Source organism: Solanum verrucosum, unplaced genomic scaffold (assembly GCF_900185275.1).
Source record: "Solanum verrucosum unplaced genomic scaffold, falcon-dt-bn FXZP01000235.1, whole genome shotgun sequence".
Taxonomy (NCBI): domain Eukaryota; kingdom Viridiplantae; phylum Streptophyta; class Magnoliopsida; order Solanales; family Solanaceae; genus Solanum; species Solanum verrucosum.
The window spans coordinates 6,412-76,970 of record NW_026019948.1 but is presented as its reverse complement, the minus strand read 5'-3'; the positions used below and the strand labels follow the sequence as shown (position 1 = coordinate 76,970).

The 70,559-nt window shown below is 31.7% G+C and overlaps 8 protein-coding genes, 1 long non-coding RNA gene and 1 pseudogene across 11 annotated transcripts; 3 read left to right on the top strand and 7 right to left on the bottom strand.

The window, feature by feature from the left end:
- Positions 1–1,651: 1,651 nt before the first annotated feature.
- LOC125813471 (patatin-like protein 2) lies at positions 1,652–4,022 on the bottom strand. Its single transcript, XM_049492978.1, has 6 exons — positions 3,873–4,022; positions 3,564–3,748; positions 3,288–3,474; positions 3,046–3,207; positions 2,510–2,821; positions 1,652–1,860 (listed from the first exon to the last, which is right to left on the bottom strand). Exons 1-6 carry the CDS (start codon positions 4,005–4,007, stop codon positions 1,678–1,680), a joined length of 1,164 nt encoding a protein of 387 aa, XP_049348935.1. The 5' UTR covers positions 4,008–4,022; the 3' UTR covers positions 1,652–1,677.
- Positions 4,023–7,761: 3,739 nt separating this feature from the next.
- Positions 7,762–11,269, bottom strand: LOC125813445 (patatin-like protein 2). The gene is made up of 7 exons (XM_049492952.1): positions 11,052–11,269; positions 10,612–10,793; positions 10,336–10,525; positions 9,399–9,560; positions 8,818–9,120; positions 8,197–8,372; positions 7,762–7,997 (listed from the first exon to the last, which is right to left on the bottom strand). The coding sequence occupies exons 1-7, from the start codon at positions 11,199–11,201 to the stop codon at positions 7,922–7,924; spliced, it is 1,239 nt and encodes a 412-aa protein (XP_049348909.1). The 5' UTR covers positions 11,202–11,269; the 3' UTR covers positions 7,762–7,921.
- A 9,205-nt stretch (positions 11,270–20,474) lies between these two features.
- LOC125813482 (patatin-like protein 2) lies at positions 20,475–23,330 on the bottom strand. Its single transcript, XM_049492986.1, has 7 exons — positions 23,199–23,330; positions 22,897–23,081; positions 22,596–22,782; positions 21,845–22,006; positions 21,446–21,748; positions 21,094–21,266; positions 20,475–20,550 (listed from the first exon to the last, which is right to left on the bottom strand). Exons 1-7 carry the CDS (start codon positions 23,328–23,330, stop codon positions 20,475–20,477), a joined length of 1,218 nt encoding a protein of 405 aa, XP_049348943.1.
- A 2,987-nt stretch (positions 23,331–26,317) lies between these two features.
- Positions 26,318–35,477, bottom strand: LOC125812058 (patatin-like protein 2). 2 transcript variants are annotated; one of them, XM_049491551.1, is made up of 7 exons: positions 35,334–35,477; positions 33,947–34,131; positions 33,667–33,853; positions 33,416–33,577; positions 33,035–33,337; positions 32,689–32,864; positions 26,318–26,524 (listed from the first exon to the last, which is right to left on the bottom strand). In XM_049491551.1, the coding sequence occupies exons 1-7, from the start codon at positions 35,463–35,465 to the stop codon at positions 26,446–26,448; spliced, it is 1,224 nt and encodes a 407-aa protein (XP_049347508.1). In that variant the 5' UTR covers positions 35,466–35,477; the 3' UTR covers positions 26,318–26,445. The 2 variants fall into 2 exon arrangements, with proteins under 2 accessions (XP_049347508.1, XP_049347513.1); XM_049491556.1 differs by lacking the exon at positions 26,318–26,524 and adding an exon at positions 32,004–32,175.
- Positions 26,613–27,872, bottom strand: LOC125813171 (patatin-like protein 2). The gene is made up of 5 exons (XM_049492657.1): positions 27,865–27,872; positions 27,613–27,829; positions 27,343–27,504; positions 26,910–27,209; positions 26,613–26,801 (listed from the first exon to the last, which is right to left on the bottom strand). Exons 1-5 carry the CDS (start codon positions 27,870–27,872, stop codon positions 26,613–26,615), a joined length of 876 nt encoding a protein of 291 aa, XP_049348614.1.
- On the top strand, positions 28,409–35,467 carry LOC125812072 (uncharacterized). Its single transcript, XR_007441967.1, has 2 exons — positions 28,409–28,513; positions 35,438–35,467. It is a non-coding gene; the product is annotated as an uncharacterized LOC125812072 (long non-coding RNA).
- Positions 35,478–37,112: 1,635 nt separating the features above from the next.
- LOC125811262 (uncharacterized) lies at positions 37,113–42,162 on the bottom strand. The gene is made up of 4 exons (XM_049490766.1): positions 41,612–42,162; positions 38,886–39,371; positions 38,002–38,517; positions 37,113–37,559 (listed from the first exon to the last, which is right to left on the bottom strand). The coding sequence occupies exons 1-4, from the start codon at positions 42,098–42,100 to the stop codon at positions 37,476–37,478; spliced, it is 1,575 nt and encodes a 524-aa protein (XP_049346723.1). The 5' UTR covers positions 42,101–42,162; the 3' UTR covers positions 37,113–37,475.
- Positions 42,163–43,957: 1,795 nt separating this feature from the next.
- Positions 43,958–51,736, top strand: LOC125811253 (uncharacterized). Its single transcript, XM_049490758.1, has 10 exons — positions 43,958–44,873; positions 45,340–46,488; positions 46,617–47,765; positions 47,854–47,895; positions 49,411–49,487; positions 49,961–50,045; positions 50,151–50,234; positions 50,421–50,522; positions 50,611–50,709; positions 51,279–51,736. Exons 1-10 carry the CDS (start codon positions 44,136–44,138, stop codon positions 51,390–51,392), a joined length of 3,639 nt encoding a protein of 1,212 aa, XP_049346715.1. The 5' UTR covers positions 43,958–44,135; the 3' UTR covers positions 51,393–51,736.
- Positions 51,737–52,713: 977 nt separating this feature from the next.
- On the top strand, positions 52,714–56,733 carry LOC125813570 (probable inactive heme oxygenase 2, chloroplastic). Of its 2 annotated transcripts, none has more exons than XM_049493046.1 (5): positions 52,714–53,478; positions 53,921–54,144; positions 55,363–55,470; positions 55,558–55,690; positions 56,236–56,733. In XM_049493046.1, exons 1-4 carry the CDS (start codon positions 52,797–52,799, stop codon positions 55,648–55,650), a joined length of 1,107 nt encoding a protein of 368 aa, XP_049349003.1. In that variant the 5' UTR covers positions 52,714–52,796; the 3' UTR covers positions 55,651–55,690; positions 56,236–56,733. The 2 variants fall into 2 exon arrangements, with proteins under 2 accessions (XP_049349003.1, XP_049349002.1); XM_049493045.1 differs by having other exon boundaries at positions 56,240–56,600.
- Positions 56,734–57,110: 377 nt separating this feature from the next.
- LOC125813586 (uncharacterized) lies at positions 57,111–65,621 on the bottom strand (annotated as a pseudogene).
- Positions 65,622–70,559: the final 4,938 nt, after the last annotated feature.

The following is a 70,559-nucleotide window of genomic DNA, read 5'->3' as shown; positions in this document are numbered from 1 at the left end:
AATATATATTACTCCACTTGTCTCAATGTATGTAGCATTGATAAAATTTCAAGATTCAATCAAATGTTGTTAATTGTTAACATTTATAATACATTTTACGTAGTTTTCAATAATTTCACATTAAACAATACATATTACTACTTTTGTCTCATTTTATGTGACATTGATAGATTAATTTTAAGAATCAGTCAATTTATTTTTTCCGTTTTTTTATTAAATATTTTAAGTGGTCAAAATCACGATTTATTGTATTTTAATTATACATAATTTTTAACGATAGATTAATTTCAAGAATTAATCAAATTTTTTTATATGTATTTATTTTTGAAATATTTTATGTTGTCAATTATCATGATTTATAGTATTTTTACGTAATTTTTAAATATAAAAAAAAATTAAGACAAATAAATTAAAATGGGCGCAATATATGTTATTTTTGTTGTCTCAATTTATGTGACACAAATGAAATTTGAAGAGTCATCCAAATTTGCATTTTTTTTAAAAAAGTTCTAAGTTATTAATTATTGTGATTTATAATATTTTTATGTAACTTTTCAAATAACTTACATTGCTGGTCACTTTGTCCTAATTTATGTGATATGAATAAACTTACAAAATTAACCCTTTTAAAATGTCTTTTAGATATTTTAAGTTGTTAATTATTATTATTTATAATACTTTTTTGGTAATTTTGAAATGATATATGTTATTTTTTCTGTCCCAATATATGTGACCCGGATAGAATTTTGAGAGTCAACCTATTTTATTATATATCTTTTAAATATTAAATATTTTAAGTCATTTGTAAATGATTTATTATATTATATTATTATATATTATATTATATTATATATATTATATTTATTTCTACTATATAATAAAAGGGGTTTTATTATGATATTATATAATAGTAGAATATATCTTATATAAACTCCCTTTTATTATATAGTAGAAATTACAATTACAAAATTAACCCTTTTAAAATGTCTTTAAGATATTTTAAGTTGTTAATTATTATTATTTATAATACTTTTTTGGTAATTTTAAAATGATATATGTTATTTTTTCTGTCCCAATATATGTGACCCGGATAGAATTTTGAGAGTGAACCTATTTTATTATATATCCTTTAAATATGAAATATTTTAAGTCATTTGTAAATGATTTATTATATTATATTATTATATATTATATAAACTCCCTTATAGTAGAAAAATAAATATATATTATATAGTAGAAAAAATGATTTATTATATTATATATTATATATTATATAGGGAGTTTATGATTGGACATCACGATGTCCAATCATAAACTCCCTCCTATATAATAAGAGATCAGATATAAACTTTGATGCTTTTTGCCCTTACAAAATAATCAAGCACGTAACAAAAATTTTACATAACGCACTATTGAATATTATTACATCGGTCCAACAATCAAAAGCTAGAATACAGAAATTGAATTACAAATATTATTTCAAAATCATAAAATCTAGGATTCATTTATACCAAATCACGATTTCGCCTCTACAATTTATTTGTAGTAGGTACTTTGGGATTTCTGGATTTTTTTTCTTCGGAAAGCAACTTTGCAAACCTGACAAATTAAAACAATATGTTCAATGAATAAAAAAAATATATTGATTAATAATATTCACAAGAGAGTTGAATAATATTACTCTTTCAAAGCTTCTTCATTTGTGCCACCAGTTGGCCCTAATTGTTCAAATAGACATGTCTTCAAATTTACCCTTGAAACTGGTTTCTTCAATAATTTTTTCCCAATTTCAACCAATTTGTCCATGTTCTCTTTGGTTGATATGTCAACAGAGGAGTCTGCTCCACTTAATGTGTCATCCTAATTAATATTGTTGAGCAACATAATTTAGTAACATCTAGGACTTTAATAAAGTGATAAATACTTTATACGTCTCAAAATTAAATTCTGAATATGAATTTAGCTTTTTTTAAAAACGTTTTACTCTCAAATATTATACATTATCATAAGAGAATATTTGTAAACTAGAGTATCATTTATCTCTCCTTGAATTTCTTATTTGATGAATACTCGACTAATTAAAATAACAAGGCTTCGTTTAAAACGATTCTTTTTTCAATAACTTCAAATGTATTTAGTAACAATTTCAATTAGGAAATTAGCACTTTTAATCCCTCAAATATTAACAAATTTTGATTTTGGTCTTTATTGTTTTTGATCAAGCACATTTGATACTCTCTCCATTTAAAAAAGAATGATTTAGTTTGACTTGACACGGAATTTAAAAAAAATAAAGAAACGGTTCAATCTTGTGGTACTAAATTAAAGTTATATCAAATGTACCAAAAAACTCTTTTGATCTTGTGGTTTTAAATATGTCACGAAGAAAACTGAAATTAAAGTGTTGCAAAAAAAATGAAAGGACCATTCTTTTTAAAACAAACTGAAAATAAAAGTAAGTCATTTTTATTTAAACTGAAAGAATATTCAGGAGTGGAATAAATAGTACCTGAATACGAAGATATTGTTTTTCAGAACAAACACATTGAAAAACAACAGAAATATGATAATCAACCATATCATTACTAGCATCAGCAAATGCATCAATAATTGGATTTGAGCCTCCATCACTTAGCCATCCAAAAATACCCCAATTTGATGCAATTTTAGCATCATATTTATGTTCCAATTTTTCTGATCCAGTCCCAATGGAGATGACCAAAAAATTCCCATAATTAGTGGGCTTCATTTCGTCGAAATTTTTGAAATATGGGGTTTGTTCGAATATTTGTTTGGTCACTTCATTTATAGCAATAAAGGTCTGCAAAAGCCAACCACATCATATAAATTTCGAGTTAATATCACAAACTTTACTTACTTTAACAGTAAAGTCATCTCGATAAATAGATGTTGTCATTATAGTGTGTAAGATTTAGTAACTTTATTGTTATAATAAATAACGTTTAATATAATTCAAACATAGTACTCAATTGGTAGAGTTCAATTGTTTTAATGTGACATAAAATAAGTTAAATTATTTAATACCGGATTGTTAGCTGCGATAGCACCATCAATAAGATTGAACTCATGAAATTTGCCATCTTCGTTTTGGGTCTGAAAATTATGTGCTGGAAGATATGTTGGAGCAGCAGATGTGCCGATGCATATATCGGAAAGCTTAGCATCCATTATTGAATGTTTTTTCGCCTGTTAAATAGATTAAACGGATCAAACTAATTTGACACCTCTGATTAAAAATTAAGGAAAAATATAGTGGAAAAAGAGACCTTAAAAGTGGAGAAAATTGTAGGTTGTATATTCTTGATATCAAAAGTTGGAATAACAACATTAGTCAAAGTCTCATGCAATTTAGTCTCCCCTAATTTCTCCTTTATGACTTGGCGAAGATACTTTCCATCATACTTTGGTCCTGTTAGAAATTTCCATCCCTTTATTATTGATCCAATCAGTATCCTATATAAAATGAAAAAAAAAAACAATAATTATTAATAGTGATTAATTATTTTTACAAGAAGAAAAAAGAATTCAATTAGAAAATTTACATATTATTTTGTGGAAATATCTTAGGACCATGTTCAAGATAGAAGGGCTTTATATCCTTAGCAGCAAATAGAGGACGATTATCTTTGTTTGGAGCTGTTAGCATAGCGGTAGCAAGGCCACCCGTGCTTGTTCCTGCGATTATATCAAAGTAATCTGCGAGCCTAGCATCCTCACCGTCTAATTCCTATAGAAATTAACATGTAGAGAATGAAATATTGAGTTCAGTTGAATAGGTCATAATAAGTGATACGTAATATGATATAACAAGTTAAAATTTGAATTTAGGATAGAGAAGTTTACGCGGTCACCTGGAGTTGAGATTCAAGATATTCAAGAATAGTTGCAGGAATTAATCCTCTAATGCCACCTCCATCGATGCTGAGAATTGTGATGAATTTACCATTAATTGGAGGTTGCAACTTGAATGAACCAGATGATGACATTTTTTTTGATAAATTTATAAGAAAATAATTAATTGATTTTCAGCAAGGTTAAATTATCAATTTATAGACCTCAATATATCCCTCACTATATTACGAGCAATCCAAGATATTTTTATTGGAGATCAATATTTTATTATTTTATTTTATTTTGAAAAGACAATGGAATGTGACGAGGAAAATATTTAGGACATGTAAATGACCATCTCCAATCCACCTCTATTTTACTCTTCATTCTTTATATTTAGAGAGTATAATAGAGAATGGGCACTCCAACCCAACTCTATATCACCCTCTATTCTTCATATTTAGAGAGGTGAATAGTAGTTCTCCAAATTTGGAGAACTACTATTCACACTCTCTATTTCACTTTTTAAATATTTTATTATTATTTCTATTACTTTCTAATTAACATATTATTTTACATATAATGTCATTAATTAAATATCTACTATTCATACTTCTTTTAAATGTAATATCATATTTTAAAAAATATATTATTTAATATATACTACTTTCATCCCGAATTAATAGTATTTTTTTTTTAAATTTTCGTCGATAATATAATTTGATTTTATTATTAATTTTCACTATAAAGAATACACAAAATTAAAATGATAAGATGAAAAGTTTAATTTAAAAATACAACACATAATATGATAATTAAAATACAAGATAAAATACAATACATAACATAATAATTTAAATGCAAGATAAAATACAATACATAACATAATAATTAATTCGCGATGAAACAAGAATCATGCCGAAAAGATGTTAAACGTGCATTCGGAGTTTTACAATCACGTTTTGCAATTTTTGCAAGACCGTCACGTTTTTGGAGAAAGAAAGTGCTACATGATATAATGACTACATGCATTATACTGCACAACATGATAATTGAGGATCAACGTGATCTTAATGCACCAATTCAAGATGTCGTAGAGGCTCCAACTCCAACGACATAAATGGTGGTAAATGAAAATCTCCGATTTAAACAACTTCTAGCTAGACATAAAAAAATTAAGGACAAAAATGCCCATTTTGAACTCTGTAATGCATTAATAGAGAATTCATGGGAGCAACGTCATAGTTTTGAAAATTGAGTGTTTATGTAATTGTATTTCACTTTTATTTGAATTTGTCCATTAATTTGTATATTATATAATATTTTCTTGCAATTTATGTTATTTATAATTTAGAATAAAATAAAATTTTATATTAAATAAAAAAATAAAATTTTATATCACATGAAAATTATATAAAGTAATTATTGGGAAAAAGAAATAAAGGATATATACAATGAAATAAGAAAATAAGAATGAAATAGAAATAATAATATAATATTGAGGAGAGAGAAAAATATTTCTTTTTAGAGAGTAAAATAGAGAATTGGGTTGGAGTTGGCTGTCTGAGAAAATAGAGAACTTTATATTTCGAGAGTAAAATAGAGTGTAGGGTTGGAGATGCCCTAAGACATAGAAATCGAGTCAAACTGAAAAAAAACCCGACTAGTGGTTTGGTTTGACTTGGTTTGGTATTGGAAAAAAAAAACCTGACTATATTTGGGTTGGTTTGGTTTTAACAAAAAAAAAAAACAACCCGAGACCAAACCAACCCGACATTATATATGTAATTTTAAAATTTTATTTTATACATAAAAATATTTACTTTGATATAATTTTAAAATATTTCTTTTACTATTTCATAGTTTTTATCTTTTAATATATTATTTCAAGTTTAAAACTTATAATTCGGAATGGTCCAATAAAGATTATAGTTCATAAATGTTGATAATTATAATAAAACTTATAATCAAAATTAAATTAATACTAATGCAAAAAAAAAAAAAAATCAATTCAACATTGATTTAGACAATTAAAATATATTGGTTCAGACAATTAAATATATAATCTAATTTTAATTTTCCTTAAATATTTAGTAATGTAACTAATACTTATTAAACTTATTTTAGCATGATTTAATACTTTTAAATTATGATCATTTTCATTATGACTTTGCAATATTTATTTTATATGATGATTTCATTATTATTTTTTATTGAATATTTTGTGTTATCAGTACTCATTTCATATTTTGTGTTATTTTCTTAAGAAACACCTTAGATAATTGTATTTTGGTTGGACTAAAGAAATATTTGGAGCACAAGTTAATTATATGTTTGTATGCAAACTTTACCGAAAAATCCAAAAATTTGAAAAAAATTCCGAGGTTTATTAGTTTGGTTTGCTTTAGAAATTAAAAAATTCGACACAATGATTTGGTTTGGTATTTGAAAAACCCGAACCAACCCGAAGTTAAAAACCCAAAAAAATCCAAATTTTCATAGTTTGGTTTGGTTTATAAATTAAATTTTTTTACACAAATAATTTGATTTAATATTTGAAAAAACCGAATCAATCCGATCATGTACACCCTTAATTGAAATTTACAATAATGTAATAATAAAGCATTTCTGATAATAACAACAACACATCATGGCAAAATTATTTGCCAGCCTGCGATTGAGTTGGACAAGTGAAAAAATGTAGGTCGTCCATTACCTCTGAGGGAAAAAAAAATGGTTTTCATGTTTTTAGTTGTTTTTCTTTTAAATAAAAAAATAAATTGGTGTTTTTACTTATTTTAATTTCTTATATTTAGGTATTTAATCGATTTTCATTTTTTTTTATCTTAGTAACATTTGTATGTAATTTAGGCAGATATTATGAGTGGTGGGGATAGTGATGAGGTATGTTACGTTATTGGAGGGTGGGCATAATCAACGAGGAATATCGCTGGTGAAACTTGTTTTTCCAACTTCAACTTGCAGGAAAGTCATTTTTCTAAACCTATTTTCTTAAAAAAATATTCTTTAAGAATTTTGATCAACAACAAATTTAGAAAAAAAAATAGTTTTCCTCCATACTGAACACACCCTTAGACTACACTATAAGTTACGTTGCGTAGGGATTACATAGAGATTGATAAGGTCACGAAAAATTATTTTCAAAATTTATGACCAATGAGGGATATATAGCTAGCGTTTAACCATAGATTTCTAAATATTCTTGGCAAATATTATTTGGGTGAAATTTCACCATGTGTTTGGCCATAGTATTTGAGAAATATATTTCACTTTTTTAGAAAAATATGATTTATACCCATAAGTTTTAAAAACTATCAAAACTAACCATAAATTTGTATTACAAATCAATTGGATCTTTGTTGCAACAATAATAAATAGTGTCCATGACTCTAGAGCAATGTGGTAGTTTGGAGTGAGTGCAACAAACATTATTCCATACATCGTGAAGTAGACAAAACACATGACTTTGTTACTCTGAGCCGATTGTTCATCATTTTCATCAACAACCATATCATCATTTAATATTCACTGAATATTTCATCACTATTTTGGTGTTCACGTGAAAAATTATGTAATACGACACAAACAACTACTATAAAGGGTGTTTTTGTAAAAGATAAAAGTTTGGGATAAAATTTAAATTTTCAAAAGATTTCAAATAATGAGATTTGACCCAAATACTAGAAAAAACTAGTATTTGGGAATTTGAGATATTTGCCAAAAATATTTACCAAATAATGACAAATTATATGGATAAACACTATTTGCCAAATTATTTTCCAAATATTATTTGGAAAATCTATGGCCAAATGGGCCCATAGAGATGAACTAGGTGACGAAAAGTCAACTGCTATAATGGAACAAAATAATTAAACTGCAGGGCGAGGCATATGTTCTTATGAATATTAACAATAATTTTACACTGTACATCACACACAATTTGAATTTCACACGTCTTTTATTACAAATTAAATAAATACTGAGTTAATTAAATACAAATATTAATTAAATAATTTTTTGTGTGTTCTAAACAAATATATATGATATTCTACTCTGAGGTTTTGCTTGTATGTGGTGACTTGGAATCCCTGAGTCTTTTTTCTTGTGAAAGTAACTTTGCAAACCTGTCAAAAAAATATACATGATCAATTTCGTTGCAACTTTATCGTTAAATATTTCATAGCAAACAATTTTATTGTTGTTGTTGATTTGCCAAGAAATAGAATTAGAGATGATGAATTTTATTATTCGTTACAAAGTTTATCTATTGCTAATATAATAATATAGTAATATTCACAAGAGACTTTAAATTATATTATTTACCTTTTCAAAGTTTCTTCATTTGTGTCATCTTTTTTGCTTTGTTCAAATAGACCTGTCTGTAGATTTATCCTTGAAACTGGTTTCTTCAATAAATTTGTCCCAATTTCAACCAATTTGTTCATGTTCTCTTTGGTTGATATGTCAACAGAGGAGTCTGTTCCACTTAATGTGTCATCCTACCATGGATCAATAAACAAAATAATTATTTGTCTAAGCTAAGATAAATCGTCATAAAACCTAAAACTTCCTAACAACAACAACATATCCAGTGAATTAAATCCCGCACAAGGGTTTGAGGAAGGTAGAGTATACGCTGATTTTACCACTATATATCTTGTGGAGATAAAGAGACTGTTTCCAAAAAATCCTCGACTCAATATCTTATAAGAAAGAAGTTCGACTATAATACACATAAATTAGCTAAGTGCAATTTTATTTTTTTTACATTATCACACTACCAAAAGTTGATCAATATGCATGTTAGATGATCCAAATTTTGGGTCCACCTTTGATTTTAACTAATTTTTGTAATAAGTTTAATATGGTATAACATGATAAGTGACTTGTCACAAATAAATAGTTGTAAAAATCTTTTACGCTATCAGTATATAGAACTTGTACCTGAATACGAAGGTAATTTTCTTCGGAATGAAGAGCTTGGAAAACAACAGAAATATGGAAATCAACCATATCACCACTTGCTTGAGTAAACACATCAACAATTGGAGTTGATCCTCCATTAAGTAGCCATCCCAATATACCCCATTTTGATGCAATTTTAGCATTATATTTTTGTTCAACTTTTGCAGATCCAGTGCCTACAGAAATCACCAAAAATCTTCCATAATCAATGGGTTTAATTGGAAAAAAATCTGGATTTCCAGCCATTATTTGTTTGGTCACTTGACTTGTAGCAACAAGGGCCTGCAAAAAGCAAGTACCAAGACATATATAAGAAAAATTGACATATTTTATGACACATACTTCTAATTAGGAAAACGTTTTCCGTGTTCGATTGGAGAGTGAAAAATATATTTTTATTCCTCGCGGAGGAATTTTTCATGGATATCAACTATGAGAATTGGTAGGGTAGCCAATAGGATAGTGACACGTTATTAATGAATTTGTTAATTGAAGTTATGATTTATTTTCTCGAAAATGTCTTTAGAATATACTCAAAATATATATAGTAATGTACGTACTGGATTATTAGCTGCGACTCCACCATCAACAAGATTGAACTCATGGAAATTGTCATCTTTGTCTTGAGTCTTGAAATAATGTGCAGGAAGATAAGTTGGAGCAGCGGATGTGCTAATGCATATATCTGAAAGCTTAGCATCCATTAATGGTTTTTCTCTTGCCTGTTAAATTTGAACGGGTTAAAATATGTTAGACTAAAAAACATTAATGGAATAATCATCATCCAACTCGATTAATTTATAATCATTTGTGTTGGTAGATAATTATTTGATTATTAAATTAAACTTATAGAGTATTAGCTTTTACTTTCCATCATGACTATATCAACTCGTTCATTTATGCATAAATTACCATATTTTGTATACCATTGATAGAATAGTTAATTAATTTTGTTATTTATTAATAAAGTTGACTTAAGAAAACATTAAATAAGGGTAGAAGGATAAAATTATATCATTTCTTAATGCAAGTGCAAAATAAAAATGTAACATATAAAATGAGACGGAGGGAGTAGTAAATTTGTATGAAGTATTATATTGTAATTAGGAACAAGTTACTCTAGGTTTAATCATCCTAAAATAAGTTATCCTGCAATAAGGTTATCCCACCAGTATATATATGAGATAACTTATCACTTCATAGTGATATAAATGGTTGGATAAATAATCTATCAATCTAATACCTTCAACTAAATAATAGGATAAAATAATCTTGCATCTTATCTTGAGATAATTATTATATCTTATACCTCACATCAAAATGACTCCTTAAATTAAAGAATATATATACCTTGATAACAAGTCACAATTATTATTACTAAAATCCATTTCTTTGTCATTATTATTGTCATGGAAGAAGGGATAAAGGGAAATTATATTGGTGCTTTTGAAGAATTAGGCAAAAATATTATTATTCACATAAACTTAAAAAAAATACCTCAAAAGTGGAGAAAATTGTTGGTTGTAGATTCTTGATATCAAAAGTTGGAATAACAACATTAGTCAAAGTCTCATGTAAATAAGTCTCCCCTAATTTCTCCTTTATGACTTGATGAAGATACTTCCCATTATATTTTGGTCCAATTAAAGACTTCAATGTCTTCATTATTGATCCAAAAAATAACATCCTGTGAAATTGTTTAATTAAAGTAATTATCAGTCTAATTAAGATAATTTATAATTAGAACTTAAACAAGAATTTAATATTATTTACCCTTTTTGTGGAAATATCTTAGGACCATGCTCAAGATAAAATGGCATTATGTCTTTAGCAGCAAACATAGGACGTTTGTCTTTGTTTGGAGCTGTTAACATGGCTGTAACAAGGCCACCTGTACTTGTTCCTGCTATTATATCGAAGTAATCTGCAAGTCTTGCATCCTCACCATCCAATTCCTATATTAATAATTAAACTTGAAAATCTAAGTCTCATCAACGAGGTGAAAGTTTCAGGTACCCAACCAGATGAGCTAGTAGGATCCCCGAACTCTTGAAATTTGTGATTATATGTCATATATGTGGTTACAAAAAAAATGTCATTACGTGTAAAATAAAAAAATTTAAACTATTTTTGAATATAAAATAAGGGTGTTATTTTTGTATTTTTGAACCAACTAAAACGAAAAATGTATTACGTAATAGAATTAGTTTTACCTGGAGTTGAGATTCAAGATATTCAAGAATAGTTGCTGGAATAATTCCTCTAATGCCACCTCCATCGATACTTAAAATTGTTATGAGTTTACCATAAGTTGGAGGTTGCAACTTTAATGAACCACTTGATGATAACATTACCTTATTCATTAATTTGATGAATGATGAGTATTATATAAAACTTACTTATATAATATTGCTAAGAGTTTATGAACAAGTAAAATTTCTAGAAAAAATATTGATTTAACTTTATATTGATATATCTAACAAATGCCAAACCATCTATTTATAGTCCTCAGTACACATTAAGTTGCTTCTTCAACTTGTAAATCTTGGATAATTTAATTTAAAAAAATAACGAGTGATGACCACGAATATATTATTATATCTAGAATCAGTCAAAGACGACCCACAATTAAGGGTTTGTACAAAAAAACTTTCACGTTACAAGAAATATTTTTGAGACAATTATTCGAATATTTCGTGTTACTTTTTTTTTAGTCTGTTTCGAAAGAATATATGTTTTTTTTTCTTAATTTCAACTTTTCATATCACGATATGTTTAAGATCACAAGTTTAAAAAATATTTTAGTGCATTTAACATATTTTTAATTTAAGACCATAAGATTCAAAAGTCTTTTTTATTTTTTAAAATGTGTGTCAAGTCAAAACATGAGAAATAAATTGAAATGGAGGAGTATCATTTTATTTTTCTCAACTTTGGCAATTTTAATTTATTAGACGAATTTATAGTTATCTTGCAAGATTTAAACTTCTATAAACAAATCTTTTTCATATTATATATATGATGAAGCGTTTTAGTTTAGATAATAGCTTAATATAACAAATGCTAAATTAAATCAAGAGTACATTTGTTAATATATAAGCATGATTTAATAAATTAAATTATAGTTATCTTGCAACATTTAAGCTTATATACAAAAATATTTTTTATATCATTATATGATTCATGAAACGTTTTAGATAACTTATTTATAATAAGTTTAAGTTGTTATGAAAAATAAGACAAGTTTCTTGTTATAACGCGGTCAAATTAAATCATATATTGTTAATTAATATAAAATCTGTATACGTTGATGACACAATTTTTCTGTATTGACAAGCAAATGCCGTAGATAATGTGCTTCCCCATTATCATTTTAATTATCAGAATTAAAGAGTTGAAGGGGAATTTTAATTACTTAAGCTATTTTAATTTGAATTAGTAAACTCATCAGTTTAGTTTTTAAATAATGTTGTTACTTAGAAGGGGCACAATTCACAAAGTCTTTAACTCTTGACATTTATTTATCAAAAACAAGTCAAATATTCAAAGATTCATTTATTAAGTGCAGAAAAGTATCCATATTATTTTTTTCGAGAAAAGTAAAACGTTGAATATATTTAATTTTCAACATATGTAGCTTTCATGTAGTAATTCTTAGCCTAGTACTCATTTCGTAATTTACTTATTACTTTTCGATAGTTAAACTGCATTAAATTTTAGTTAATTATTTAAGACGTATTTTTTCATCATATTAATATATGAGAAGAATTGCAATTTATATTAATATGGGTTATAATATAGTGGTGTGACTGTTCCGTCCTTAATTAAATGTCTCAAATTCAAACCATGGAAAAAATCTTTTTGAAAGTGTCACCCCGAATTAGTTGTAAATAATAAAAGCTCTCATTTTTAGGTGTGTAACATTAAGTTGAGAAGAACTCTTATGACTTCTTCATAGCGATGTATTGTCCACAACTAATTAATTTAAAGAACAGATTATTATAACATTAAATGTACGTACGTACTTTATTCGTACACAGAGAAATTTTTTCCTGTTAATTTATTACATGACTCCTTTTTGATTAACATGTAATAGGCTTTAAACAACCAGTGTCACGGGCCACCGAAGTTAGTTGAAAAAAATTTCTAAGGAATTTTCTAATGTTATTAATATAATTATATGTTTTTATACATATAAAATCCATAAGGAAAAGAAAAGAAAAAAAGAGAGGAAAAAAAAAAAGGGATGCATCTGGAGTATATCAGAGATCAACATTATGATTTATGACTTAGCGAGCGTTTTAAAATATACTTTGTATTTGTGTATATATTAAAGAAATAGAGTAGTCAAGACAAGCAATAATATATTAAATACTATATATTATTCATTCCACTTATTGTTGATTAGAAGACGATTTCAAATGCAAAATTGTACGCTTGGAGACTTTGTTAATTTGAAAAATATAGAATTATAAAATCAACAACATATGTGTTTACAATAGAGAGATCTTATTTCTATTATATATTTTTGTGGAATATGACAGTTGTTTCTAATGAATCTTGATTCTAAAAAAGATAATTAAAGATGATAAAAGAGGAAATAACGATAGTAAAATAACAAAAAAAATAAAGAAAAAAATTAAAAATTCATCAGTCAAAAATCTAGAATGTTCTTCAATACTACATTAATTCCGTGTATATCCTTAAACTTGAAGCAATATTTTATTAAATATGGTTATGATGGTCCTATATAAATTTTTTTATTTCTCCATCATCTCCACATATATGCTAAGAACAATGATCAAATCTCAAGTTTGGAGATCAGATTAATCTTTGAATGCTTTGAATACTTGTATTTCTCTTAGACTAATTCAAATGTTTATAACTACGCAAAAATAAAGGGTTCTAGGTGACCTATAAGGTCGTTATATTAAAGGCATCTTTCCAATTCGGACAATTAATATTAAAAATTTGAAACATTCACCTGATAGATGCATGACGATTCGATTATAAGGTCATGAGGAACTTTCGCATATAGCCACTCAAAAATAATCTAATTACGCTCCATAGCTATAGTTTACTAATTACGATTCGTAGCTAGATGTTATAAGGAGGAGAGTGGCGAGCGAAACTGGGAGAGGGAGGAGAGAGGCTAGCGAGAGAGGGTAGAGAGTGGGAGAGAGGTGAATTTTATATGTATATCGGTTAGATAATTGTATAGTATACATATGTATTTGTATATTCTGGCGAGAGAGATTGGGAGAGAGAGGAGAGAGGCGAGCGAGATTGGGAGAGGGAAGAGAGAGACGAGCTAGATTGGGAGAGGGAAGAGGGAGAAGAAAGGAGAGCGAGATTGGGAGAGGGAGGAGAGAGGCGAGCGAGAGAGGACAATAATTTGTATAATTCGCATCTCGTTTGTATAATTCGCAGGTACGTTTGTATAATTCGCGTATTTTTGTATAATTGAGTAATATAAAGTCTCAAATTATACAAATATAATAAAACTCGAAATAACGAATTGATACAAACATAAACATATAAACTTTAAACAATTATACAAAATATATTATACAAATTACATTATATAAATTATATTATACAAAATCCGAAAACTACACGTTTATACAAACTTTAAAAAGTTATACACAAAAAGATTGAATGTATATGATGACAAAACTGAAAAATCAAAGGAAATCATCGTCATATATAAATACAAACCAACGTATACAAATCAAATAACGAACTGTTAGTTGCGAATAATACAAATATGGCGAATTATACATATACAAAATTGACTAATTATACAAACTCGAAGTCAACCCACATAATTAATGATTAAGGTTAGTCGCAAATGGTAATTATAGCAAACTATAATTATGATAATTAAGAAGTATAAATTTGCTTAACTACATAATTTTCCATTAAAATAATGACTTGGGTTTCAAATCGATTTTGTTTGTGCCCCCACCCCTACCTCCACATCCCATCCACTTTTTCCTAAAGATCCATTTAAATTCGAAGTTGGGCTTGATGTTGGAGGTTCATTTATTGTTGTCGGTTTACAAAAAGATAATTCTTTTTTCAAATTTCAAGCACGATAATAAGTAAACGCTATTTCAATATCTCATATTATCTTATCAAATTCAACGCAATACTATCCCATGTTTTATTATTCAAATTTCATATTATATTTTTTCATTGAAAATTTACATTGTTTATATTCTGATTTCATAAGGTCTAGCGCGTACATCTTGCCCTCTTAGATCTTACTTATAGAATTATACTGAATATATTACTTTTATTCAATTTATGTATGTCAATCACAAAAATTAAGAAAATTAAAGTCTCTCTATGAAATTTAACTTTAGATCCTTTTATCGGAACGATCCTTAATAGAATATTTTCAAGTTTTGCATTCCTACACAAAAGCCAATTGCTGTCTCTCCTTCTAGAAATGTAGATTTAAACCCTAAATGAAGACTGATTATTAAGGAAGACCGAATCTCAAAGTCAAAGTTAAGAATATAAAGTTTACCTTAAACAATGCATAATGACTTTTGAAGTAATCTACATGTTGGGTCCATGTTAAACACCCACTATTAGTGGTGGTGTTAAAAAAAAATTATTTGTGATCCTATATATTTAAATAACCATCGACATATAGAAAGATTTTTTTATATATAGTAAACAAAAGCCTCTCACCTGACCTTTTGTAAGTTAAATTAAAAGAAATATTTTTTTTCATTGAAATGAGGAATGTTATGTTAAATCTAAAAAGAGAAAAAAAACTTCAGTCCATATGTATGGAAAATCATTTTTCATCAAAAATGTTTTTTAAAGGAAACTAAGCACCAAAATTGACTTTTTTTTTTAGATAATTATTCGAATAATTTATCAATATCTGCTTATTTGTCCGTCTCTCCTCCATTACCCCTTCTCTCCATTTCGTCAAGTGCAAGTCTAGATTAGAGACATGTGTCATACTTAAAGTTTAAAGGTCAATATTATATTATTTAAACAATTATCATAATCATAGTTAAGTTAACTAATTTTAGAAAATCACTCTCCAAATTTGATAAAATACAATATATTCCATACAAAATTTGATATTTATTAATATCATTAATTTCATCATATATTTTAAATATTAAAATTGTAAAACATGAAACGTTTATATTTAATGTGATAAATAATAGTCTTCAAAAACATTTGCATTTAAAATAATGTTATCTTCTCTTTAACAAAAAAAAGAAGATAAAAATATTTATTAAAAAATAAAATAGTACAGTATATTTTTCCACTTCAAACACAATAACCACATTTTCTCCTTGGAATATTTTTTGTATTCACGTTTAATTCTAAAAATCTTTCATTCTTTTATTATTATTTTTTTAATTTTTATTTCGTGTCTTTTATTTTATGGTTTTTTTTCCACAATAATAATTCTTAACTTTTTTGTTTTGTTTCTCAACATAGTATATAGGGATAAGGGTCTGAAAAATACCCAAACTTTGGTCAAATTTGTTGTTGCGATACTAAACTTTCATGAGGATCTATTACCTCCCTAGACTATTTAATACCGTATTTTAAACATATATATTTGCCCACGTGAACATAAAAAATAATGGAAAATTATAAATAGTAATGTGTCCACGTGGGCACATATATACATTTAAAATACACTATTAAATAGTTCAGGGGGTTAAAAATACGGTATTAAATAGTCTAGGGATCGAGGTAATAGGTCCTCATGAAAGTTTAGTATCGCAATAGCAAATTCGACCAAAGTTGGGACATTTTTGAGACCCTTATCCCTAGTATATATAATATTTCAAGAGCAAAGTTTAGTAGTACATAAATTGTTTAGTTGATTCTCACCTTAAATATCATACAATTTAATAATTAAATAAAAAAATATAATATGAAATTAATGATATTAATAAATATCAAATTTTGTGTAGAATATATTGTAATTCTTACCAAATTTGGAGAGTAGTTTTCTAAAATTAGTTGACTTAACTATGGTTATGGTATTTGTTAATATAATCTTGACCTTTAAACTTTAAATATGACACATGTTTCTAATCTAGAAGTGCACTTGACGAAATGGAGAGAAGGGGTAATGGAGAGGAGCCGGATCCGCAAATTTTGATTCAAACTTCTTAAAACAAATAAGATATGTTAGTTTCTAATTAATTTTGTTCTTTACATGGAAACAAGACAACCTTTTCTCTCTATTGACAAGGAAATGACATAGACAATGTGCTTCCCCATTATCATTTTATTTTTCATAATCATTAATGGGTTGAAGGAAAACTTTGATTATTTCAATTATTTAAATTATAATAGTTAACTCATTATTTATCAACTACATTTTCAGGCATCATTTATTAAAAGGATAAAAAAGTTAATTCATATAATCCGTAGCATAGATTTTTGTGGCAATTCGTATTAGTCGCCATGAAAAATTATATTATAAATACGATAAATTTTATACGAAGAATAGACAATATATATATCAATATAGAGAGAAATTTACACTGATAATATCCATTATTTAAATTCACTATAATTTCTCTGTGTAGGATGTTTCTTTATGACTATATTACTCCGAGACATTTTTGGTAACCGGCGATCTTGACTCACGTAATCTTCTTTCATCGATCAATAATTTGGCAAACCTATAAAAATAAACAAATATTTTAATGATTTAAGTTTTATGACATATAGTAACAGTAAAGACTAGCATGTACGTCTTGCCCTCTTAGATCTTATTTATAGAATTATACTGAATATATTACTTTTATTCAATTTATATATGTTAATCACAAAATTTAAGAAAATTGAAGTCTCACTATGAAATTTGACTTTAGATGACTGACCCTTAATAGAAAATTTTCAAGTTTTGCATTCCTACAAAGAAACCAATTGCTGACTCTCCTTCTAATGTTGATATATCTAGAAATGTAGATTTTTTATTCACTCCGTCTATATCTTTGCCTCATCAAATTAAACCCTAAATGAAGAATGATTATTAAGGAAGACCAAATCTAAAAGTCAAAGTTAAGAATATAAAGTTTACCTTAAACAATGCATATAAAGAATCTAGCGTTTGGCCATAGATTTCTAAATATTCTTGCAAATATTATTTGGATGAAATTTCACCATGTGTTTGGCCATAGTATTTGAGAAACATATTTCACTTTTTTAGAAAAATATGATTTATACCCATAAGTTTTAAAAACTATCAAAACTAACCATAAGTTTGTATTACAAGTCAATTGGATCGTTGCAACAAATAACAAGTAGTGTCCATGACACTGGAGCAATGTGGTAGTTTGGAGTGAGTGCAACAAGCATCATTCTATACATCGTGAAGTAGACAAAGCACATGACTTTGTTACCCTGAGCCAATTTTTCATTATTTTCATCAACAACCATATCATCACTTTTATATTCATCGAATATTTCATCACTATTTTGGTGTTTACGTAAAAAATTATGTAATACAATGCAAACAATTACTATAGAGGGTGTTTTTGTAAAAGATAAAAGTTTGGTGTACAATTTTAATTTTTAAAAGATCCCAAATAATGAGATTTGGCCAAAATACTAGAAAAAACTAGTATTTGAGAATTTGGAATATTTGCCAAATAATGGCAAATTGCATGAACAAACACTATTTGCCAAATTTTTCCCCAAATATTACTTGAGAAATCTATGGCCAAACGGATCCTACATGTTGGGGTCATGTCAAACACCCACTACTATTAGTGGTGGTGTTTAAAACAAAGGCAAAATAAATAAATATGTTTTGTAATATTATGTCACTTTTCTTGTGGTAACATATAGTTTATTTTAAACATTATAAATTACATCACTTATTTTAGTTTCAAGATACAAATCTCATATTTTTAAAAACTTATGAAAAATGCACTCTTTCCTCAACATTCCAACATAGGGGGCTATAGCTAGTTTTTATTGATAGTGGACCAGCAAAGGGTCCAAAAGATGCGTAATTGAATGAGTCCAAAATCCATTAATTGTTTCCTTGCTTTTTTTCTTGCTTATCAATCAAAAATAAAGACAAATTGGGCATCACAATAAGACGTGAAAACACTCAATTCCATTTTGAGCATGATATGTGGAATAATTATCTTAAGTTAGATGTATTGAAATTGTTTGGCAGACATGATTCAAGTCCGGAAATATATATAAGATATTTTAGTAATAAAAAATATTTGTCATCCCCTCTCTCTCTATATATATATATTTATTTATTTTTCTAAATAACCATCGACATATAGAAAGGTTTTTTTTAGAGAAAAGGGTCTGAAAAATACTTCAACTTTGATCGAAATTGTTTTTACGATACCAAACTTTATGGAGGACCTTTTACCCCCCCTGCACTATTTAATAGTGTATTTTAAAGGTATACATGTGTCCACGTGGACACATTATTATTTATAATGATGCAATATATATGATGTCCACGTGGGCTCATATATAACTCTAAAATACACTATTAAATAGTGTAGGGGGTAAAAGGTCCTTTCCAAAGTTCGATATTGTTACAGCAATTTCGATCAAAGTTCGGATATATTTCAGACCTTTTTTCCTTTTTTTTTTATATAGTAAACAAAAGCCTCTCACCTGACCTTATGTAAGTTAAATTAAAAGAAATATTTTTTCATTGAAATGAGGAATGTTATGTTAAATCTAAAAAAAAAAAAAAAAAAACTTTAGTCCATAATAAGTAAGGGAAATCATTTTTCATGAAAATGTCTTTTTAAAGGAAACTAAGCACCAAAATTGACTTTGTTTTAGACAATTATTCGAATAATTTATCAATATCTGTTTATTTGCCTTGGCAAATTTTGATTCATTAGACGAAACTATGTATAGTTTATCTCGCAAGATTCAAAGTTCTAAAAACAAATATGTTTCATATTATAATTATGAAGCGTTTTAAATAACTGTTTATAATAAATGCGATAAGATAAGTTAGTTTCTAATTTTGTTCTTTACATGGAAACAAGACAACAATTTCTCTCTATTGACAAGGAAATGACATAGACAATGTGCTTCCCCATCATCATTTTATTTTTCATAATCATGAATGGGTTGAAGGAAATTTTTGATTATTTATTCTAATTAGTAAACTCACTATTTATCAACTATATTTTCAAGCTTCATTTATTAAAAGGAGAAAAAAATTTATCAACTACATTTTCTAGTACACGTTTAAGATGTTGTCAACAAATGTAGCTTTCATATTTTCTAAAATATATGTATACATACTTTGTATTTTGATATATGCGTATTGCTTATAAAGTATAATGCGTACGTGCTAAAGTTATTTTTAATCAAGAATTTATTATTTGATCTGATTCCCCAAAAATAACATTTGACATATCAAAAACATATATGAGATCGATCCACGATAGTCTATTTTTATAAGCATAGATTTTTGTGGCAATTCGTATTAGTCACCATGAAAAATTATATTACAAATACGACAAATTTCACACGAAGAACATACAATATATACCAATATACAGAAATTTGCACTTATAATATACATTATATTTAAATTTAATTTACTTTCCAGACGTAGAATTTTCTTTATGACTATATTACTCCGAGACATTTTTGACAACTGGCGATCTTAACTCGCGCAATCTTCTTTCATCGACTAATAATTTTGCAAACCTATAAAAATAAACAAATATTTTAATGACTCAAGTTTTATGACACAGTAATAGTAATGACTAGCTAAAATACATTCATAATATAAAATTAGTTTAAATTATTTTGTATGGTTTGATTAATTAATTTTTAATATATTAATTTAGTCACACAAAAGAACAAGGGAGGAGTTTTCAAACAACTTTTTGTTGTCAAATAATAGCGTTGTTTTGTTTTAAAACTTCCTACTCTTTTCTCAAAGAGTCAAAGTAATACCTATACCACAATCTATGTGAATTGCTCTATTCTTAATTAAATTAATGTCCTAGAATGAAATAATCCTTAGTAAAAAGTGACCCTCTCTGAACGGAGCTTTATGTGGTGCGAAACTGGATTAGTCAAGCCTTTACGTAGTGCGAATCTGAATTAGTTAGATTTCAAGACGGATATCGATTACCAAACATAAATCAAAATAAAATAATCAAAAACTCTTAATTAATATTTACTTAAACGAATATGTTAAAAAAATACGACAAATAATTTTAAACGGAAGTATTGATGATATACCTCTTAAGGGCTTCTTCATTAGTGCCTCCTCTAGGAATTGGTTCTAAACCTGTTTCCAAATTTACCCTTGAAAGTGGTTTTTTCAATAATTTTTCTCCAATTTCCACTAACCTCTCCAAATTTTCCTTTGTAGCCACATCCACTGAGGCCTCTGTTCCACTTAGTCCATCCTCCTGTTAATTAATTAGGTTCAACAACCAAAAAATAACAAAATACAATAATATATCCAATGTAGTTATATAGTAGAGTCTAGAGAAGCCCCAGAACGCTAAAAGGTGGGGGAACAAGAGTTGTCACGATAGAAAAGAGAAAAAAAAGCATAGAGAGACTATTTTCGATAGATGATACTTACTTGAATTCGAAGGTAACTATCTTCACTATGAAGAGCTTGAAAAACAACAGAATTATGGTAATCAATCATATCAGCACTTGATTGTGTGAATACTTCAAACAATGGTGTGTAACCTTTGTGAAATAACCAATCGACGATACCCCATTTGGCTGCCATGGATGAATTATATACTTGTTCAAATTTTGGAGCTCCTGTCCCTATTGATATTACAAGGAAACGACCATAATCCATTGGTTTTATTGGGAAGAAATCTGAGTTTTCCTTCAATATTTCTTTGCTTACTTCTGATATTGCAATTAAACACTGAAAAATAATAGAGTATGAATTTAATTTTATTGTATCGTCAGTTCATATAAGTTAAATTCTTAGTCGTAATAAAGTGTTTTAGTACGTACGTACCGGATTATTAGCAGCAACGCCACCATCAATGAGATTATGTTCTCTAATATTTCCTGTGTCATCTTCAACTTTGAAATAATGAGCTGGAAGATAAGTAGGAGCTGCTGATGTACTAATACAAATATCGGATAATTTTGCATCATAACGTGCAGATCGTTTCGCCTGCAACAAAAAGTAGGATATGTAAGCAGACCTTACCCCTACCTAATTGTAATAGTCGTCAAGCGTCATCATATTATATAGTTAGCTAGCTAGCCAATAAATAGTAGTCGTGGCTGGTATACATGTGATTATATATGTTGTAAATACTAAGGTTATTTATTGATTATCGAGGACATGCATGGCCTAATTAGGTGGAAGATTAATGGAGGTTGAGGATTTAGAGCGTAGGTAGTCGAGCGGTGTCTTGTTTAATTTCCTTATTATTATTATAACTCTCCTACTATCTTATTCTTCGATTTAACTATTACATGTTGTTTCTTGTGGTTCAGTTATATCGTATTGTTGTTGTTGTTGCTACGGCTCTTTTCTCCATTATTTTCGATATAACTTAGCTTCTTCATTACTATGTTTCCTTTTCAAAAAAACTCTTTTTAATATGTTTCACCTAAGCAAAGGGTATAATTAATTGGAAACAAGATCTCTATCTTCATAAAGTAAGAGTACGATCAATCTGCTTATACGTCATCTTGATCATGATCTCGTTATTAAAATTATACGGAATATGTTGTTAATGTTGGAAAATCTATACCTCATAAGTGGAGAAAATAGTTGGTTGCAACTTCTTGATATCAAAAGTGGGAATAACAACTTTAGTGATAGTATTACTAAGTAAACTATCTTTCAATTTTTCCTTGATGACTTCATGTAAGTATTTCCCATCATATTTTGGTCCTATTAGAGCTTGCACCATCTTCCTCATCGAAGCAAACAAACCACTACATGTTTTTTAAAAATTCAACAAAAAAAATAAAAATTAAAACTTTGTTAGTTACATATTACAAATGAAATTAAAAGATAGAGCGATCAAAATTGTTAAAATATGTACGTACCATTTATTTTGTGGAAAAATCTTTGGACAATGCTCCAAATAGAACGGAATAATATCTTTCGCCGCATAAAACGGACGATTATTTTCATCTGGTGCCGTTAGCATTGCCGTCACGAGGCCACCGGTGCTCGTTCCGGCAATGACGTCAAAGTATTCTGCAAGTCTTGCATCTTTTCCATCAAACTCCTTCATGTAAATTTTGAATATTATTTTATGTCACACGTATGCAAAAATTTAATGATAGTACCACATAAAATCGAACAGAAAGCATAGAGATGTATGCAAGTATAGAGAAAATTAAACCTGAAGTTGAGATTCGAGAAAACTAAGTATGGTAGCTGGAATAATTCCTCGAATACCACCTCCATCGATGCTAAGAACAGTGATGAAATCTCCATAAGTTGGAGGTTGAATTTGAGATGTTTTTCTTTCCATTACTTAATCAAAAGAGGGTATTAAAAAATGCTGTTAAATCAAATAATGTTATGATTTTTTTAAAATTTAATTATCTTATGAAGTAGTTTATTGAACTAGTTTAATTTATGATATTTTTGTTAATGTATAAGGCACTATATATTTATAGGCCATGCTCTTGAGAGACTTGGTGACTTAAAGAGTACAAGATTGACTTATCAAATGAAGAAAATTTCAATAAAAATAATTAAGTAACAAAATTATGGTAAACATGTATTAGCAAAAAGACTGAAGATCAAGAAGTGAAAATTTAACACAATTCTTTTTAATTAATTTAGATAATTTTTTATTCAAATTTCGTGTTTATCAAAAAGATTCTATATTTGAAGACTCGATAACTTCAAAAGGATATAATCTAAAAATCATAAATATTAAATTTTGGATCGGACTCTTGACGGAATGGACCACATCTATCTAAAACTATGTAGCACTTTGTTCAATTTGATTTCTACCTTGTGAGATTATTTTAAAGTTAATTAATATTTCTTATCGTGAAAGAAATGAGTTAAATTAAGAGAAATGGTCAAATTCAAAAATGAAAAATTGTTGACTATGTATGAATCACTTTCTTTCTTGTTCAGTCTATTTTTTTAAAAATATATTTTTTTAATAATTTTTTTAATTTTAACTTTTCACAAGTCATATTTAACATCACAAAATTAAAGGTCATTTTAATAAATTTTACATATCTTCTGTTTAAAATCACAAAATCTTCTTTAGTCTTTAAATTATGTACATATAATTAAAACTGGACAAGCCAATTGAAATAGAAAAAATATAAATTTAAAATTCATTAACTTTGAAGAATTATAGTCCAAAACTCGTAAACTTCAAATTTTGAATCCACCCTAGCGAAGTGGACCACATTCACCTATCTATATGGAGGACTTTGTTAGATTTAATTTCAGCCTTGTAATATTATTTGAGAGTTAATTAATACTTTTCTTATCGTGAAAGAAATAGTTATAGTTACATTGAGAGAAATGATCAATTTTTTCAAAATGAATTATTTATTCTTGCATACAACAATGGAACTAGTCTATGGTACTTCTATCATTGGAGATGAATTTTTCAAAGATTATTTAATTAGTTAAATTGGGAAGTTTGGCATAATTATACTGTTTAAAAGTAGAAAAAATGGTCGTTGATGTCATGCTGACACAGCATAGTTGCCTGTGCTGATGTCAGCGGCCAGAAAAAATGTAGAAAATATTTATGTTGGGATCAAAGTAAGTGAGCATTTTAAGGTAAATACTTTGCTTTTTATAATCATCATTTTCATTTTAATTAGAGGTATCAAATAAGCGGATTAAATTGAATTTAAGAAGATAAAAATAATATATTATTTGATTGTCAATTTTATATATATTAGAATACTTATATACATGACATTTGTATTATTATATAACCACAAGTTGAATTGTTGATCTGTGAATACAATTATATTTGAATACATAAGTACTTGTCAAATTTAAAAAGTTGATTAGGGAATTCAAGTATAGTTGGATACATCAATACTATATTATTGTCCTTTTCAAAATTTTATTTAGAAGATTACTTATACAATTTGATACCCATAAATTGTATCTTTTTTACTCGTTTGTCTAATGTATCCATACTTATACAGTTTGATACCCACAAGTTGTATCTTTTTTGCACGTTTGTCTAATGTATCCATACTTATACAGTTTGATACCCACAAGTTGTATCTTTTTTGCACGTTTGTCTAATGTATCCTTATTTTTGCTTAACAACAATGTTGAAATGTATCTATATTTATTTACATAGATACTTGTATTGTTATATAAGCACAAGTTGAAATGTTGATTTGCGAATACAGTTATATCTAGATAGATAAGTACTATATTCAAGATAAAAAATTGATTAGGGAATACAAGTATAGTTATATCCAACGTATTCATTTTTGTGTTTAACAACAATGTATTCATTGTATTCTATATTGGTGTATTCATTTTTTGTTTAACAACTAGTGTATCTATTGCCATGTAGTTCACCTATTCAAAATCGAAATACTTAACCTTCATTCACAAATTCAACAATTTGCTTACATACAATAACTTGAATTAACAAAAAAAAATTATTAATACCTTTACGACGCCAGAATAAGAAATATGGAGACAACAAGAAAATTGAGTATGATGTATCACAATTTTTGTTAAACTGATAAAGAATATGATCTGATATGTCTTTAAATAAGTACGTAATTTTTAGTTATAAAGTTAATTATGGGAAGTTGCTCATTGTATGGAAGTAATGTAAGGATAGTGGGTTATATTTAGAGTCAATTCCTTATTTAGTTTGTTGTGCTTAAAGATGTGTAAATGTATAAATAAATAAATAAAAACTATACAAAAATACAGTGAAAAAGTGATATAAATTGTAGTCATTTATTGTAAATAACATACTTATAGCTATTGATATTCATTGACCCTATAAATATAGTTATTTTTGTAAGTTGCTCTTATGTTAACAAATAGGTAGATTATTGATCCACTCAAAAATTACTTGTGCTGAAATGGGCTAAAATGTGAATCATTATCCAATTCGTCCAATTCCTACTAAATTTTAATTATTTTGTTTGTTCTTTTATAATTTTTTAGCATCTTATAAAAAATATTATTTTATTATGATAATATATATATATATATATATATATATATATATATATAGGAGATCAATAATTCACTCAAACTTGGACGGATAATATCTTTATTGACTATATTTTTTGCCTTTGATTTTTGACTTTATTTTAAACAAAGTTAAAGCAGAAAATATAGAATGCTATGAAGACATTAGTTTTGTACTAAGAATTACGTAGATATCAAAGAACATATATTATAAATATTGAATGATGATGATCAATACACTTTCACACTAGTACGTAATGATACTACAATTAAATAAATCGAATTTCATAAAGAACTACTCTGCCTATACCTAATATTAGTTTCAAAATTGAAAATTTCATCAGAAATATAGCTAGAAAATTTATACTAACAACAAATATTACTTAAACTCAATTTTTATACGTAAGATTTTTTTGATGACTCATGAATTACTTTGAGGCTTTCTTGATAATAAGTGGCGACCTTGACTCACGAAGTCTTCTTTCATTGACCAATAATGTTGCAACCCTGTCACAAAATTAAAGATTTTTATTAACTTATGAGCATATCATAAATACGATAGATAATTTATGACGAATGTAGTATCCAATTAAAATTATGATGATATACCCTTAAGGGCTTCCTCATTAGTGCCTCCTTTAGGAATTGGTTCTGTTAAACCTGTTTCCAAATTTACCCTTGAAAGTGGTTTTTTCAATAATTTTTCTCCAATTTCCACTAACCTCTCCAAATTTTCTTTTGTAGCCACATCTACTGAGGCTTCTGTTCCACTCAATTCATCCTCCTGTCAATTACAACCAAAAAAATTATTAATAAAATATTATTAAGGTCTTGTGAGTAAATAATATGTTCGTAAAGAGAATGTCACACTAGATGTCCTGCTTTAACTTACTTGAATTCGAAGGTAACTATCTTCACTACGAAGAGCTTGAACAACAACAGAATTATGATAATCAACCATATCAGCACTTGATTGTCTGAATACTTCTATTAATGGATAACCTTTGTGCAATAACCACTCAACAATCCCCCATTTTGCTGCCATGGATGAATCATATTTTTGTTCATATTTTGCAGCTCCTGTCCCTAGTGATATTACAAGAAAACGACCATATTCCATCGGTTTTATTGGGTAGAAATCCGGATTGTTCTTGAAAATTTCTTTGCTTACTTCCGATATTGCAATCAAACACTGAAATATTGTATCGTCAGTGTATATAAGTTAAAATTCTTAATATGATATTGCAATCAAACCTTGAAATATTGTATCGTCAGTGTATATAAGTTAAAATTCTTAATATTAATAAAATATTTTTAGTACGTACCGGATTATTAGCAGCAACACCACCATCAATGAGATGATGTTCTCTAACATTGTCTTTGCCATCTTCAACTTTGAAATAATGAGCAGGAAGATAAGTAGGAGCTGCTGATGTACTAATACAAATATCCGACAATTTTGCATCATAACATGCTGCTCGTTTCGTCTACAACAACAATAACATACTCAATATATTTAGTTTAGTATGAAAATGATAGGATGTAAGCAGATTGTAATAAATTATAGTCATCGTCAAATTAATATATATATGTACCTCATAAGTGGAGAAAATGGTTGGTTGCAACTTTTTGATATCAAAAGTTGGAATAACAACGTTAGTAATAGTATTACTAAGACGAGTGTCTTTCAATTTTTCCTTTACGACTTCATGTAGGTATTTTCCATCATATTTTGGTCCTCTTAGAGTTTGCACAAAATTCAATGTTTCCTTTACGACTTCATGTAGGTATTTTCCATCATATTTTGGTCCTCTTAGAGTTTGCACAATATTCAATGTTTCCTTTACGACTTCATGTAGGTATTTTCCATCATATTTTGGTCCTCTTAGAGTTTGCACAATATTCAATGTTTCCTTTACGACTTCATGTAGGTATTTTCCATCATATTTTGGTCCTATTAGAGTTTGCACAATATTCCCAATTGGAGCAAATAAACCACTGCATGTTTGTAAATTCAACAAAATTTTAATATTTGTTTAGATCATAAATAAAAGGAATTAAACACTAGAAAAAAAGAATTATATATATACCATTTCTTTTGTGGAAATATTTTTGGACAATGCTCTAAATAGAACGGTGTAATATCTTTAGCAGCATAAAGTGGACGATTATTTTCATCTGGAGCCGTTAGCATGGCCGTTACAAGGCCACCGGTGCTCGTTCCAGCCATCACATCAAAATAATCTGCAAGTCTTGCATCGCTTCCATCCAATTCCTGGAAATTTAATACGATTCAGGGTTCAGGATTTAGGGTTTAGTAATAACTACAGTATTAGCTAGCTAGGAACATATATAATATGTACGTGTACATATATATAAAAGAAATTTTGACCTGAAGTTGCGATTCAAGAAAACTAAGGATGGTAGCTGGAATAATTCCTCGAATACCACCTCCATCGATGCTAAGAACAGTGATTAAATCTCCATAAGTTGGAGGTTGAATTTGAAATGTTTTTCTCTCCATTTATAATTAACTGATATTATAATCAAAAGAGTGTAACAAAGTTTGGACAAATAGATATGTTAAATTTATGAATTGTGTGTATTATGAGAATATTTTTTAAAAGGAAACAATTAGTGTTTAATTTATAGGCCTCACTTACCTCACCCTTGAGAGACTTGGTCATATATCATCATGATGACTTAATGGGTCAAAGATTGACTTATAAAATGAAGAAATTTTCAATTTAAAGAAAATTCTGGGAAAATATGTAAGCAATAAATAATAAGGCTAGAAAGTAGGTTTTATTCATTAAATTGGACTCAGAACAACAATAAACATTTGAATTTTCTTGTAGTCATTAATTTTTTTTTGGTTATTATATGGACCACTTCAAAAGGTTTGATTTTTCTAGAGATTTTTTTTTTGTTTTGTTTTCACTCGGTTGGTATTCGATACTCACTCATTAAGTCTATCTAAATTTGATCGTACATAGGCAATTAAGATACATATTCAATGTACCCAGGGGCGAATTTATGTACTAATTTTGGGTCACCCGAACCCGTGGTCATCCGACTAAACTCGATATATTACTTCTATAATTATTAAAGAATATATTAAATTAAAACTTGTTGAACCCGTTCTCAAAATGGCTGGATGGTTCACTGGTACCACTGCAAGATTTCAACTCACAGGTCGCAGGTTCGATCCCAGGCAGCTCCAATTCGCTTCAATTTATTTTTATTAACTAAAAACACATTTTTCATTAAAAAAAAAGAAAGTAAAAGCTAAATTCTGAAAGTTTAAAAGTCAAAAGACTTCAAAAGTTTCCTTCCCACACACTTTCCAAGTTCCAACAATATTTTTCCTCTCTTCAAATTTGTTTTCTATTTTCCACACAAAGAAGAAGTTTCAAGTCTCCAACTTCAAGTCAAGAATTTAGATAAATCATCATTGTCAAAGTTTAAGGTAATTTTAGTTTATGATTTCTCTTTTTAATAAACAAACTAACAAGATAAATAAATAAATATATATATATATATATATATATATCACTTAAATTTTAGGGTTTTCATATAAAAAAATCTTTGTCATTACTTATAATAGGAAATCATCAATAGCTAAAGAATTGATTATCTCAAACTTACATATTTTGCGAATGTAACTTGTAGGGAATGTGTTTCATATTATATTATCAATTTTGAAGGGTGTGATTCCTTTTTTTAATGTGAAAGGGGTGTGATTCCCTTTTTTTTTTTATATGTGAAAGGGGTGTGATTCCCTTATTTTTTTTAAATGTGAAAAGGGTGTGATTCCTCTTCTATGTGATTGCAAAAGAGGCATAAGTCCTCTTTTTATTATGAATGTGTGATTTTCTTATTGTTAAATGTGAAAGGGGTGTGATTTCTCTATTTTAGTTAGATTTGTAAAGATTGTGATTCCTCTATTTTATTTGAACTTTCAAGGGTGTGATTCCCTTATTTTTTATTGTGAAAGATATGCGATTCTCTTATTTTATTTTAAATTTGCTAGTTAAATTTGTGACTAATTAAGTTGAATAGCATTGGTGAAGAATTTTTGAATGGATGTTTAGTTTGTAAGATAGAGCGGAAGATATTTGAAAATGTAAGTAATGATGCTATTATAAATCGTTTTCAAAATATGAAGTCTCGTCGAGTACAATTGTAAACTGATGAAATTTTTTGTGGTAATGTAATTTTTATGTATTGCTCGCTTAGTTATTATTATTATAATTTTTTTGATATTATCTTTAAAGCAATGGTGCACCCGTTTTCTTAAAATCCTGGATTCGCCTCTGAATGTACCTATATATTCCCTCTGTTCCAATTTATATGACTCACTTTCCTTTTAAGTCAGTCCCAAAAAGAATGACACATTTCTATATATATAAAGTAACAATCTAACTATAAAATATTTATTTTACCCTTAATAAAATGATTTACAGCCACACTAATTTCTATCATTCATTTTGGACCACAAGTTTTAAAAGTCTTTCTTTCTTTCTTAAATTCCGTATCGAGTCAAAATACCTCATATAAAATGGAACGGAGAGAGTAAAATTTAATGGCAATGATAGAAAAGGAGAAAAGGAAATTCAAAATTGGGAGGACAATTTTGAAAAATGAACCAAGCAAATAAAGAAAAAATATTTTATTGAACGCAAGAGAGGACACAAGGGTGGCCCCATATAGAAACAATAAGACAATTGTGATAGAGCCAAAATTTTCAATAAGGAAGAAATAGACAGACGAAGTAGTTGAAGAGAGTTAAACATCTACAATATATATTTAAAATATTATTTTAATTATATATAAATAATATAATTTTTCGTCGAACGGGATTCGGATGACGCAGGGCTCCGCCACTGCTAATAATTATTGCATAATATTATTCACTGAGGTTAGATGCACGCATATATTTGAGTAATTTTAAAATAATATAGTATATTTTTTATATTTCTTTTTATGAAAAGGATAGAAGCATTTCTACATGTTTTATTTCGTTCGAAAATATTTACATAAGGACTAGTTTGTAGTTACTTAAATATAGTACGTACTAAATTTGGTGTTAGGCATTTATATTTCTAAATACTCCCTCAGTTCATTTTTACTTATCACATTTTGACTTGGCACACTTACTAAGAAAATAGATATTTTACCATACAATCTCCTATTAAATGATGTCTTAGAAAATGATTTGGAAAATAAATATTTAATGTTGAGGGTAAAATATAGAAAAAATATTTATCTTTTCTTGACATGTCAAAAATAACAAGTAAAAATGAAAATTTATTTTAGAAATAAACAACAAGTAAAAGTGAACGGAGAGAGTAATTTCTAAAAATATTTTGTCAAAATCTGATATCTCAAATTTGTAATTAATCAATCATGAAAAATCGTGTTATAATACATTTCTCAAGCAAGTCAGTTAGAAAATAGAGAAACTATTTTTATTTATTTATTTTTAACTAGAACGTGTCGAGAACGAGCTATTTATTTTTACGTAAGTCCTTGAGTAGAGTTGGCACAAAAAAAATGACTTTGTGTTACAATCATCATATATAATTTGTGTCAAAATCACTAAATTTATCGAATTGACAACTTCAAGGATAAATTCACTTTTTGTTATGGTTATTATATATAGTGACATATTCAATGTTTTCTGTCGAGACCCAATATGTGTGGGAGAAACAAGAAAAAGCTTTACATGCATGATCCGATATATTATAAATATGATCTTTTTATTAGATTTGTCAAATAAGCGCATTAATTGAGTTGATTAAGACATATTAGTTTTGTACTAATCACCTAGATATCATCAAAGAACTGATAATTTACATAAATATGTTATTATATGGAATGATATTGAATGAATACACTTTTACACTAGTACAACAAGTAAGTAAATCAAATTTCATAAAATAATACCCTATGCCTAATATTCCCTCCAAAATTGGAAATTTCATTGGGAACATAGCTAGCTAGGAAATTTATATCGACAATATATATTACTTAAACAACTCAATTCTTATAATATGTAAGATTTTTTTTTATAATTGCATTACTTCAAGGTTTTCTTGATAAGTGGTGATCTTGATTCACGAAGTCTTCTTTCATTTACCAATAATGTTGCAAACCTATCACAAAATTAAAGATTTTCATGAGTTAACTTATGACATAACAATGTATATACAAATATTCTAACAATTTAGACAATATAATAGTAAAGACTAGCTAAGATACATTAATGATAAAAATATTATTTTAGATCAATTATATTAATATAAACATGTTACTCATAAAAGAACAAGGCAGCACTTTTCAAACACCTTTTTGTTGTCAAATAAGTGACAACGTAATTTTGTTTTAATGACATACTTCCTACTCTTTTCTCAAAGAGTCAAAGAAATAATGCTCATCAAATTATCTTTGTTATGATTTTTAAAAATAGTTATCTCAAATTATTTATTATTTTAAAATTTTGATATAATAAATGATAAGAAAGACTATAATCACATCTATCAATAGAATAAACATTTAATGATGAGATATTGTATATTAAGATAGAAATAATCGTAAAGTAATATCTCTCAAATACGATAGATAATTTGTGACGGAGATAGTATCAAATTAAAATTATGATGAGATACCTCTTAAGGGCTTCCTCATTAGTGCCTCCTCTAGGAATTGGTTCTGTCAAACCTGTTTCCAAATTTACCCTTGAAAGTGGTTTTTTCAATAATTTTTCTCCAATTTCCACTAACCTCTCCAAATTTTTCTTTGTAGCCACATCTACTGAGGCTTCTGTTCCAATTAGTTCATCCTCCTGTTAATTAGGTTCAACAACCAAAAAATTTATTATTAATCAAACATTATACAAATCAAAATCCTTTCATCTATTCTACTCGTATTATTAAGGTCTTCCGAGTATATATATATATATATATATGATATATAACACGTTCATCAAGACGTACGTCCTATTTTAATACTTACTTGAATTCGAAGGTAACTATTTTCACTACGAAGAGCTTGAAAAACAACAGAATTATGGTAATCAACCATATCAGCACTTGATTGAGTGAATACTTCTACTAATGGTGTAGAACCTTTGTGAAATAACCAATCTACAATCCCCCATTTGGCTCCCATCAATGAATTATATTTTTGTTCACATTTTGCAGCTCCTGTCCCTAATGATATTACAAGAAAACGACCATAATCCATTGGCTTTATTGGGAAGAAATCTGGATTGTTCTTGAATATCTCTTTGCTTACTTCCGATATTGCAATCAAACCCTAAAAAAAAATTAATAAATTGTCAGTACATATAAGTTAAATTCTTAATATTAATAAAGTGTTTGAGTACGTACGTACTGGATTATTAGCAGCAACGCCACCATCAATGAGATTATGTTCTTTAACATTGCCTTTGCCATCTTCAACTTTGAAATAATGAGCTGGAAGATAAGTTGGAGCTGCTGATGTACTAATACAAACATCCGATAATTTTGCATCACAACATGTTGATCGTTTCGTCTGCAACGAAAAAATCAACATTCAGTACAATAACAACATATTTAGTGTAAAAAGGTACGTAAAATATAGTTAGAATGGGAAATATGTACCTCATAAGTGGAGAAAATGGTTGGTTGCAATTTCTTTATATCAAAAGTTGGAATAACAACGTTAGTAATAGTATTACTAAGGTAAGTATCTTTCAATTTTTCCTTTACGACTTTATGTAGGTATTTTCCATCATATTTTGGTCCTATTAGAGCTTGCACCATCTTTCCAATTGGAGCAAACAAACCACTGCATGCATATTTGTAAAAACTCAACAAACAAATTAAACGATTGTGTATATATATATATATAGGGATCAAAATTGTTGAAATATGTATATACCATTTCTTTTGTGGAAATATTTTTGGACAATGCTCTAAATAGAACGGTGTAATATCTTTAGCAGCATAAAGTGGACGATGATTTTCATCTGGAGCCGTTAGCATGGCCGTAACAAGGCCACCAGTGCTAGTTCCAGCAATAACATCAAAGTAATCTGCAAGTCTTGCATCTTTTCCATCCAACTCCTGCAAATTTGACATGCATGCAAAAAGTTAAAAGTCATAAAAAGAGTGCGCGCATGCATTAATAAGCTATGATAAAACGTAACACACTAGGGGTGTGTTTGGTATGAAGGAAAATGTTTTCCTAGAAAACAAGTTGATTTTTGACTTATTTTCTCATGTTTGGTTAGTGAGTAGAAAATATTTTCCGAAAAAGATTTTTAGTATTTGATTTATGAATGAAAAATATTTTTGAGAAATATCTTTTATTTTTACTAGAGTAGAAAATAATTTTTGAAATTGAAAATAGTTTTTAAAAACAAACTTAAATTTTTTTTGGGGGGTGGGGGGTCGTAGGGGGTCGTAGGGGGTGAGTGAGGGGGGGCGGGGTCAAGGGTAGGGGTGAAAAATTGAATTTTTGAAGTTGAAAATATTTTTTTAAAATAAACTTAAAATATTTATTTTTGGGGGGTGGTGGTAGGGAGTGGGGTGGGTGGGGGGGCTGGGTAGGAGGTGGATGGGGAGTCGAGGGTAGGGTGAAAAAATGAAATTTTGAATTTGTAAATATTTTTTAAAAACAAACTCAATTTTTTTTTTTTTTGGGGGGGGGGGGGGGGGGGGGGTGATCGAGGATCGGGATGAAAAAATAAAAATTTGAAGTTGAAAATATTTTTTAATTTTTTTTTTCTTTTTGAAGGGGGTTGGGGGCTGATAGGGGGTTGATGGGGGGGGGGGGCGAGGGTAGTGGGCAGGGGCTAAAAAATTAAAAAATTGAAATTAGAAATATCTTTTAAAAATAATTTTTAATATTTTTTTGGGAGGGGGTGGAGGTAGGGTGAGGGTGGGGTAAAAAAATTGAATTTAAAAACAAGCGTTAAATTTTTTTATTTTTTTTTGGGGGGGGGGGGGGTGGTTTGAGGGTAGGGACAAAATAAATTGATTTTTTCAACAAAAAAATAATTGTAATTTGAAGTTGGAAGAGAGTTTTGGAAAATGTCTTCCTTAAGTTTTGAAGGGAAGTCATTTTCCTTAAATTTGAGGAAAATGAGTTGATTTGGAAAACATTTTCCAAAACATTTAGCCCAACCAAACATGAGAAAATTGAAACATTTTCCGGAAAATGTTTTCCTTCATACCAAACACACCCTAGGTCGTGAGACTTTTCCAAAGAAATATTTCTATTATTAACTGACGGATCGCGATCATTATATGTATATATAATTTACCTGAAGTTGCGATTCAAGAAAAGTGAGAATGGTAGCTGGAATAATTCCTCGAATGCCACCTCCATCAATACTAAGAATAGTAATGAAATCTCCATAAGTTGGAGGTTGGATTTGAGATGTTTTTCTCTCCATTTGTAATGATTTAATTAATAATCAAAAGAAGGTAAGAAAACTTTATTCTAAATGAATAATGAAATGTGTGTATGTATTATGAGAATATTATTGAACTAGTTTATTTATGATATCCTTTGCAATGTACAAGGGAACTTATTTATAGATCCCTTGATGACTTAATGAGTCAAAGATTGACATATCAAATGAAGAAAATTCTGGTTAATTATATTATATATAATAAGTACAAAGTATCATGAGCTAAAAATGAAATTTAACACGTTAGAAAATGGGTGTTTAATTTATTCATCAATCAAAAAAAAAATGGTTTCAGATCAGAACAACAAATAAAAAAATGGAGTATTTGATTTGTCTTGCGGTGAATATATTTCAGGTTCAGCACGCAAGTTAAAGCCGCCAGCTAAAAGTATTACTCCATTTTACTTGTACTCGTAAAGTTGTGCTCAGAGGATGTATCATTTAAGGTCAGAACTAAGATAACTTTGATTTAAATTAGATATTTATAAAATAAATTATTTGATACATATGAATTATTATTTTAATTTGCCCTGACTTCTTTACTTTGGCTATTAGGGGCGGCTTAAATATATTTATGGCCTAAAATCAAATTCGAATGGAGGTCTTAATTTTTTTTATGAAGTTTATTATAAGTCAATCCTTATAATCTTTTTTCGAGACATGATATATTCTAGATTTGCCTAACTTCTAATAATTGTTTCCTCTTATATGAAAAGTTTATATTTTCTATAAATATTGCTAATTTTATTTATTCAAAGAGCTATTTAGAACTCGTAAATTTAAAATCCTGAATCCATCTCTAACAAAGCATCACAACTTTCTAACTATGGAACACGTTAGTAGACTTGATTTCAACCTTGTGCGATTATTTGAGAGTTAATTAATACTATTTCTTATCGTGAAAGAAAAGAGTTGAACTGAGAGAAATGGTCAAATTGAAAAAGGAAAAAAAAGAGAAAAAGATATTACTTTCTTGTTGCATACAACAAGAGAACTAGTCTATGGTACTCTCATCATTGAAGATGAATGTTTCTAATTATTTAATTGGTTGAATAGAAAGTTTGGCATAATTTTACAATTCAACGTCGAACAAATAAGTTTACAATTCAACGTCGAAACTGAAAAATTGCATGTCCACAGTAATAACATTAAAGATATGTCATCTTATAGTAGTTCATAGTGGTACTATTGCAAACACTATGATTTTCCTACTAAAAAGAGTAAAAAATGTTTCTTATTTCCAATTAAAAGAATAAAAATGAGGAATATAACTTCCCCATAAAAGTAGGAAAACAAACAAATTTCATACGTTACATTTCAAGTTCTTTATCTCCTCACCCACCTGCCACTCTCCAATCCCATAAGATTTTGCTAGATTACATATACTATTTGATTATTTTCTTGAATAATTATCGAACACTTAAAATTAAAGTAAAAAACTTACTTGTTTCTCGAGAAAACTATTTTCCTTCATACAAACACACTTAAATTCAAAGGGGTTAAGTAGATAACCATCATTTCCAAAAGCTTCACAAATAAACTTTGGATGAACACAAGCAGAAGGAGCAAAGCTCTCTTAAAGGACTCCTACAAGCAAATCGTAACTCGTAAGGTCGCCCGTTAAAGAAATTTTAATGGTCCTCTGTATTGAGTGAGCCTCTTGATACAAGGGTCTAGCACATCAAAAACATCAATTTCAAAACTGAACTCCCAGAATAAGAAATGAATCACCAATAACAAACGGGGAATTTTGGGGCAGCGGATTGAAAATCAACGTATTGAATGTATGCTAATACTTGCCACCAATTATTTGCCTGTAACAGTGGATTGAAAAATTGTCCAGAGTTTGAAACTGAAGTGCACTTGTTGGGGCCGGCTAAATTTGCATCTCATACAAAACAGAGAAACGGGGGATAAAATTATGTTAACTTTACCGGAAGGAAATCATGCCGTTATCAATTCACTGAGAACAGAACATGCAATGTTGAGCTTCTAGAAAGATGAGGAGAAGCTGAACTGCACACCAGTCTTCCCTCGGTCATGCTCTTGCTGCTTCAGTATATAGCAGTAATTAACCTGGTGATGGAATCAAATAGTCAGAAATGCCCAGGAACTCGTATGCATTTTTCAAAAAAAAATTAAGTCCACTATCATCATGTAATTTCGACATTTATCAAACTACATTTATGTGTCTGAACCTCTGACACCAATTTCAAATTTAGAAAATCATTGAGCCAAAAGAAAAAAGCGTAGAAACCGCCAAAACATGTTGTTGGGCATATTGCAAAAAGTGCAAAGCGCTTTTGAAGGGCATGCTTTATTGGAGAAAGGCACAAATGAACAAATAAAATGCATATAGGTGCATGAGATACAAGGAAAGGAACTTTTATTGCATGGTAAAGAAACTAAAAGAAAGTTCAGAAACATATATGGCGAAGGAGAAATTTTTGAATCTGAGAACAACTTTTATAGCGAAGAAGAAAAATCCACAAGCAGATCTTCAACATGGATAACTTACCTCCATTCGGAAGAGCTTGGTCGGTACAATGACACCAAATCCAGCCGAAGCTCGGAATGATTCTTTGAATTTCTGTAAAGATAGATCTTTATACGCATTTTCCGTCAATTTATTCAGGCTTCCGGTACAAGCAAAAGCATGGCCATGAATCCCAGCTTCTCTCAATACCCGCAGTGGTAGATCAAAAGAAAGGTCTGCAAAAGCAGTAACCGCAAGGTCTCCTCCCACGAAATCCATTGCAGAAGATGCATCAGAGCTCTCATCAGTGGAATTTTCTGTAACTTGCCTTCTAGGTTCAGCAGGGCCCAATCCCCTGGTCTTAAAGCCCAACAAAGATGATGGGCCACCCAGTGCACAAACTGGAGAAGAATTACCACCCAGGAAAAATTTCTCAGGTAAATAGGTGGGACGACTTAAGAACCCACTTCCCCATGGAACAGTTACACCAGCGGAAATTCCAATGTTGAAAGCAGCATTATAAAATCCCAGAGGTAAAGCATAGCGGAAGTCCAACTCCTGTTCAGAAATCCATAAGTTCTGTTATACTGTGATTTTGATATTTCAGAAGCATATATAGGTTCAGAATCAGACTGTCATATTGGCGGGAAATATATGGCTATGGTATGAATAGTTACCAGGCAAGATAGCCAGAACGAGTGAGATACAAATTACATCTAAATTAATAAAACAGAACGGGTAGAAGGAAAACTGCAGTTAAATCTAACTGCTCAACATCAATATAAACCTGGATATAACACTACTGACAGAAGTTCAAAAAACAACTTAAAGAGGTTTCAGCCACAGAGACGGCAAAATCTACTTTTGGGGGAAAAAAAGGGAAAAAGGGATGAAAGACATAAAATAAGAAAGTGAACTGTAAGAACCTGACGGAGAAAGCGTAAACCCCGATGATCTGGTAAGAGGCCACCAATTTGAGAAGACGACAGAAAGGCATATCCTCGGGTTGGTCTTAAAGGAGAATTTCTCCTATCAATTTTGAATGTATACTTCAGAGCCGAAATTAAGCTATGCCCAAGCTGTCTCCTCACTGCTCTTGATGACATTTGTGATGGGTCAGCCAAGGTTCGCCAAGCGAGACTGTAGGACAAATCATGGCTTCTGGATGACAGTAGGCCAAGAGAAAGTCCCAAAGCTCGTTCTTTATACGAGGTGAACTTCAGCCAATCTTGGGAAAGAAGAGATAATCGAGCTGTCACAGGGGTGATCAATTTTTTGAATCTGGGCAGAGACACACCAGCACTGACCTCTGAAGTCAGGTCCAAGCCATAGGCCAAAGACCCATCCCATATATCCCCATAACCAAACAAGTTTTTCAGCTTCAAGGAACCTTCCAGTGACCAAGCTCTAGCCTACAGAAGCAAATTAAAGTTATAATCAAAATCCAAGGAAAAAACAGCAAATAATGTAAGCATGTTGCTTCTATAAATCCGAAGCACATTTACAGCACCACGTGACAGAACCCAATATTTTGTTCACCAATAGCAGGGTAACAAAATATGGTCTATGCTAGTTCTTAGTTACACATGCAAACTGAAGTGAAGTTTTTCCCTAAATAGCACATAGTGTCACACTCAACTATGTATGCACATCCTCAACAGTCGTTGCAGTTAGCTAGCCCCAATGACATACTGTCAATCTTCTCTTCTTTTCCTAATTTATCTTTAAACACAGCTGAAGACAAGCTTAAAGATTCCAGGTGTATTCTCTTTTCCCAACTTAAAGCCGTAACTTTTACTTCTATATAGATGACATTCACAACAAATATCATACTTTTAACACCACGCTCATGTGTGTTTGCATTATGTAGCCAATGCAAGGTGAACTTCAGTACTAGCTTTGCATTTTCTTCACCCCTTTGGAGTATGCTACCTTTCATTCTGTTAATGGATAGTAAATCCACCTAATATAACTATGGCTTAACTAATTTCCACAACAATTTCTTCTAGTTATTTTAGCAATATTTTCCCAGTGTAATACCACTATACCAAGTGAATGAAATATCTTTAATACACCCCAATTCTTATGAGATTCTCACTCTTTTTTTTCTCCCTTTTTTTGCTTGACATACTTCCCATTTTAGATGTCCTAAAATAGTTAACTAAACATTTAAATCTTGAACTTTTGATGTGATGCTTTGTCTATCATATTAACTCTTCAGCTATCACTTGTATTTTTCTTTCACTATCACACCTATAAATTATATAAATCAAGTTGTTTATAAAAATAAACTAGTCAAGTTAACATCTTACACTCCTTGACCAGTTAAAATAAGTCATATAGAATGGCTTTGAGGGAATTTAAAACTAGTCTCTTCCAAGTTAACTTTATTGGAAGAGGATCTGTGAGGACATAGAAAAAAATGTAGTAACAGCTTTGACCAAACACAAGGAGATGTAGTTGTGGTACCAGAAATGCAAAAGTGACCAACAGAACATTATCAGGAGAGATCTCTGAGGACATATATAACATAATATAACGGATTTGACCAAACGCATGGAGATATACTTGTGATACCAGAATTGAAAAGGTAGAAGGCTATTTCAGAGGGTGCTCCAACTAATGATTTTGTTTTAACTTGCAATTATTTAGAAGAAAGAATCACAATCAATAATATTTGAAAATAAAGGTGCACATAGTCTTAGACTACATCCTTACCAAAACAAGGGATTAGGCACACATAAGGACTACAAATCATACTAGGCCACGCCCTAGTTACCTGAGGGTCGTAGATGTGTAGCGAAAGAGTTAGAAGAGCTACATGGAGCCAACAATTTGATGACAAAAGCTAAAATTCAGAAACCAAATAAAATTCATGACAAGGTTGAATGAAGGAGGATGTGACTTAGAAGCCAATGTAGTCAGAAAAGTAGCAAATGAAGTTCTAGGTATTTTTAATGCCTAGAATTTCAACCATAAGGATAAGGAGATGCAAAGAGTTATTAAAGCAAAACGAGAGAATAGTAAGTCGCCAACAGCAGACTAGGAGGTCTTCAAGAGTATAAGAAGGCAAAGAGAGAAGCTAAGGGGGTCATTAGTGCAGGCGGGAAACACCTTGGACAATGTGTACTAAAACTTGCGCATGTAGAAAATGGAGAACGAAATGTATGTCAGTTTTTCTTTTAGATGGAAAATGTATAAGTCAGTTTTCTCAGAGAGAAAAGGGGTAACAATCTGAACCTAATTAATTTGTTATAAAAAAAACAATTTGCAACAAGTTCTGATTGAACATAGGGAGATCAGAGAGAATTGAGACACTAATGTCAGGATAATTTTGCAAATCTCCATACATCCATGACTGACAACCTTTGCGAATTGTTGGTTTGGCAATTCGAATTCGCAAACATTGAATTGGAAATACTATTATCTCCAAAAAAAAAAAAAATTGAATTGGAAATACTACTAAAAACTTGTCATCTAAAATGCAGAATCTTCTCCTGAACTATTCATAGTAGTGCAAGCAATTAAATGTTCTATGTTTCGATCTTTCCTCATTCACACATCAATCAAATGAGCAGAGCTTGAGTTAATTTAAACATATAATCAAACATAACGCATCAAACTCAAACGAACACAGTAATTGATAGTTTACCTCAGGCTTGGAGAAAACTCCAACACTTCCAGTAAGTGGATTTTCACTCTCGACAATCTCAACAACCACATTTGTAGTCCCAGGCAGCTCCGGTGGACCAGAATCCAGAGTAATTTTAACGGAATCGAAAATATCAAGCTGTTGAAGTCTCGCATTTGCAATACTGGCAGCCTTAAGCAACTCCTGAAGAGTTGTTGCATTTTTTAGGGCTTCCATTTCGGCCTCAATAAGTGATTCCTTAGTCTTCGTATTCCCTTGGATAATCACATCATGGACTCTTATAGGCACTCTCTCAGACGACAGCCGCCGGAATAAATTCTCCATTTTAGCCCTATCGGAACGCACTCGAGATTCTTCAGTTACTGGCCTTCGCTGTCGCTCTTCTTCTTCTTCATCATCTTCATCGATTTCGTCGTAATCGTCTTCTTCCTCGTCGTCGTCGTCGGGGATTGGGGGATTGGAGATCGGCTCTTTGCTTGAGGAAGCCATACAGGGTTGCAAAGGGGAAACGGTTTTTTTAATGTAAAAGAGAAGACTTGAAGGAAATGGGAATAAAATTAGAGGGGAAAAGCAAAATGGTGTGGGGTTTTGCAAATTCTTTGGGTTTTTACACCATGTATGTGCCCATTGTTTTAAAATTTTGTAATATAGCAAAATAAATAAAATGCTTAATACATGATAATTATTTAAATTTCTTGACAAAAAATTATTTAAATATTTGAATTTTAATATATTATAATTGAGCATTTGAATATATAATAAAATATTTTATTAAATACTTTCTGATTAAATCATGAGAAAGATTTTTGAAGTGGGTCTTAATTATTTTCGTTAAGATTAAGATTTAAGACGAATCTAAAGCACAAATGAATTATTAAAACATTTTCTCTAGATTTAAATAATGAATAATTAATAATGTTTGTTTTTCAACATCTAAATAAACATAATTTATTTGTTCTCAAATATAATAAACATACCATTCAAATACATAAAACAAAGTAATTAAATATTTAAAATAAATGAATAGGATATATGTTTGCTGGCGAAGATGATTTATGGTGATGATGATGATAGCTGTATTAATGGAGGTGGTTGGTGTTGTAATGACTAACATGATAATGATGGTTGGTAGTGATGGTGAAGATTGTGATAGTGGAGTTGATTGATGTTATCAGTTGAGGGTAACGATGGTGAAGGTTGAAGAATACGTGGTGTTTGACGATGTGTTCGTGGTGATTAGTGATTGATAGTGATGATGGAGGTTGTAATAATGGAGTTGATTGATGTTAACCGTTGGTGGCGTTGATGGTGATGGATGAAGAACATGTGGTGGTTGACGACGTGTTAGTGGTAATGGGATGTGGTTGGTAGTAGAGATTTGTCGTAGTAATGGTAATGGTTGATAGTGATAGCGGAGGTGATGACGATAGTAGTGGAGTTAATAGAATAACAATGGTGGAAGTGATATGTTTGCTAGTGACTGACAGTAATTGTGATTGTGATGATAGAAATGGTTAGTGGTGATGAATGATGGTTGACAATGATGATGGTGATTGTAGTTGTAAACTTGTAACGGAACATGCATGAAGTTTTACAACTACAACCTCATGAAGGTTAACGCGTATAAGTAAAAAGATGTGATATATTTTACGTAGTTAAATATATTCAAAAACACGTGTAATTTTTCTTTGAATATTTTGAGCCAGAAATATCTAATAGAAACAATTTTATATATTCAAATACTCGGTTAAAATATATCATAATTTAAATATCTAAATAAAATTTACTAACAAATATATAAGAGGCTATCGACCTATACATTTATTAGAAAGTCTAAATGACATAGTAATTCAAATGTCAAAATATCTAGATCTATTATTTGCAACGAAAAAGAGTCATATCTACCTTTGGGTTCGGTGGGATTAATAGTTTTTCATGTTCTTCCTATTGATTTGGCAAGTAAATCCTCCTCTAATAATTAATTATATATGGGTCCAAATAATAACATCAATACATGATTTGTAGGTTTATTTGGAAAACTAATATATAGTTATTCATGTTTTTTTATATTCAACATAAATAAGAGTATCAGACTTTAAATAAAAACCACCAAAAATTATACTAATGAAACGATAAATACCTCAACATTTTTAATCACCTTTTAAATTCGAGTCATGGATATAAAAATACTTTATAAGTCAACATCGAACACAATACATAATTTATTTACACATTCACCCTCAAGTGTCCATTTAAAGTCATCTGATTAGGACTAAATTTGACAAATTAACATTACAAGATTCCGCATATTACCTCTTAAATTCCCTCTTCCATTTTTCCATTCTTCTTCCTTCCCGCAACTCCAAATTCATAAGCCACCGCTTTCTTTCCACCATTTTCGCTTTTACTACTAACCCTTTATCCATAATCCACAATTTCATCTTCTTAATTACTCTTCTATACGAACAATACGAGCAGTTAGCACATTAATTTTCGTTTTTTCTTCAAGTAAGTCAACCGAATTATGCTTCGACTTCTCTGCAGAACAAGCCGCCGATGTTGTATCCGTTTACCTCGCCGTCGTTTCCTCTCTTCTTCTCGTAATCCCGAGGATTCCGTCGATATCCCTAACAATATCAAGAACCCCCATCTTGTCCCTTCCCCTAAATACCCTCCAATTCGGCAACCCCATCACCCTACTTCTCTGTCACGTTACTCTGTTTTTGCTTTATCGGCGACCCTGTTAACCGCCATTGTTTCTTCCTGTGCTGTTGTTTTGACAAGAGATGATGAAGAGGAGAAAGGGGAGGGAAGGGGTGAAGGTATTAGAATATATGATGAAATTGAGACTGTGGTGGGGAAATCGAATGAGTCGTTGATTAGGATTGTGGATAGGATGAAGAAGACAGGGGCAGCAGCTTCTGTATTATGGAAGTCGTTGAGGTCAGTTATGTCTTCGGCGAATCATGAGGTTCGGGTCGGGTTTGAGCTTAGGGTTGCGGCTTTGCTAGCCGACATTGCTGCCGCTAGCGAGAGTAGGAGGGCGGCGCTTGTTGCTGCTGGCGGTGGCGGGGTGGTGGATTGGCTTCTGGAGACGGTGGCGATGTCAGGGGAGAATTGTTGGACCCAGGCTGAGGCTGCAAGGGCTTTGGCCTATTTGATTTCTGATCCTAATGTGTGTGAGGATGTTTTAGGAAGGCCTCATGCTGTGCCATCTCTTCTTAGGTTTATTTTCTCTGCTCAGCCTCGGCAATCGAAAAAGGTGAGGCCATTTTCATGATTTTTTTCAAAAGTTATTTCTTTACTAATGAAAGGAAATGAAAGGAATCCAAATAGAGCAGAATGGACATTGAGGATTCATATTGCCTATATACTAGATAAGATTGAAGCACAATAGTAGTTGTTTTAATCAGTATTTACATGCAAAGCTCGATCAAAGTGTGGGATTGAATGAAAATGACTCAAATGAAGAGAGAGAAAAAACTACACTAATTAAATGGAAGTAACTAATGAAAGTTAAATTTAGTGAAATATATAATCTATTTTGCGCCTAAATTCAGGACTTAATGGCACCTCAAGCAAGCCCTTGTAGATACTCCAAAATTATCAATAGCCCGACATATATTAAGTTCTTTGTGACAAGTCAATTGAAATTTATTGAACTGTTGTTATCTCATTTTATAATTTTGGAGTTTGACATGAAAATATTTAATTTTTGTTGGAAGCAGCATACAAGATGTAGTTCATTCGATCTTTCTGATTCCTTGAAAGGTAGGAGCATGCTGGTTGCAGCAATTATGGATGTTGTCACTTCCCATTGTGAAAGTGCAGACAAGCTTTCATTCAAGCCTACACTACCCAAAGATGCTGAGATGAGAGATATTGCTGCAGCTATTGAAGTAATTGAGGAAGGTGGTATGCACTGGGATGAGCCTCATGGGGAGGATGATGATGGTGGAGAAGGGATGAAGGGTATTGGGATGAAAATTCTTGAAGGCACGGCTGCTGTAGGATTTTCAAGAACTAATGGGCTTGTAGAGATGGGGCCTCCTAATACTAGCCAGACAGTGAAAAATACGCCTAGTAATCTCTTGTTTAACAACATAAGTGATAGTTCATCAGCACGATCAAATTTGTCTTCTGCTGTGGTTCCTGGCCTTTGGGATGATTTGCATTCTGAACAAGTCGCCGTTCCTTTTGCTGCTTGGGCATTAGCAAATTGGGCAATGGCTTCGGAAGTTAATAGGTATCATATTCAAGAATTGGATCAAGAGGGACATGTGGTCATGGCTGCTTTAGTAGCACCTGAGAGATCTGTGAAATGGCATGGAAGTCTGATGGTTAAGTTGCTTCTTGAAGACCACAATCTGCCGCTAAGTACTTCTGTTTCTGATTGGACTTCTAGTCTTCTGTCTACTGTTTCACATGCAAGTAAAACTCAGGACATCCCACTAGCTCAGATAGCGTTGTCTGCATTTTTGATTTCTCTTGAGCGAAGCCCTTCAGCGCAGGAGGTAGTAGTGGAAAAGGGTCTTCATTTAATGAGAGAGGCTGCTAAACAGACCACAAAGCATTCTTCGGTGCAAGAAGCATTGGCTAAGGCTTTGGAGTTGCTCTGTGCTAGGGAATGGCATATGTCCCTGGAAGAAAGCCAGCATTGGTCTGGAGTTCTGCTCCCTTGGGTCTTTGGACAGCCGTCCTCTGATGCTATAAGATCTTCAGCAATAAATATCCTAACGCGCATTCTTGAAGATTATGGACCATCCTCCATACCAATTTCTCAGGGATGGTTAACTATTATGCTAAGTGATGTTCTGGAATCCAAGAAAACAGCATTAAGCAAAGGAAATAACCAACCAAAAAGTGATAAAGTGAAGGTTTGTCACACTAATTTATTTTGTTTTTGTTTTGGGACGGTGTGAAAGTAGTCTTTTTTACTTGTAAGTAAAAACATCTTGTGTCTCCTTGGTTTCTATGTGGTTCATGGAGATTCTTAATTTTGCAGACCCAAGTTGATCAAGCAAATGTAGTTTTGGCCACACAAACTGCTAATCAGTTGGCTGGAGCAGTTGTCAATTTAGTAGGAACGCAACTAGGAAGAGTTGCCAATGCTGATGATACACATCCCTTGGCAGATCTTCTTTCCCTAGAACCTTTTGCTGGGCCACTAAAAAATCTTAAGAAAGACAAACTGCCTAAGATCAATGCTGCAGATTCTGCAGTGGCCACACTGAAAGGGATTAAAGCACTGACAGAAATATGTGCTGAAGATACTCCTTGTCAGAACAAAATAGCTGATTATGGAGGCCTCTGTTTGCTTAGGCGCTTGTTACTGGATGATGATTATGAACAACTGGCTGCTATAGAAGCATATGATGCGTCACGAGCATCGGAGGGACAGGATCGGGTGTCAACCGTTCCTGGTGAAGCTTCTACTACTGCGAATCAGAATGATGCATCCAGTCTACGTGTTCCACCTACCGGTCATATTCGGAAGCATGCAGCACGGTTGCTAAATGTACTTTCAGTTCTTCCAAAAGTCAAGAAAGAACTAGTTGGAGATAAAGAGTGGTGTGAATGGCTTGAAGAATGTGCTAACGGAGGGATTCCTGGTTGCAATGACCCTAAAATTCGAAGTTATGCGAGGGCAACACTTTTGAACATATTCTGTGATGACGAAGCTGGTGAAGATTCTATAGATGGTGATGTTCTTCATGGAAATGTTTCTAACAAAGAACAAACTTGCCCTCGTTACGCTGATATGATACTCCTGATAAATCCTGAATTACCGCACTGGAAATGTGTAGAAAAGATAATGCCAAAATCAGTGGATGGGTCATCTCCAGGTGCCAATGATTCTGCTGGGAGTGAGTGTACAACAAATGAAGATATCAATATTGATATAACATCGACATCTGCTAGTGAATCAGAGAATATATCACAATTTGAAGTACCTTTAGTTGATGTTGTCTTTATTCACGGCTTGCGTGGGGGACCCTTCAAAACTTGGCGGTTGTCAGATGACAAGTCTTCAACCAAATCTGGCCTGGTTGAGAAAATTGATGAAGAGGCTGGAAGGGAAGGAACATTTTGGCCTGGTGAATGGCTTCCATCTGATTTTCCTCATGCCCGTCTGTTTAGTGTCAAGTACAAGGTTGGTGCATACTCTGTCTACTTTTAAAGTTTATCCAAAAAAAAAAGGTTTGCCTTGTTTCTGACTTAAAACATGGAGTTGTATGCAGAGCAGTCTAACCCAGTGGTCCGGGGCAAGCCTACCTCTTCAGGTTTGTTTACTTCTTAAATTTTCTCAAGTTATCTTGTGTGTTGAGGTTGTGTTCATTGCATCATGCAAAACATTGGAATGCTTCATCAATTGTTATAGGCTAGTTTATCTATCCCAAAACATTCAAGAAAAATAGATCCGTTGCCATATATAGTTCATCCACCAGAGAACAGAAGAAGAGATTATTCCAACTTCTTTGCACCATTATATGCCAAAAACCTTATGAAAAAAAAATACAAAGGAGTGTTGCATCTGGGGGTATGAGCGCTCAATTAAACTGTAAAGAACCACGGGAGACCAGAATTCAAATCACCTCTAGAGGGAAATATGTTAGGTAATTCTTTTCCATTTGTCTAAATTTTGGCGGTGAATACTTGGTACCTGCATTGGTGGAAGGTAGCAGATTAGCAGGTACACTATGATATAGTTGAGGTGTACGTAGTTTGGCCCAGATATCAAGTTACAAAAAAAGGCCACCCTTATCCAAAAAGGGGGGCAAAGGAATGGTGACCACGTTGCAATAGCGGAAGTATAATTTAAATGAAATTAGATAAAGAATATATTAGTTTCGCAAATATGCAAGAATCCACTAATTGATTCCAATCAAGGTCAACAGAAAGGAACACATATTAAATCAATTCAGAGAAAGAAATGAAACATGATGGAGAAGAGATGAACTCATACAAGAACTCATGCTACATAAATTCAACTTGAAGTTCATGAAGAACATGAGATCAATTTCAATGCTTAGAAGCATTAAAATTAGGCTAAGGCTCTCAAAACTAAACTTAAACTTGAGATTGATTCTAACACTTAGAAGCATTGAAATTAGGCTAAAACTAACTCAGATCCTAATTAGTGGGATTGACTGCAAGTATTAATTGTAATGAGGGAATGTCGGAAGAAGACCAAAATATCTATAAAATAAAAGCTCCAGCTCGGATGGGTGGAACCATCTGCATTGCACTTTTGTGTTGCAGCACAAATCTTCAATGCAGTTTTGTGTTGTAGCTTAAGTAAGCGCTGAACTTGGCAACAAGTAACCAAAAGTAGTCAATCTTTATAGTTCTGCACTGCAGCATAAAATTTGGGCTGCAGTATTAAGTTGAAGTTTAATTTTTTTGATGAAGTTGGGGTGCAGTATAAGTTTTATTGCATTCAACCTTAAATTAAATCAGATGTCCATTTTTGGTTTCTTGCCGGGTACATGTTAAACATCATTATGACACCTGTAACCGATGGTGCTATAATGACATAAAAGGGAAACTGGTGTCTGAAAATGTAAAAGAAGGTAGTTAATGATAAAACCACAAACTTTCCTGTGTACAGTGAATGCTAGGACAGTTGGGGAAAATATCTAAAAGTTTTATTGTTAGAATGGGTTTCTTCATTTTGAAGAGTGTTGTTGGTGCAGAGCTCCTTGCATGCTTTGTTGTTCATTTGGTTCTTTAATCTGTTGTGCATGCAATTCAGTGACATCAGATGTATAATGCATTTCATTGTTTTAAACCCGCAGGAAGTAAGTGCCATGCTGTTGGAGAAGCTTGTTGCTGCAGGCATCGGCAATCGACCAGTTGTATTCATTTCACATAGGTTGGTCCTAATCAAACTGCGTACTTTAAGCTGTTAGATTGGTTGGAGCTTGTGATTATGCACACTCTTAATTGGAAGTCCCTTCATTATACCTTCTGTTTTTGGGTTGTTTAAAATTTATCACCTCCCTTTGCGGGAAGTTTTAGTTCATGTTATGTAGCACCTCTGCTGCTCTTTTCAAGAAACATTTGTATCCTACACCTTTGATTGGCAAAAAGGTTGTCTTGCCCTGCACATGTTCAGTCTGGCTCATGGTACACATTGTTAACTGTTATTTAATTATGGTACCATAATTATTTTAACTTCCTAATAGTGCAAATTTGAACTAAATCGGTCATTTTTCACACTTAGTAATGACACCTAAACCCTTTTTCATCGTTTTCTTAAATTGATCTTAAGCATCTAGTCAAGCTGATATTCTATAGCTGTACATGTGTATTGACATAAACACACTTTTTTGTTGCAATTGGCAGCATGGGCGGCCTCGTTGTCAAGCAGATGTTGTATCAAGCAAAAGCAGAAAAGAAGGATAACTTTGTCAAGAATACAATTGGAGTTGTATGTCCTGCTTCCTTTCAGAGATGAATTATAAGACATTCTACCAATTTTATATACTTGTTAAATTTGCTTATTATTGATTTTTTTTAAAAATAATTCGGTCAGGTATTCTACAGCTGTCCTCATTTTGGCAGCAAACTTGCAGACATGCCCTGGAGAATGGGTTTTGTTTTCCGCCCTGCACCCACTGTTAGTAAAACTTACCTGCTCCCTTTATTTACCTTGTTATCTTATTTCTCTTCTGAATTTGTGTGTTTTTTCAAGAGTACTTCAGTTTCTTATTTAAAAATAAAATATGCACATGAGATTTGAGATTCTTGTTGCGGGTGCACGTGGGTGTGAAATTTTATAAATATTTCTTTTTGCCATTGCTAGATTGGGGAGCTGAGAAGTGGATCTCCAAGATTGGTTGAGCTAAATGATTTCATGGGACAGCTTCATAAGAAAGGAAAGCTTGAGGTCCTCAGTTTCTGCGAGGTACTAATATTTTTCCTGACCTTTAGTTCTCCCTTACAAAAAATTCACTTCTCTCGTTGCCTTTCTAATAATGAGGATCCGTTTGTAGACAAAGGTAACTCCAATTGTTGAAGGCTATGGAGGCTGGGCTTTCCGAATGGAAATTGTACCATTAGAGTCAGCATATCCCGGATTTGGAGAACTAGTTGTAAGTTGCTCAAATTGATGATTACTGGACACCTAAATTTGTTACGATAGTCTGCCATTATCATTTTTGATTGCTTGCACTGTGCCGGTGCAGTTGAGCATTGCGACCAAATTAGTGTGTTTTTTCTTCTACATAAAAGCTTACTTTGATAAGGCAGATCATATTAGCGAAGTATTCTTCTTTCAGTTTTTGGGGGTCTAGTGAACTTTTTTGACAGTTGAGTATAGAAATAAATATGTTAAAAGGAAACATGGAGTTAATTATCATCTTTAATAGGAGTTAATTATCATATTTAATAGGAGATAATCTGATCCACTTTTGAAGTGGTTGTCGCTTTATGTTATTTCACGTTACTAAAATTTTATTGGGTGAGTTGAAGTGAAGCTTTTCGAAAAGGTTTTCAATGTAGGGAGTAAACAAAACGTGAAAGGACTTGATCCCAATGTCTTGCGTTGTCTTATGCATGTCTGTAACTGTGAAAATGGATGACAAGATTGTTCTGCTGGAGTTATGTAGACAATGTGATGTTTTGATTGATCATTATCTTCTGTGCCACATTTTGAATGCAGGTTTTGGAGTCAACTGATCATATCAATTCCTGCAAGCCTTTGAGTCGCAGCGATCCTTCTTATAAAGAGACATTAGAGTTCTTGCACAAATTAAAAGCTCTTAGTAAACAATGATAACTGTACATAATCAACAACGAAGGATAACGGAGTTTTGGCATTCCTTTTTCCTCCATGATTCACATGCAAATAGTGTAAGTAGTCGATATACTCGAGTAGGGACTGGAAGCTCCTTGTGGCCTAGATTAATTAAACAAGGCCCATATTGGAGGTACCAAATTCATAGGTTGAGTTTACAGATTTACTTGTATAGTGATAGTTTCTACTAGGCTGAACAGTAGGGAGAGTTAACTACATTTTACTAACCATTGATTGATTTCCTCTAGCAGATGATTCTTATAAAAATTATTCTTGAAAGAGTGTTGTATAATACTTTTTTCTGTAGTAAAAGTTTGTATCATATGGAATTTCTTTTTTCCAAATTATGACTTCCCTTTCTTTGAGATAATACTTGTTGGATAAGCTGTATTATTTTCCTTTACTCGGATGGAGTGTTTGAAAAGTGATTAGTCTTTCAACAAGCGACTAATCCATTGTATCATTCATTGTTGGTATTATTAGTTTTTCCATTCTATTATGATATTCATATTGTGGTTCGATTAATCTAACTTTGCATTGCGTAGGTTTATATTCGATTTCGATATTCATATTACAATTTGGTTAATTCAGATTTGTGTGTATATGGTTCATTTGGGGGAAGCACTTCATACCAAGAATATTTTCATATTCAGAATTCAAAATTGCAACCTCTGATTAGAGGAACTAGCAATCAGTCTAATTAATTGAATCATTTTTACTTGACACATTCATTATTGATATAGATATTTTACCAAATCATCCTTCCTAATTAACGTATAGTATTGTGTCTAATATTTAATGCTGAAGGTAAAACATGAATTTTTTTTGTCTTTTCTTGATATGTCAAAAGTGACAACTAAAAATGAAAAAAATATTTTAGAAATAAGTGATAAATAGAAATTTTAATAATTTAGGGACCAAATATATTATTATGGCCTAAGTTTATCAATTCAATTTTAAATTTAGTGTAAAGGCCCGTTTAGATTGGTTTTAAAAAAGTAGCTTTTAAATTAAAAATAAAATATCAAACTGAAAAGACTTTTAATCAAAAAATAAAAAGTAGGAGAGACCTACTTTTGGTTTTTGATTTATTTTAAGTCATTTTAAACTTATTTTAAGTCATTCTTGACCTTGCCAAACACTTCTCAACTTATTTTAAGTCATTTTAAACTTATTTTAAATTATTTTTTATATTTGCCAAACATTCCAAAAGTCAAAAACTACCAAAAAAATTTAAGTTTGATCACCTTTTAAACCAATCCAAACACCACTTACAACTTGGTGTAATCGGTGTTTGTGGCTTAATATATTTGAACAAAACGGAACAACAATGGCAGCAACAGAGCTAAATCCTTGACTCTTGAGAGATAACTGTGAAGAGAAATGGCAACATTGACATGCTATTGCTCATCTTCTTCGCTGCCAATACCAAAACCCACCTCAAAATCTTCACTTTCCTTGCTCCATAAAACCCCAAATCCACATTTTTTTGCTAAATTTACTTCTTTCCTATCAATTTCCTCAAAGTACCAAAAGTGGACACACAAAGTTCTTCAATGCTCTAACTTCAATGCAGCCTCCTCATTTACACTTTCAGAATCAGACTTAGAAACCGAACCCGAACCCGAACCCGAACCCGAAACTGAAACTGAAACTGAAACTGAAGAAGAAGATGAAGACGAAGAGGAAGAAGAAGAAGAAGAAGAAGGAGGAGGAGATGGGGTGATGTCAATTGAAAAGCCTCCAGTGAAGAGGAAGAGGAAGAGAAGGAGGTATAGAAAGCAATACCCAGGTGAGAAAAAGGGTATTACTGAAGAAATGAGGTTTGTTGCTATGAAATTTCGTAACTCCAAAGGCAAAAAGAAGTCTGAGAGTGATGATGAAATGAAAGATGATGGGTATGAGTCGGTTTCGTCGGACGAGGATGATGAAGGTGGCGGTGGTAGGGGTGGTGGTGAGGCGACTTGGCAGCCAAGTATAGAAGGATTTCTCAAGTATCTTGTTGATAGTAAGCTTGTTTTTAGTACAATTGAACGCATTGTTGATGAGTCCAGTGATGTTTCTTGTAAGTTGTTCTACACATTCAAATTCTCTGTGATTTCTCTGTTAATTTATGTTACATTCACCAAAAAGTTTTCAACTTTCAGTTTTTCTCTTTTCTTTTTGAATTAGGGGTAGGGGTAGGGGAAATGAGGAGGGGATTACAAGGTGGGGAATAAGGAATTGAATTATCAAACTCTAACAAACAAGGTGAAAGTTTAGGTAGCCAACCAACTGAGTTTGTGCTGTTTTATTCTTTAGATTCTTATTGTTAGGAGTTCTTGGTATTTGAATCTCATTTTCATGACAGAGGAAAAAAGAAACAGTGTTATATGTAGGTGAGGGTTGAATTTAATCCATTTGTGGTAATTGGAAAAAAGAAGAAGAGGAACACTTCAAAACTTTTAGAACATGTTGCTTGTTGAATTTCAAATGATGTCAAACTGTTTGCTGTTTGTTTAATGTAGATGCCTACTTCAGAAGGACTGGATTGGAGCGAACAGAATGTATATTGAAAGACCTAGAATGGTTTGGCCAACAGGGTCATGAAATTCCTGAACCGAGCATTCCTGGAGTCACTTACGCCAATTATCTGGAGGAACTGGCAGAAAAAACTCCTCGTTTATTTCTCAGTCACTTCTACAACATATATTTCTCACACATAGCAGGAGGTCAAGTCATAGCCAAAAAGGTACAACTTCCTTCTGTGTTTGTCATTATCCTCTGAACGTTTTGTGGAGTTTTTATTTGTCAGAGTATTAAATTAAACGTGTCTTTCTTCAAATGTTATCTTTGTGAAGCTCCCAGTGAAAGATTATTATATATTGGATGGAAGCGCTCTATGGTAGACTCATTTGTGAGCTGAAAATATTTGGCCACTGGGATTTGCGAGCTTTATTTAGTGTCATATCATGTTGCTTTGTGTTGAGATTCTTTACATAATATATGTTTCTATTGATACGTAGAAAATGAAGACCTTGCTCAGAAAATTATGATTGAAACAATCAAACAAACAATATATGAGCTAAGAAAATTTGGGAAGGAGCACAACTCCATGCATCCTTTTTCCATCATTAGATTCCTAGAGTTTTAATTGATTGAATTCCAGCTTGAGCCTGAACTTTTCTTCATAAAAACCATTTCTTTTGAAAAACACATGGTATCTTGACATGTTTGAAGATTACTCAGGGATATATACGCCTTATTGAATGAACAAGACTATTTCTTCTCTTTCGGGAGGGGTGAAGTGATTTGTTACTGTTGGTAAGTTAAGCTTTAGTAACTGTTATGTGGCTCTAATTTTTTATCTTGTCTAAATAGTTCTGAAGCTCAAATAGTACTAGTATAAGACTTAGGTAGGACTCTATAAATATAAGGATGCAAATTAAAGGGAAAAGGGCCTGATATACCCCTCAACTTTGTCATTTAGAGCTGATATACCCCTCCTAAATAGCATCTGATTTTGATTAAGTTTTCTAGATTTTGTATTTCATACTTGGTCAAAATATATGCAATAGAATCTTTGTTGTATTGTGATTTTTCTAGTTCAAATTTAGGTGAATTTCTTATTTTGTGTACCATCTCGAATCTTTGGTTTCTCACATGACTTATCCAAAATATAATAGTAATAATATTAAAGAAAGATACGGAACTTTGGCTTGTTCTATAAATTTTCATTTTAATAAGTTTTGGCTTGTTATATAGTACTGATTGACCACTTCCCATGGAAGATAAAGTTATCCAGGAAGAAATGCTTGGAATTGAAGGGGTTGGTACTTTACATTACCATTTTGTCAATTCATGTCGTCATATAGTGCTCTGAGCCTCTGACTTCCAATATGCAAGTTTACTCCTTTAATGCAGTATTTACATGTTTGGTTATCTATATATACTGTAATAATGTTATTAGGCCTTTGAGAGACTCTTAGAGGAAAAAGAGTTGGAATTCTACAAGTGGGAGGGGGATGAAGAAAAGTTGTTGCGGGATGTGCGTGATAGTTTTAACATGCTGGCAAAGGTAAATGTCTAATATTTTTGCATCGTGGACTTTGTTTCAATGCTTCAAAAGCACCACTAACTCTATCAATTGCATCTTTTTTTGCAGCATTGGTCTAGAGATGACAAGAATAAGTCTCTGAGAGAAGTAACCAAGGCATTCCGGTTTATGGGTCAGATTGTTCGGCTAATCATCCTGTAAAAGCCATTCCAATCCAAAGGCCAAACTTGGTTTCTCAATGGTGAGACCACGTCAAACCTAAACTAACTGGGTTTTTTTATACGATGTGTATTTCATTCCACATGTCATGTCATGTGAATCTGTTCTATCAATATTGATTGTTGTGCCTAGAAAGTAACTTAGTACTCATTATTTCCTCATCTTGTTCAGTTCTACTGGGCTTTATGTTTTGGTTTGATTATCTAGTAATAGTACTTGTACACTCTTATTATCTTCTCTTGGGCAATGAACTTGTTATTTATGCAAATCATTCTCTCTTGTTGGAGTCGATTTTGGTCATTTTTAACTCTCATCACTGTACTTACTATTACCAAATTAGAAGGAGCAGTGATTTCATTGAGGGCTACAGAATGCCCTTTAAAGGAATGTAGCTCACTTTGAATTTGTGATGCAATTCCCTCCTGCTACTCAGTCTCATGCACTGTAAAATGGTTTGGCCTGTTAATCATTGTCCATGTCTTTATTGCTTCTGGAAAGCTTGGCTGATACTATGATTCCATTTATCAACTCAATCTGTTCCTAATGGGCATTTCCTTTCATGGCAAGGCAGCTGGCTCACCAGTGTCGTGGTCGCGAACAACTTGTGCATATTTTGCACTAAACAGGATACATCAACAACTACGAGGATTGTCATCAGTCACATTTATCAATCTGCAGATGAGTGAGTATGGCTGCATCTAGAGGCATGTGGCTTTACTCTTTCCTTTCCCTTGTCTTCTGGTTTTAACTTGCAGAGGCCTCGGGAACATTCTAAACTTAAAGGAGAGATGTACTTCACTAGAATCTCTTTATTTTCCTTTAGAAGAGGTCCCTATAGGAGTTCAGTGGAATGAATTTATGGTATATGTATTATTGAAAAAGCTGTGCAGAATCCAGCCATGGAAACATTTCACTGCATAAACAGAAGAGCAGCAAGAGTTGATGCATGTGTTTGAAGAAGGTGGAAATCAAGTTCCAAGACATAAGCATGTTAGAGCCATTTATTTGACAACTGCAATCTTTTTGGTATTTGATATGGAGGAAGAGTAATGATAATTGTGTTTTTTGTTCCAAATGTCTCAAGTTGCTTGTCACATTTCACTTTGATACTTGATACCATTAGTAATATAGAAGAGTTGATTTTCAAATCTAAACACTATAGCACCCTCATTTTGAAAATATATTATTCAAGCTGCACCTAAGGGTGTGACCTAGTACTCAATGAAGTGAGTTGAGAACCATGATGTCTTAGATTCACCAGCCACAAGATACTAGTAATATCTCATAATGTGAAATTACAAGACAATAGACAAATTTGCCTAAAAGAGAATAGTGGTACAATTAAAAGAAAAGTATAATGACTAACAAGGATTTTTCTCTTTTCTTAACTAAACTATGACCCAAATGGATCTTTGATTTGCCCTTCGCAATCCTGTTGCCATCCCAGAAAACTTCTTGTATATCAACTACTATCTAAGTACTTTAAACCTAAAACATTTGTACAGGATGACACTAGATGAGTTAGTAATCAAACACCTCATTGGTTAAGTTACCCGTTCGATAGTTCTGAATCAGGTTTTTCTTTCTGTTCAATGACAAAATGATCAATTATTCGCACAGTATTTACAGGGTCCTGTTGAGAGACCTTAGCTCTCCATTTGCTAGGGAACTTCTGGAGATAACTTGGTTCTTGTGGCTGTTTCGACTCCCCATCCCAATTTGGATCCAATTTCCACTCTTTCGGAACCTGCAAAAGCATACATTTAAGTGTAAATAGCTCATATAAAAGTAGTATTCTTACAGAAAGCTTCAAAAATCAATCAACAAACTCCGCCTCAATCCCAACAAGCTGGGATCGGCTATGAAGATTCTTTCAGCAGTGACAGTGAGTTCGTGTTCCTTTTTGTTATATTTATTGGGATTAATAAAGATATCTCACCTTATCGACTGCAAGGGTAAAAACTTCAAGATCGCCTTTGGTATTGATATGGAACCGTGTAAATGACTTGTAATTTGCAATGCGGAGTGATGAAAATGCTTCATCGAAATGTATGTGAAGCCAATTGATGGAAATGTACAGGTAGCTTCCAAGTATCAAAGAAACCACCGGAGTTGATAAGACCCAAAAATAAAGGAAGACTGATGCATAATATATGACAGCACCCCCTCGGGAGAGAGAATCAATCCCATTTTTGCAAATATTACTCCTGGTAACGGCCATTACCTGAAATTTGTGTGCATGAGATTAGAGGAAGACAGAAATATCACAGAGCAACTGAATCGTCATGAAGCAACATCCCCTATCATAGGATTTCTTACCTCAGGAACGTCAAAACCGGACATGAGATACTTGATACATGCTGGATAAAGGCCAAATGTCCATTGTTCTATACGTTCCCTAAGGCCAGTTGGATCGGGAAAATGCTCACTCTCCACAGACTGGTACCATTGATATAAAGTGTGATAACCTGGATTACAAAGTTACGTTGTTCAACAAAAAGCAATAGGATTCAAAGAAACAGGAAATCAGGGCTGAGTTCAGTAATTCCATTTAACTAGTTGCCCAGAGAAGCTATCTATCAATCAGAATTAAAAGGTATACTATCATTCTGAAGTCAAAAAAATAAATTATTTGCTTGCACGTTGTACTATAAATGCGTTGTATCCAATAGATGGGACATGCCAGTGAGAGGGCATTTCTAGCAGGTTCTAATTAGTTCCATGCATTAGCTGAGAACTTTTAAGCACTCTGCTGTCACATATGTGCAAATCCATGTGATAATGAGCTTATATTAAGAATCAGAACGGCGAGAATGGACTGGACTAAAGAGGAGACAAATCAACTGAATCACACATTGAAGACAATAAACAAAACCTCACCTGAAGTTGCAAGTAATTTATGCCGAATACATATTTCAACACCTAATTCCATCAAGAGCATGAGAATCAAGGCAGCAGCCAAGTGTGCGGACACATGAAGAATCCCAATTAGTAGTCTCTTTTTCCAAGACACCGTAGAAGGTACAAAGACTATTGCAATTGTTAAAAGTAATATAGCACCAGCTGCTGATACATATGAGCATCCCAGCATATACATAAACAAATCCCACACTGTGCCAAAGAAGGTTCCCAAGCGACCCGAGAAGGTGTCATCCTTTAAAATGTGATCTAGCTGACACTAGAAGCAGATGGGAAATGATTAGTCATTCTTGCCCAGCAGCAATACATCTTAGGTTCATTAGAAAAGTGAAATACTATATACTGCTCAAAAAAACATCAAATTAACATACTACAGCCTAAGGAGGCATGAGGCAGCGAGGGAACTGATGCTTACAACAAATCTAAAAGAACAGATCAAAAATCTAAAATACAAATTACCTGTGGAAACATAGAAAAGACCAACATGAAATATATCATGCCACCAATAACATCAAATTGCCAGTTTTTCTTCCTAAATTTCAATATATTGCCCAATGCAATCTGCAAATGTTAATAAGCATGTAAGCACCTGAATAATATATCTGACCAGAAATTTGTTTTTTTGGTAGGTATCTGATTGAAAACCTTCAAAAAGGAAATTTTAAACTCCTTACCCTGCTTGAATCTTCAAAAGTTGGGTAAGCAGCTTTGGTCTCGTATGATGTTCCATATACTTCTTTGAAATTCTTAAAGACATGTGTAGGGTGCAAAAAAGCACCTCCACAACCATTGACAAGTAAATGCTGGACATAAACAGGCTTATTTGATGGAACATATGAATGCCGCATATAGTGATGCACATCTCCAGCAATCCGTAGTCTACACCTTTCTTTCAAATGGTCGCGTATCAAGTAGGTAACATTCTTTCCAGTCAGATTGTCAAAGTACCAATCAAGAAGCCAGTTAGGCTCATGCGTCATAATGATCACAGAATCATTTTTCCCGACCTGAACAGAGCATCAATTAAGCAAGGCCTAAAACCTTCAGTAAACAAATCCTTTGCATATTTAAGAAAACTCACATAATCCCCTCTCTTTTCTCTTCATAAATAGAAAGAGAAATAAGGCATGAAAGAACCAATAAGGAGCTTAGGTAACATTTCGAAACTATATAAAAGCCTACACAAAGGAATGATATAGGCATTGGATCCCTTAATCAACTACATCTAGAATTCCCACACACCAGCTGTAAACCAACTCTGCGGGCTTCAAAAACTGGGAGTCACTAATTGTGCTATAAGCTTGATAATCTTCATTTCATATCGAAAATCAGTAGCTTGAAGAAAAAGACATGATAGATACATGAATCTGGAACTAAGGAGCACTAACACTTTAGTCAAGGTCTTGTTCACTGTTAAGATCTTTTAATTGACTGCTACCATTCACACACTAGCAAAATAAATTTCAAGTCTTATCAGCAAGAAAAAACTTAATGGAATTATAATCCATAAGAAATGTATGCGGAACTCAGAACCAATAATGAGAAACCTTCATCTTGAAATGACAGATTACAAGCATTCCCACATTTTTCTCATGGAGAAGTTGAAAATTTGGGGGGAGAGGAGGGTTAACTTCTTTTTCCTTTATATTTGTTTGATAAAAAGTTTAAGTGAAACAAGGCAATTCTAGATCTTCTCATCATAAGAGAACAAATGAATAAGAACAACTGATACACATACCATGATTTTGAAGTCCGACTAGAGAAAAAGTATCTCGATTAAACCATACCACGGACTTCAATACTTTCAACAACTAATATTGCTTCAGTATTTGGCTTTAGCCCAGCGGTGAACTAAACCTCTTTCAGGACACCATTTCCTCAACACAAACAAACTGCGGTTTCATTTATATTTATTAAGATGCAGATGTCTGAATCTGAATAAATATCTAATTACTAAGATGTTGCCACTAAATCTGAATGTTGAATAATAAAAAAACTAACAAATGTAGACGTATTTTTAAAAATAACAGTTGAATAATATATCATGAGAATATTAGAGAAAACCTTAGTTGACGTGGTGTTGTAAAATCTGTTTGTATCATGAAGCATGTTCTAAAAGCTAGCAGTGATGGCAGCTGGAGGTTGTGTGGGTGCGGGCCAAAGTGATGATTGTGCGGTGATGACTGGTAGTATAGCTGGACGTGGTTTTTATTCGTGATATGCGGCGAAAGCTGGTGGTGGGAGTTGTTAATGGTGATGGCTGATGGTATAGGTGGTTAATGGTGGGGATGGTCGTAAAGTTGGTTAAGGTAGTAGAGATGGACGGTCGTGATAGTGAATGGTGGTGGAGGAAGTTGGTTGTGGTGGCTAGGGGTGAAGGTAGCTAATGGTCTCTCTTAACAATATTAGATTATTCCTATCAATTGAGAACACTATTGGGAAAAGTTTGCAGAAGTCTGGACCAGTATCATGCTCAGTTGTACACGTGTAATAGATCACCATCAGTCATTACTAATCCTACTAACGTGACAATTATTTTTTACCATAAATAATAAAGATTATAGTTTCTTTATTAGGAACTTCAGAAACAATTAACACCAATCTGCATAAAACATCCACCTTTTTTAATTAATAACAGTATATTTGAACTGGGACAATGTTCCAATATTCAACAATATAGATGTAACAGAAAGCAACATGACGACTATGCTCATAGCAGAGAGGACATACCTTATCTCTCACTAATTCTGAGAAGAACTTGAATTGGTATACGTCAATATCACAATGGAGAGCAAGATCAAGACCAAATACCCACCACCTATTGGGGAGCTGAAGCGCAAAATAGCTTTTCTTTTGAGGCATAAACCAACCACCCAACCAGCTCTTGTGACAAATGTACCTCATATACGTCTGAAGCCCATCAAACCAGTCTGCAATTCACGAATGGACTTCGATTATTATAAAAAAAAAAAATCAAGCCATACTACTTTACTGAAACTAAAGGAAATAAGAAGAAGTTCACGAGGTACAAGCTAAGAAGCTATACTGACCATGGTTTCCAGGGATGACAAAACACTGAGGTCCATCATACTGCCTAAGTTCATCCACTTCAGGAGGCAATTCAGGCTTACTTACAGCAATATGCTCTTCCTTATACCACATAGGAGGCTGAAGAGCATACTCAAAGGGACGAAAAAAGCGCTTCTCATATGTAAATGATGATGGATTAGGATATCTATGCAACACGAGAAAATATAAATAATTATTAGTTTAACAAATTCAACAGCATACTGTCGTGCTGTTGTTAGTTCTAAATGAAGTGAAAAGGCAGAACAGTTTTCCTTTAAATGAATAAAGAGGCAAAACATATAGAGTTCTCTGGCACAAAAAGAAAGAAAGAAAAGTATATGTATCAGCACCACAGATGGCTTGCTTCATATTACACCCAAAACTGAGTGGATTGGACATTTATGCATATAAATGCTGAAGAAATGAAATTGCTTCCGCACTGATTTCCTAGATATAATGGCCAGTACTAGAGTATCTACATTGAAGACGCCCGTCCAATTTTCAGTGTAATTAATTGGACTATCTTAATTTTTGAGACATAAGATGAGTCTATCAGAATATCTCAGGATAATGCAAAGACAAACTACTAGTATACAGAGAACGAGGATCTTACGCAAGGTCACCCCAATAAGAAGCATGTCTCCACGTGGCAGAGTACGCATTGAACCATTGACTTGGAGCCGGAGTGAAGGTTGAGCAAGAAGCCGAGCCACAGTGTATGAAGAATTTCCACCATCTCCTGTATCAGCCATGAAGTCAAACCACAGACCATCCTTCCCACTAAACTGATCATACAAAAGATCCTCCTGCTTAGCCCCATCTTCAACCCTGCTCATAGCCGCCTAACCATCGGAGAATTTTAGGACAATATAAGGTCAACCCAGTCCATTATAAGCACACGAATAAATTAGCCAGATTAATTCAATTCATGAAATAACTAATCTACTTATCAAGCATGTTGTCTTTTATCATCAAAAATACAAATCCATTATACACTTGTCATTTCATTAACATGTGCAGAGTTTTTATCAAAAGGAGGAACATTTTGAGCCTTGACCCTTCTAAAATCTTTACAAAAATAAAGATTGCAGCATCTCATAAGTTGTTGCAATAGGAACTTCACTCTAGCTGAATATACATTGAAGGAATTTAGAACATCATATATGTTACCTGCATCATTCGCATATCAAAGCGTCCAACAAACAAAGTTACAGAGACCAGTAAGTCAAACATTGTCTTGAACAAATCAGCAGATGTCCTGCAACTCCAGTAACCAGTGTTCTATTATGAAGATTGATAAAGCTTTTTTCACTACAGAATACTGGCCCCACAGATAAAAGGGGAGACGTAAGAGTTACAACGAAAGAACATACCCTGAATACCAAGGAACCATATCCAAGAACTCAGGTTTCGTTTGCTTTTTCTTCAATTTCTCGAACTCTTTGAGTGACAAAGGACGTGAAAGAGCCCATCTGTTAATCATTATAGTGTGAACTGTTAGCAGACAAGAAACTCTAGCAGAATGGTGCTTACAATTTACGCCAAGCAGGTAAAATCAGAATAATGTCAGGTAATAAAACTACGCTCATAATTTACTCAAGGGAAAGCTTTCTAATTTTGAATAGGCTGTTGTGCCAAATTGAACCAACCAGGTACCATTTAAAGCACAGTCAGAATAGCAACCAGAATATGGGTGACTTGCTTTTCTATAATGACACTATAATACATTTGCCATCACAAGCAAAGCATAGAAGCTCTTCATCTTCAATGATATTCCCGTAAAGACAAATAAGGGGCAAGCAACTAATGCCATGGTGATGGCAAACTTAACCCCTTGATCCATTCTGGAATCTTCAGGGTCTCAGGTAAGTAATGAAGTCGAACAGATTTCCTAATATCGTACAATCCAGGAAGAGGCGGTGCGCAGACGCCCCAGTGAGGAGGTGCGAGGGGCTGGTGGTAGAGGGTACGCGGAGGGGTAGAGGTAGGCCTAGGAAGTATTGGGGAGAGGTGATTAGACAGGACTTGGATCAGCTTCACATCACCGAGGACATGACTCTAGATAGGAAGGAGTGGAGGTCGCGTATTAAGGTTGAAGGTTAGTAGGGTTAGCGTGTTGTCTTTCCTTGCGAGGGTATGGGTTGGCAGTGTTTGTAGTAGTCCTAGCCTGGCACTTGTAGTTCTTGTCTGTGATCCTATAGTCATATGTTGTTTACTGCGCTTCGCCTCTCACAGTATTTTCTGGATGTTATTGTCTCCGTTGTTGATTATGCACTATTTTTCTTATTGGATGTTATGTTTTATATAATGTTTCCTCTTCTCTTACTTGGTTTGGATGTACTTGAGCCGAGGGTCCACCGGAAACAGCCTCTCTACCTCCACGAGGTAGTGGTAAGGTCTGCGTACACTTTACCCTCCCCAGACCCCACTTTGTGGGATTTCACTGGGTATGTTGTTGTTGTTGTTGTACAATCCAGGAAGAATTCTTTTTTTTGTTTGTTTAATATGTTAATCTAAGAAATTGTTCACTCAAAAGTTCTCGCACAGAGACCACATTTTTCACAATTGGACCCTGTACAGCAAACATCATAATGATGTCTAAAGATCTGCATCTTTAGCAGCAGTTTCGCAGGCAAAGACACCACCAAAAAAGGACTTTATTATGTGAACAAATATTCAAGCTGCTCACCCTGATGACCTTTCCACAACGTAATTTGCAATGTAGAGGCCTATAAAAGTGGCCCACAATGAATATAGCGGAGAAATTTCATTTGACGATTGTGCACATGACCCATTGCAAGTCAACTGAAAGGTCAAAATTCAGAAAGAAAAAAGAGGCAACAGCAACATAAGATCCTCCATTATATCAAGTTGGAAATATGAGAAACGCAAACTGTGAGAAACAATACCTCTCCATAGATGACCCACTTGGACAAAAAGGGGTAATCACTGGCTGACCCAACTGGAGCAAACCAAGATTTGCAGACTTGGTCTTTCAACTTAGTCATGCCTACGAGTTTTGTAAGCCAAGTGTTCCGCTCTTCCTTGTTCCACCATGAAAACCAACCAGAATTCCTCCGACCAAATGTCTTTTCCCTTACTACAGCAAGGTTGCCACAGTGACTATAAAACACACAGCAGGCTATGCTTAATACCTAAAGAGATGATGAAGAAATAAGTCACAAAGACCCCAACTACTTTATATCATCTTACACAGTGTTCCAAAAACTTACAGCACAATTTTGCACAATTGTCAGGATCTCAGGCCTCTTTCCCGCCACGCGAGCAACAAGGCCAAGTTACCAAAGCCCAAGAAAAATAACGTGGAAAACGAGAAGAAACAAAATGGATGAGACAAATAAGGTCAGAAACAAAGATAGGTTCATCCTAAGATCTACTCCCATAGATAGAAAACTGGGAAGATGATATAGAGCAGCCAAAAGTAACCAGGATATATACCTGCAAAAACACAATCCTCTCATTACCAGTTTCATCAATATATTTAACTAAAAGGATTAGTTATTACGCCAGATATAGAAAGAACATACTTACCAACGACTAAAATTTGAGTAACTTGGTTTGATTGTCTTCCCTATAAATGGAGATGAAAAGAAGTAAAAGAATCCAAGCAGACAGGCATACATTGACCACCACTTGATATTGCTATCTAACTTCTGAATAAGTGTATGCATGTTATCTGATGATATAAAAAATAAGCATCCAACAAACACTGCAATGACCAAATGCCGCGAATGTTCATGTGGATAAGGATAAGAATGAGTTAAGATCGTCCTAACTGTCTCCATTTTTAGAGTATCAAGCAGACCACTGGACTGCTTATCAGACCCCATTCAGCAAGCAGTATTAGATTCCCACCACTTTGCTGGATAAAAGTTCTTCCCAATGAATAATTCTAATTCACATGAACCAACTGCATAGAAGAGAAAATACAGTACATCATTTTGTCCCCAATAATCATGATGCAAAATGTATCCAAACCCCAATTCATAATCAACTTGACACTGAAAACCATGTCAAAAGTACAATCTTTGCAGGTGCACAATCTTCTAACAGAACCAAATTTAACAACTCAGATTGAAAACTACTCAGCAAAGTACTCCCTCCGTTTCAATTTATTTGTTAGCTTTTGACTTGATATGGAATTTAAGAAAATAAAAAATACTTTTGAATCTTGTACGATATATATAAAATGTACGAAAATGCTATTTAATCTTGTAATCTTAAACCTGTCACGTGGTAAGTTGAAACTAAAGTGTTGCCAAAAACAGAAAAGAGACATTTTTATTTAAACAAACTAAAAAGAAACATAACACAAAACAAATTGAATCGGAGGAGTATTACTTTTGAAATAGTCTCATATGCACTTTGGAGGATCCAACACACAGAGTATGAACAACATAGGCAGCCACTAATAAAGATTCAAAATTTAGCAAAAAGGGACAATAATTCAATGAGAAACTGATCAATTCCTATATTCAACACCAAATCTAGGGGATGCTGAAAGAAAAAAACAAATCTTTAAACCAAAAACTGAAACATAATGAATCAATCAAACAACAAATCACCAAAACTGTCAACAACAACTTCATTATTATCTTCAAGAACTATAAAAACAAGAAAAAACTTATTACCTGATTGATGAATAGAGCAAAAAGCGAGTATTTGGGTCTGTTTTATATTTAAGGAACAGACATCAGCATATTTAAGAAACCATTTTTCTTTAAGGAATCAAAGCATATTCCTTAATGAAGAAACCAAAAAAACAAAAACCCCACAACCCCTGTCTCTCAAAGGTCCGGTCTTTAACACTTTTTTAGGTATAGAGACAGAAGCCAAAATGGAAAATTTTCTTGGGAACTGTAAATTTTTAACCACTGTCGTGTGTATGTGATGTGACCAAAAAAAACAAAAAGATTGGTTTGTGATTGGCAACTTGTGATCGATTTTTTTTTTTTTTTCTTTTTTTGAGGTTTTTTTTTTTCAGAGTTGTGTTTTTTCAGATTTTGTTGGATTTTCGCGCGCCACGTAGCTTAATGCACGGTTCAAGAACTAGTTGATATAAGACACGTGGTCCCTTGCTGTATTTTGTTGACTCCCTTTAATACTTCCTCGGTTCATCTTTATTTGTTCATGTTTAACTTGACACGTATTTTATTAATAAAAAATAATAAAAAGGAGTTTTTGAACGGATGGAATGAATGAGCGAAAGATGTCATTATGGAATGAGAAATAGCCCTCGTTGGCAAACAGGACTTGGCTCAGCTTCACATTACCGAGGACATGACTCTAGATAGGAAGGAGTGGAGGTCGCGTATTAAGGTTGAAGGTTAGTAGGGTTAGCGTGTTGTCTTTCCTTACGAGGGTTTGGGTTGGTAGCGTTTGTAGTAGCCCTAGCCTGGCACTTGTAGTTCTTGTATGTGATCCTATAGCCATATGTTGTTTACTGCGTTTCACCTCTTACAGTATTTTCGTGATGTTATTGTCTCCGTTGTTGATTATGCACTATTTTCTTATTGGATGTTATGTTTTATATATTGTTTCCTCTTCTTTTACTTGGTTTGGATGTACTTGAGCCGAGGGTCCTCCGGAAACAGCCTCTCTACCTCCACGAGGTAGTGGTAAGGTCTGCGTACACTTTACCCTCCCCAGACCCCACTTTGTGGAATTTCACTGGGTATATTGTTGTTGTATTTTTATTCACAAACATTTGTTAGGAAAATATAGCATGGTTAACTAGTAGTTACTATGTATCTCAATGTGTTTAATTGTCATTTTATTCGATAAAATTAGGAATGTCTAGTTCAATAAGATCGCCACGTGATTAAAAGTATATGTAATAGCAAATAGAGAATTTTAGTACATTAGTTGGTTGACTAGCTAAACTTTCACCTTATTGGTGACGGTTCGATTCGCCATATTATAATTCCCTCCCACATTTTCCCTTCCTCACTCATTTTTTTTTTTTTAAATGTAATAGCAAATGAGTCGATTCAATTTACTTTGTTTAATACCAAGCAATTGAAATATTATTTTTAAATTTTGAAAAACACGTAAATGTACTATGTCACCTTCATTTATGTTCAATGATTAAAAACTAAAATGATCCAAAAATAAGTTGTAATATAAAATGCTTTGCAAGAAAAATAATTTTGTTCATTCAAACTCAACATATACTAATCAATATGGGTTATAGTGAGTCGGTTTGGATCTTTCTATTCTTAACCAACTAGATGTCTCAACTCTCAAGACTTGAGTGATCAACTCATGAGGGTGAAAAAAAATTATGTTGAAAGCATCATTTTTAGAAATCAATATGTACATAAATTTAAATTTAATCAAACTTCAAACACGAGAAGAAGAAAAAATATACTTTCCGTGTTATACTTTAAAATTTTGAATCTTAGCCAAATTCTAATTAATATAAATAAGCTCCTTTGACTTAAATCTACTAACGTTTGTTAGTCAACGTGAACATATATATTGCATTTAAATGCTAGTAATGTATATGCTATTAATGCGGTTGACATATGTAGGCATATAAATTCTACATATATGTCTAGCTACTTGGACGTACCAACAATAATAAACCTAAAGTAGCCATGCATTAAATATAATAGCTTGCTTAATTAATACATATACCATAGTAAGGAAGATTTTTGCAAATTGGATATGAGTTGACATTACTTTTGAAAGTCAAAGTTCATAAGTAGGGCTCGATAGCCCCTCTCTTTTTTCACCTGAAGTGTGATATTTGAATTGATCGTCGATTAATTTAAATTTCTACTACGAAAAATTTATTTAAGGAATAAGCTTTATACTCATGACTCGAATCTAATACCTCTGTTAAGGATGAAGGAATCTCAATCCTACCACAACCCTATTATAGGTCGAAATTGGTTAAACGATTTTGAAAAACAGAAAGAAAACATTAAAAGAAATCCTTATTCATTTATTTGCTAAGTTTAATCATCTAGTATACACTAAATAATAAATATGTTTGGTGGCAAATAAACTACGTAGTGTTTATTATAAAGCATTCCGTGTAACCTACACGCTGCATCTAATTAAATACTTTTAATGACAAATTATTATTGGCTACAATATATGGAAATAATTCATGATTTCTTCAATCTACATGCATATAAGTTTATACATGATATGAACTTTGCTTTTTTTTCATAAGGGTTAAAATCACTTATTTGTTTTTCGTTAAAAAGATAAGAGTAATTTTAAAAGATAATTTTAAGTTAACGTGTTAGGCTGTTAGCAATGCAACTATAACTTGGTTGGAATTAGTTTCGATATAAAAATATGAAAATTTCAAATAGGAGACATTTTTTCAACAATGATCCCATTTTTTCGCATTTGGTATTTGGTGAAATAACTGACTCTAAATTTTTGAAATTTAAATTATATTAATTTAATCTTCCTATTTTATAAAAGTGAAAATTTTATAATTGACATATTTAGGACTAATAATTATAAGTTATGACATTATTCTTTATCTTTCAAGTTATAACAATAAACAATTACAGGTTATAATATTTCACTAAATTAAAAAAATGATTTAAAATAATAGTAAAAACCAATTAGTTTGAAAAATAAACGGATATTTTTGGTAGTAAATAATTTGAAAAAATTAATGATAATTAATAGGAGACATAAAAATTGGAGAGTCATAAATATTGGAGAGTCCTAACAAAAAAGAATATTTGTTTTTCTTGTTTAGCTCAAAACAGTTATTGATATTTTCTCTCACTTATTTAATTTCATTCAAACAGATTTTTTTATTTTTTTTTACCGTTTCTCTCTTCTCAATATTCTGTGTTGTAGTCAGTATTAATAAAGCATGGTGGTAGATGGGATTCTTTAGGTTAGTGTTCTTTATGTATTGGCATATATAAATAATATGTAAATGTTTTCTATTTAGTTTAAATGCTATGAAATTGTGAATGAAAGTTTCTTGATCGATTACCAATAAAACGTAAAATAAAATATGGAACAGTGATACTGGAAAAAATCAAAAAAAAAATTGTGTATAATAATTTTAGTTATCGCGTTTTTTTTTATGTAGATTGTTAGATTTTGGTATGAACATTGAATTTGTTCATTCTTGTTTGAATCATTTTTCATTTTTTGGTACGTTACTGATTTTAAAAAATACATAAAATTTGTTTGAAATTGCTATACTAGTTATACCATACATGTATGACAATTGATAATATTTTTGAGTACAATTCTGATATGATTGAACTTTTTTTTTGCATTTTATTTGGAATGAATTTTGGGCATGATAATGAAATTAATTTTGTAAATGACAATTAATATTTAAAAATGATTTTTTTTTGTATTATATTTGCATGATTCTGGAATGAATAATTGATGACTTTTGGCATGAAATAGGTATGAAATGTGTGCATAAAAATTGTTGTCGGGATTCTGGTATGATTGAACTTTTTTTTTTTGGCATTCTATTTAGAATGGATTTAGGCATAATAATGGAATGAATTTGGTATACTGTTTATTTAGTAAATGACAATTAACAGTTAGAAATAATCTTATTTTGGTATTATAGCGGCATGATTCTGATATGAATAAGTGATGACTTTTGGCATGTATGTATGAAAAATTGTACATAAAAATTGTATGAAATTTGTATACTGATATAACATATGTATTTTTACTTTGTATCCTCTAATACCGACTGTTTTATTTAAAAAGATAAGTAAAAGGAAAAATGACTTGATTTTCGAAAAATCGATTAAACTTATGGTTTAAGAGAAATCGAATTTCCAAAAGAACAGAGTCGCCACTTAATTTTTTTTAGTAAAAATCAAGAAAAATCTTAAAGTTTTTCAAAAGATTTAAAACAGATAAAATCA

What these genes read in the sequence shown, in the direction of transcription:
- LOC125811253 (XM_049490758.1), top strand. Translation starts at nt 44,136, where the DNA reads ATGCTTCGACTTCTCTGCAGAACAAGCCGCCGATGTTGTATCCGTTTA. An exon ending in TCAAGAATACAATTGGAGTT is followed by an intron (nt 50,046 to 50,150) that starts GTATGTCCTGCT and finishes TAATTCGGTCAG; the next exon opens with GTATTCTACAGCTGTCCTCA. An exon ending in AGGTCCTCAGTTTCTGCGAG is followed by an intron (nt 50,523 to 50,610) that starts GTACTAATATTT and finishes ATCCGTTTGTAG; the next exon opens with ACAAAGGTAACTCCAATTGT.
- LOC125813171 (XM_049492657.1), bottom strand. An exon ending in CCATTTTCTCCACTTATGAG is followed by an intron (nt 27,505 to 27,612) that starts GTACATATATAT and finishes TTGTTGTTGTAG; the next exon opens with ACGAAACGAGCAGCATGTTA. An exon ending in ATAGTTACCTTCGAATTCAA is followed by an intron (nt 26,802 to 26,909) that starts GTAAGTTAAAGC and finishes TGTAATTGACAG; the next exon opens with GAGGATGAATTGAGTGGAAC.
- LOC125813570 (XM_049493046.1), top strand. Translation starts at nt 52,797, where the DNA reads ATGGCAACATTGACATGCTATTGCTCATCTTCTTCGCTGCCAATACCA. An exon ending in TGAGTCCAGTGATGTTTCTT is followed by an intron (nt 53,479 to 53,920) that starts GTAAGTTGTTCT and finishes TGTTTAATGTAG; the next exon opens with ATGCCTACTTCAGAAGGACT. An exon ending in GTTTTAACATGCTGGCAAAG is followed by an intron (nt 55,471 to 55,557) that starts GTAAATGTCTAA and finishes CTTTTTTTGCAG; the next exon opens with CATTGGTCTAGAGATGACAA.
- LOC125813482 (XM_049492986.1), bottom strand. Translation starts at nt 23,330, where the DNA reads ATGGAAAGAAAAACATCTCAAATTCAACCTCCAACTTATGGAGATTTC. An exon ending in TTCTCGAATCTCAACTTCAG is followed by an intron (nt 23,082 to 23,198) that starts GTTTAATTTTCT and finishes ATTTACATGAAG; the next exon opens with GAGTTTGATGGAAAAGATGC. An exon ending in ATAGTTACCTTCGAATTCAA is followed by an intron (nt 21,267 to 21,445) that starts GTAAGTATCATC and finishes ATTAATTAACAG; the next exon opens with GAGGATGGACTAAGTGGAAC.
- LOC125811262 (XM_049490766.1), bottom strand. Translation starts at nt 42,100, where the DNA reads ATGGCTTCCTCAAGCAAAGAGCCGATCTCCAATCCCCCAATCCCCGAC. An exon ending in GAGTTTTCTCCAAGCCTGAG is followed by an intron (nt 39,372 to 41,611) that starts GTAAACTATCAA and finishes TTGCTTCTGTAG; the next exon opens with GCTAGAGCTTGGTCACTGGA. An exon ending in GTTTACGCTTTCTCCGTCAG is followed by an intron (nt 38,518 to 38,885) that starts GTTCTTACAGTT and finishes ATTTCTGAACAG; the next exon opens with GAGTTGGACTTCCGCTATGC.
- LOC125813445 (XM_049492952.1), bottom strand. Translation starts at nt 11,201, where the DNA reads ATGAATAAGGTAATGTTATCATCAAGTGGTTCATTAAAGTTGCAACCT. An exon ending in AAGATATTTCCACAAAAAGG is followed by an intron (nt 10,526 to 10,611) that starts GTAAATAATATT and finishes ACAATTTCACAG; the next exon opens with GATGTTATTTTTTGGATCAA. An exon ending in AATGAAGAAACTTTGAAAAG is followed by an intron (nt 7,998 to 8,196) that starts GTAAATAATATA and finishes TTTTTTTGACAG; the next exon opens with GTTTGCAAAGTTACTTTCAC.
- LOC125812058 (XM_049491551.1), bottom strand. Translation starts at nt 35,465, where the DNA reads ATGGAGAGAAAAACATCTCAAATCCAACCTCCAACTTATGGAGATTTC. An exon ending in TTCTTGAATCGCAACTTCAG is followed by an intron (nt 34,132 to 35,333) that starts GTAAATTATATA and finishes TCAAATTTGCAG; the next exon opens with GAGTTGGATGGAAAAGATGC. An exon ending in ATAGTTACCTTCGAATTCAA is followed by an intron (nt 32,865 to 33,034) that starts GTAAGTATTAAA and finishes CCTAATTAACAG; the next exon opens with GAGGATGAACTAATTGGAAC.
- LOC125813471 (XM_049492978.1), bottom strand. Translation starts at nt 4,007, where the DNA reads ATGTCATCATCTGGTTCATTCAAGTTGCAACCTCCAATTAATGGTAAA. An exon ending in CTATCGCAGCTAACAATCCG is followed by an intron (nt 2,822 to 3,045) that starts GTATTAAATAAT and finishes TGGCTTTTGCAG; the next exon opens with ACCTTTATTGCTATAAATGA. An exon ending in AACAATATCTTCGTATTCAG is followed by an intron (nt 1,861 to 2,509) that starts GTACTATTTATT and finishes AATATTAATTAG; the next exon opens with GATGACACATTAAGTGGAGC.